Genomic DNA, 72,089 nt, shown 5'->3' with positions numbered 1-72,089 from the left:
TACAGGGAAACAATCAGTGAGCCAAATGCTCATCAAGTTCTACTAGAAAAAGATAAATATAGGGTAGAACCGTTTATAATATAAATAGCATGGGAGTGGCATCATCATTTTGTATTTGAAAACAATCTTTTAATCAAAATCTCATTTTATGACGCTACGAATTACAGCCGGTGATTAGCCGGAAAGTAATCCCGAACCTCGCTGGGTTCTAAACAATTTTGGTGGGATCCTGAGGCAGCTTTTAAGCCTCAAATAATAAGTGTGGAAAGGACATGCGTCTTAGTCCAGATCCACTATTCTCAAAAAAAATTTTTGTCCCCTTGACAATTTAACTTTAAAACTTTGTATTTTATAAAAATTAGATGCCAAAGAATAACACTTCAAAAGCACTTAAAGCATGAAAGGATCATATAGGTATTTAAGGGATTCTAGGTCAGCTTCAACAATAATTGTACCAAGACAAGATTTATTTCCAAACGAATTCAATCATCAAGGCAAATAAATCATTTTGAGGTTCTATTGCAAATGAATAATTCACTGGTTATGAAAAAAATCAATTGAAAAGGGTTGATGTCGTAAGTATGTGACAAGATCAAATATATGGGCATCTAAGGTTTCAATGAGCAAAGATATAAGTATTCAGTCTAAAAAGGTTCAAGAGCAAAACAATAGGTAAGCAATAAAAAAGGGTTCCGGAATAAAATAATGAGTTCAGAGAAAGGTACATGGTAAAATGACAAATTGGGGATTATGAACTGGTAACATTACGGTATAAGCAATTGGGTACATTAAAGGTTGCTACTTTAATTAAGGTACGATCAAAGAAATGGAATCAATCTGGATTGTATAAACATGGTGTAAATAGGTAGGGATCACTATGGATAGATCATGAACATGATAAGACATTATACTCCTCAATTTAAATTGCAAAACTAATAAGAGGGTATGGTAATTATTTAATCTCGACTTAGATTATCAACAACAATGATTCATAATAATAACACTTACATCATTATAGAATTTAAGGAAGTAATACATGCATAAGGAAAGAGGGGCACTTGCACTTGCATCAATTCAAATGATTTAATAACATTATATAAATGAAGAAGGTTCAAACACTTTCTATATATCAAGAAAGGTTTACGACACTTGCATGATATAGTTTGAAGAAAACATCACTTGCACGATAAGTGAGGATAGAGACACTTGCTTTAAGAAGGCTTGACCAACTCTCGTCTTGATCGTGGGAGCAACCGGGAGCACTACTCGACTTTGACGGCAAGCTTACTATCTTCTCCTGAGCCTACACAATAATATTAAACTTTATCAAGATATATTCTTACGAATCTCATCCTAGTTATAAAAAATTCGACTCATATCGGCACTTAGGCCTATTTACACATTCGACTCTTTAGTATTGACATATTATGCTCCAAATAATTATTTAGGATCACTTAACACATTTAATCACATAATATTCATCATTGAAATAATGGTGCACTATTGAGTATTGAATTATCTCACTCCACCAACACAAATGACTCAAAGTGCTTAATTAGTCTAGTACAACCCAACTAGCTCTCCAAATTTGAAGTGCCCTTATTAGCCAATCCCCATTTCACTTAGCCACACCTATGGCCTAACCTTATACTGGCCTCTTAGTAACAAATAAACTCAATGATCAACTCAGGCCTCACCTCTAAGAATACAAAAGCTAAGTGCAAAGACAAAGTGTTCCTAAGTGCAACTCTTAGGTGATATTGAATGGTACTAAGTGACAATGATCCCCCTTCCACTCAAATTTTGCCACTAAAAATACTAAACTGGAATCTCAGGTCCTAAATCTAACTTGTGCACTTGGAATGACACCAAGGCCCAACCTAGGCCTCCTTGGGCCTACTCTCAAAGATGGTAATCCCTTGTCCTAGTGACACTCAAACTGCCCTGATTTGAACTCACTTTATACTTTTGGTCTTAAATCTAAACCTTCAAATTATGGCTTGAAAAACCTCCCACATACTCCATAGAATCAATGCTAAACAAGGCCTAATGAGGGCCTACTAATGGCATCACTTTCTAAGCTTAAAAGTGCTTCTCACTCAAACTGTCTTTATTCTGACCAGAAGTCATGATTCGACTTGTGCACCTAACTAAATGAGTTGATTTATTACATTTAAAGCTTTTGGGATCAACTATAGGTCAAGTCCTAACTTATGATGGCTTGGGCATCCAAATGCCCAACAAATGCCCATTCAAAACTCTCCTACAAACTAGTGCAAATTTTTGGAAAATGACAAACCTATACTAACCCTTCCACCTTAACTCCCACTTATAAATCAAGCATCAAATCAATCAATCAAGTTTATCTACTATACTTACTCTCCTAAACTCACAATTTATCTAAAGGTTGAGATTATTCCATACCCTTATGCACCAAAAACCGAATTATATACTCAAAATAACAAAACCATTACTTAAATCACACTTTCAAGTACTTAAGCATAAACCGAGCACAAATCATAACATGCAAATATAATACCAACTATATATACTCAGTAAACATCTTAACATACTCTTGTTTATTAAAATAAAGCTTTATCTCTTACATGCAAATCAAATCAAGACTCAAAATCCCATAGATTATGACATGCATTCACTAATTCGACTTTAACCAAGAATATACTAATAGTACTTTGGTTTTGTTCCAAAAATTTGACATGTAACCTTATCAAGATCATACTTATATAAAATTTATAACATGCAAAGGTTTTATACTAAGACAACCATCATATAATCATGATTCAAGCATATAACAATCAAAACTCAACATGTAACATAATTTACTACTCCATTCGGCTCCTTAGGAGTCATAGACGAATGGATGAGGGAGAAATGCACATGCATGTGAGTAATTCTCACATTATTTTGTCCTTTAAAAACCTTATGTTAATTTAACTCTTTAGTTTGAACCTTAAGTTCATAAGAACTAAGGTTTTCCACTTGAGTTTGAACTTACCTCTTACATGCAACACCAAATCATCCAATAAACATGTATATCTCAACACAAAAATGTATGGAAGGAGTTTATCAAATTTAAGAAAGTGAAATTACGCTTGAAATCTTGATTTTTGGAAATGAAAATGAATAAGGGTGTGTGTGTGTGTTTCGGCCGAGAGTGAAGAAGGATGGAGGAAAAGAAGAGAGTGGTGGTGGTGAGTGGAGTGTGAATGACAACTTGACTCTCTTTTGGTTAATCCCATATACATAAGTTAGTGGAAAATACAATTACCACTCTAACCTTGTTCCTACAACTCTACTACTTGCATGCAAGGCTAGTTTAGGAAATTGGTAAGTTTTAGATGAGATAGCGGGGTAGGAAATGACATAACTATCCTTGATTTGAATTGTGAGTGGAAATGCATGCAAGGGTAATTATGTGATCTAATAACTATTAATCTAATTAATGACAAAGAATACATTTTATAAATAAAACTACAAGTCCATAAATAACAAGAGTGACATCATAAAATAACTTAGAATTTTAAGAATTTAATAATAAACAATTCGAAATTTATTAATAAAAATAATTTAAAAATTGATTTTTCTTAGATAATAAAATGCATTTTATAACTTATATAAATAGCAAATAATATATTTCTTGTTTTTAAAAATTTTAATAGTACTACACAATTATTTGGCATCAATCAAACCACACAAACATATATATTAACAAATTAATCCAATATACTTATATATATATATATCAATTAAGGGATAATAAATACCGGTTATGACAACTAAAGTTAAAATACTACGAATAAAATTAATTCCCCATACCCCTTCCTTATACCCACATCTCCTCTTGGGTATCAAAAACTCATACCTTGAGGGTATGAGGAATGAGTTTGGAGGATAAAAATTATGAACCAAACATCAGGTATCGGGTTGGAATGAACGAAACCCATACCTGATACCTGAATGCCTCCAACCAAACGACCCCTATATAGTTGAACTTATGTAATTTGATAGTAGAATTTTTCTCTGAAAATACTAGGTTCACAAAATTTTATATAAAATGTTTCACAAAATGGATATGAATGGACACCTTGCATTCACATAAGTAATTCAATTAAAACATCACACCTCATATGTCACATCATTTTATAAATTTTTTTGTGTAACAAATTTTGTGCATGTAACACTACTCATTTTTCTCACTTATATTAAGGATGATTCGGTACAAATATTTAGTAGTGAAAATATTAAACTCGTGGCACATATATTCGTGTACATGACGCAACGGTGCAAATTTAGTAGTGAAAATTTTCTAAACTGGGGATCACTCGATAATCCAGAGCATTTTCGTGTACATGACGCAGGTGCAAATAATATATTTGGAACGAGAATAAAATAAAATTTATTTTAAACCAAATTAACTAAGGATGTTTCACTCATAAACACATGCTAAATATTGAAAATTATAAAATTAGATAATTTTGATAGATGGAGATTTGTGTATACAGTGAATACACCATTATTAATATATAATGGGATATTCTCGATGGTACCTTGTAGAATTGACTTTTCTCAATGGTACCATCACATTTTTGTCTTCTATACATGGTACCATCCTGGTAGTAATTAACGATGCACAGTAGACCTCTGTTAGTTGAAACGTTAGTGCCAAGTTATATACAAATATTTTTAAAATAAAAAAGTAATAAACATATAATCTATTACTTAAAAAATTACGATATCCCATAAAATAATCTCATATAATACAAATAGTCATATACTGTTAGATATATTTGATAATGTCATGGCTAATATGTTTTATGTTTAGATTTCAGATCTTATTTGAACAGAACAAATCAGTACTTAACTGATCAGTACTTATACTGGACGTCAGAACTTAAGGGATATCAGTACTTATGTTATCAGGAGATAAGCATCAGGAGATAGATATCAGAACTTAAGTGCTGAAGGACGATCAGATAAGGACAGTAGCTGATTAAAGTTAAGAAGATCAAGATAAACATAAGAAGAGATATGCATGAAGAAGGAATTCCGTAAAGAATGGAATACTTGGAAGAAAAGATATCTGATTGATATATATTAGGAAGCAGAATTATATTCCATATCAATTAGCGATTATCTTGTAACTGTGTAATATATAAACACAGACATAGGGTTTACACTATAAGTGTTATCATTATCGAGAATATTATTTACTGTAACCCTAGCAGCTCTCGTGATATTTTGTTTATCACTGAGAGATAACAGTTCCAGATTGTAACAGAGTTTATTGTTTCAATAAAGTTTGTTTTCTGTTACATAAGTTCTTGAAGTTTGATTTGATTGTAATAAACACTGTATTCACCCCCTCTACAGTGAAAGTGTGACCTAACAAGTGGTATCAGAGCCTTCTGTTAACACACATACAGTTAAAGATCCAAACACAATCATGTCTGACACAGAAACTCCAACTAAGCCTACCAAAACTGAGGAATCATCAAAGACATCAACTCAAAGTCGATATGAGACTATCAGAGTTCCCATATTGAGACCATCTGAATATCCCATATGGAAGGTAAGGATGACCATGTTTCTGGAAGCAACAGATCCAGAATACCTTGATAGAATCAAGGAAGGGCCTCACAAACCTACCAAGCTCGCTGTTGTAGTTGCAGGTGAAGCAGCAAAGACTGTACCAAAGGAAAAGAGTGATTACACTGCTGAAGATATAGCATCTATTGCTAAGGATGCCAAGGTACGACACTTATTGCATAGTGCCATTGATAATGTAATGTCAAACAGGGTAATCAACTGCAAGACTGCTAAGGAGATATGGGATGCACTGGAGACAAGGTGTCAAGGAACTGAAACAGTTAAGAAGAACAGGAAGACAATACTCACTCAAGAGTATGAACACTTTGACTCTAGGACTAATGAGTCATTGACTGATGTATATGATAGATTTGTCAAACTCTTGAATGACTTGTCATTGGTTAATAAGGAGTATGATCTTGAAGATACAAACCTTAAATTCCTGTTAGCTCTTCCTGAATGTTGGGATTTGAAGGCAACAACAATAAGAGACAACTACAATCTTGATGAAACAACTCTTGATGAAATCTATGGAATGCTCAAGACTCATGAACTTGAGATGGAATAAAGAAGCAAGAGGAAAGGAGGAAAGTCAAGGACGGTTGCTCTCAAGGCTGAAGAGGAATCCCCCAAACCACCTTCCTCAAAGAAAGACAAGGGTAAAGCTCTTATCATAAAGTCTGATACTGAGTCATCAAGTTCTGAGAGTGATGATGACTCAGATTCTGAAAGCTTGCCTGAAACTGATGCTGATGAGGAGATGATGAAGCTGTGTGCTCTTATGGTGAAGGGAATCACAAAGATTGCATACAGGAAGTTCAGGAAGGGAAAGAAGTTTTCCAGGAAAGGCATAAGTTCTGATAAGAAGAATTTCAGAAGATCTGAAGGAAGAGGAGGAAAGTCTGACAGAGGAGATTACGCTAATGTTAAATGTTATAATTGTGGTGAGAAAGGCCACATATCTCCTGATTGCAAGAAGACCAAGAGTGACAAAGGCAAAGCTCTTGTCACAAAGCAGAAAAGCTGGACAGACACCTCAGACTCTGAAAGTGAGGAGAACTATGCATTGATGGCAAATGCTGATAAATCAAGTTCTGAGAGCAGTTCTGAAGCTGCTGAAACAAAGGTACCTCAGACTACTTATGCTTTCATACTGATGATATTAATGAGTTGAGAAGATATCTTAAAACCATGTTTGTTAGTTATAGAGATCAAACTTTAACATGTGAAAGATTAACTTCTGAAAATCTTGCTTTTAGGAAAAGAAATGATTTCTTAGAAAAAGAGTTAGTCATGTTCCATCAAACTCAGAAGGATAGAGATGATGCTTTTTATGTTAGGGATGAAGTGCTAAAAATGAATGAATCTCTAAAAACTGAGTTAGAAAAGGAGAGAGAGATTATCAGAACTTGGACTAACTCTGGCAAAACAACTCAAAATTTGCTAAGCAGTGGAAACTGGAAAGAGGGCTTAGGTTATGGAGAAAATAAAAATGAAAAAGGAACTGTAGAAATTAAGCCTGTTGATAAGCAAAAGCCGAAGTTAAAACCTGTTAAGTTTGTAACTGAAAAATCTGAAAATGAGAAATCAGAAGTTAAAAAGGAATTAGCTTCTGACAAACTAAAACAGGAAAAGACAGCTGAAGTTAACATAGGCTTAATGACAAAGAAGCAGCTTAAGCATAAGCTGAAAGATGTTAAGAATGCAAACAAGGTAAAATCACCTAGGAAAAACAGGAATGGAAAGGAAGGTGTGAATAAAAGCAATAACTATAAATCTGTTCCTGATGCTCCTAGGAAAGCGTGTCATAACTGTGGAAGTTCTAACCATCTGGCTTCTTTTTGCAGGAAGAATAAGAATATTAACTCCTTATCTACAAAATCAGGAGTTAAGAGTCAGTCTGTTAGATACAAACCACAAGATCCTTGTTTTCATTGTGGTAGTTTATGGCATTCCATTTATACTTGTAAGGAATATCATAGTTTGTACTATGATTATTATCAAATAAAACCTTCTTTAAAGAAAGTTTCTGTTGTTCCTTCTAGTGTAAGTTCTGATTCAAAGTCTGGTAGTATAAGTTCTGATAAGAAAACTGTTAACATAAAATCTGATGCTAAATCCGCTGCAAATGTTAACAAACCTAAAAAGGCCAAAGGATCCAAGCAAGTCTGGGTCCTTAAAACTAATAATTAGTGGTCTTTTTGATTGCAGGGCAACAGGAAAAATATTTTAGTTCTGGACAGTGGATGTTCAGGACATATGACTGGAAATAAGGCCCTGCTATCAGACTTTGTGGAGAAAGCTGGCCCAAGTGTTTCTTATGGAGATGGCAACATTGGAAAAACTTTGGGATATGGCAATATCAATCTTGGGAATGTCATCATTAAAGATGTAGCTCTGGTCTCAGGACTTAAACACAACTTACTGAGTATAAGTCAAATCTGTGACAGAGGTTATCATGTTGATTTCTTTGCAGAACATTGTGAAATAGTTAGTAAATCTAAAGAAAAAATTGTTCTGAAGGGATTCAGGCGTGGTAACATTTATGAAGCTAAGCTTTCAACAAGTTCTGATGGTTCTGCAATCTGTTTAGTGAGTAGAGCCTCAACTGAAGAAAGCTGGAATTGGCACAAGAAACTCTCTCATTTAAACTTTAACAAGATAAATGAACTGATCAAGAAAGATCTTGTGAGAGGACTGCCAAAATCAGTGTTTGTTCCTGATGGTCTTTGTGACTCATGTCAGAAGGCTAAACAAAGAAAATCTTCGTTCAAGAGCAAGACTGAATCATCAATTCTTGAGCCTTATTATCTACTTCATGTTGATCTATTTGGTCCAGTGAATGTCATGTCTATTGCAAAGAAGAAATATGCGTTGGTCATAGTAGATGAGTTCACCAGATACACATGGGTGTATTTCTTGCACACAAAAAGTGAAACTGCATCTATCCTGATTGATCATGTCAAACATCTGGATAAATTGATCAAAGATTCTGTGAAAATTTTGAGGAGTGATAATGGCACTGAATTCAAGAATCTGATAATGGAAGAGTTCTGCAAAAATCATGGAATAAAGCAGGAATTTTCTGCTCCTGGAACTCCACAGCAAAATGGAGTTGTTGAAAGGAAGAATAGAACTCTCATTGAAGCTGCACGAACAATGCTTGAAGAAGCAAAGCTTCCAACCTATTTCTGGGCTGAAGCTGTGCAGAGTGCTTGTTTTACTCAAAATGCAACACTCATTAACAAGCATGGAAAAACACCATATGAGATGGTGAAAAACAAGAAGCCAAATCTCAAATACTTTCATGTATTTGGATGTAAGTGTTTTGTTCTCAAGACTCATCCTGAACAGCTATCCAAGTTTGATCTAAAAGCTGATGAAGGAATCTTTGTTGGATATCCACTTTCTACAAAAGCCTTCAGAGTCTATAATTTGAGAACAAAAGTGGTCATGGAATCTATCAATGTCTCTTTTGATGACAAGAAGATCATTGGACTTGAAGATTGCATTGATCATGATTAGCTGAGATTTGAAAATGAAGATTCATATTCTGATACCTCAAGTCCTGACAGTCTAAGTCCTGATACTGTAAATTCTGATGGATTAAACTCTGATGTTATTGAAACTGTGGTGACTATGTCAAAGGAAGATGCACCAATACAGGGGGAGCATACTCAAGATATTATCACATCTCAAGAAGCATCAGAACATACATCTGGCTCTTCAAATTCTGATTCGTCAAGTTCTGATAAGCCAAGTACTGACAGTACTGAAAATCTAAATACTGAAGGATCCAACTCAGAGAGCATAGTTTCAGGGGGAGCATCAGAAAATGAAACCGAAGACAGCATGAATCATGGGGGAGCATCCAGTTCTAGAGAAAATCTTCCATCTGTAAGGAAGTGGACAAAATCACATACACCTGACTTGATAATTGGAAATCCTGAGGCAGGTGTCAGAACTAGAACAGGTACTTCGAATGAATGTCTTTACAATTTTTTTCTTTCTCAGTCTGAGCCAAAGAAAGTGGAAGAAGCTCTTCAAGATGCTGATTGGGTGCAAGCAATGCAGGAAGAGTTGAATGAATTTGAAAGAAACAAAGTCTGGACCTTAGTGCCAAGACCTAAGAATAGATCGGTTGTTGGTACAAAGTGGGTATTCAGAAACAAAACTGACAGTGATGGAATAATTGTAAGGAACAAGGCAAGGCTGGTTGCAAAAGGATATTCTCAACAGGGGGGAATTGACTATGATGAAACATTTGCGCCAGTTGCTAGGTTAGAAGCCATAAGGATATTCATGGCTTATGCTGCTCACAAAAAGTTTACTGTCTTTCAAATGGATGTGAAAAGTGCTTTTCTCAATGGAGAATTGGAAGAGGAAGTATATGTTGAACAACCTCCAGGCTTTGTAGATTCCAAACATCCAGATTATGTCTACAGGCTTGATAAAGCACTTTATGGACTTAAGCAAGCTCCTAGAGCATGGTATGAGACTTTAGCTCAGTTTCTTCTGGAAAGTGGATTCAACAGAGGAACTATTGACAAAACACTGTTCTATCTCAACCATGGCAAGGACTTACTTTTGATCCAGATTTATGTTGATGATATTATTTTTGGGTCTCCAAATGACAAACTTTGTAAAAAGTTTGCCAACCTAATGCAGTCAAGATATCAGATGAGTATGATGGGAGAACTTAGTTATTTTCTGGGCCTTCAAGTCAAGCAGAGTGAAGAAGGAACTTTTATTTGTCAATCTAAGTATACCAGAAACTTGTTGAAGAAATTTGGAATGCAAGACTGTTCAAGTGCATCCACTCCCATGGCCACTGCAACAAAACTGGATAAGGATACTGGTAATTCAGTAGATATCACTGATTACAGAGGTATGATTGGCTCACTTCTCTATCTAACTGCTAGTAGACCAGATATCATGTTTGCTACCTGTCTTTGTGCAAGATTTCAAGCAGATCCAAGAGAACCTCACTTAACAGCTGTAAAAAGAATCTTTAAGTATCTTAAAGGAACAGCTGATCTAGGATTATGGTATCCTAGAGAATCAGATTTTAAATTAATAGGTTACTCAGATGCAGATTTTGCAGGTTGCAAAATTGACAGGAAAAGCACAAGCGGTAGCTGCCAATTTCTTGGAGGCAGGTTGGTTTCTTGGTATAGCAAGAAACAAAAGTCAATTTCTACATCAACTGCAGAAGCAGAGTATATTGCTGCAGGAAGCTGCTGTGCACAGATTCTTTGGATGAAGAATCAGTTACTGGATTATGGGTTAACATATTTCAAAATCCCTATTTACTGTGATAATCAAAGTGCTATTGCTATGACAGGTAATCCAGTTCAACACTCTATGACAAAGCACATCAGCATCAGGTACCATTTCATCAGGGAACATGTGGATGAAGGTACAGTGGAATTGCATTTTGTTCCCACAGATCAACAAGTAGCAGATATCTTCACAAAACCACTGTGTGAAGCTACCTTTACAAAATTGGTAAATGAACTTGGAATGATTTCAGGTTCTTTCTCTAAATCTGCTTAAACTTGTTCTATGTTATCAGACTTTATGATCAGTATTTACAGAATTAATCTCTTTGTATATTCTGTGCATTAATTGATAAATGTTTTTAAGTACTGACTGTTGTCTGATACATATCTCTTAACTCTAATAAGTGATATATCTGTTTAAGTAATCATTCTATCCTATGAGGATAATTGTGCTAGATACTGACCTACTAGTCTTCAATAAACAAATGATCCCATGAAAGAAGTAATTATTTCTGTGGAAATCTTATGACACAAGCAAATTCTGATACTTGAGCTTAGTTTAGTTTACTTTGTTCATCTTATTACTAAGTCCCAAATTAGAATAATGCTACTCATCTGTTTAAATTCTGATTCTAGTAAAACTGCTGAATGTACTAAGTGCTGATAAACCTCACTTATCAAAAGAAGAAGAAAAAAAAATCAAAGAATAATATCAGGTACTCCTTTGAGATCTAGAGTAAAAATGTGAATGGGACGACCCAAGTGCATAGCTGGTATTAAGTAAATATGCATTAGAAAAGCAAAATATTTTTCTTGGTGACTGTTCACACTCTATGATTACTGGAGAAATACTCTGATAATAGCATAAATTCTGATAAGCAGTCGTGACTCACTTACACTGAGAAGCCACTGTAAAAGAGAATTTTAAAGATGCATAAAATTAGCACAAAAACAGTTGAGGTGGACTCATGCATGAACTCATTTATCAGTAGGTTTCAGGATAATGACAGCTCTTTAGCAAAATTTTAATTATGACTTATTTCTAAGATGTACTGAAGTAGATCAGACTTTACTCTTTATTAGTTATTTAGCTTAATGCACACACAAATCACTCCATATGAATGATGAAATTTTTTGGTGGTCTATGTTCTTTTAGACAAACAGTCACTGTGTCCCTTTGCACAAATTCTGAGGACACGTTCTAGTTATATGGTCTGATGATTAAGTCCTGAAGACTATAACTCAGAACTTGTATGAAAACTTACTAAGATAGATATTCCTTGTTCGAGTTAAGACATTATGTTCTGATGACTGTTAAGTTCTGGTATAGGTCTAAGTTCTGATTTTTCAGTCTAACCCTTTACTTGACTTATCTGTGAGTAAAATTTGGTAACAGTCTCAGATTAATTTCGAAATGTTGAAGTGGAAGATTAATAGTCTATGGTTAAAACATAATGGCACTCGTCCTTGAACAGTTCACTCTTGTTACATGTGCACATTCCTTTTCCAATGACTATTATTCTTTTTCAAGTCTAGGGAGACGAGGTAGACTTAATACCTTTATCTGTCAAACAAGCCTTAATCACCTATGATCCTGTTAAGTACACTGCACTTTATCCTGATGTTCAAACATCAGAACCTGGTTCATCAGCACCTACCATCTCTACTCAGCCACCTCAAACCTCTCAACCATCTCTCAGAACATATCTCAAGTCCTATGTGAAACCTACATCTTCCAAGCCAAAGAGAACAAAGACTGTTTCTCACACACCTCGGAAGAAGAGGAGGATCACCTTGAGAGATGACTCAGATTCTGAGGAACCGATTCTTTCTTCAGAACCTGTTGTAACTGCAGCTGAGAAAAAGATTTCTCAGAAGGATTCTGAACTTGGAGGATCTAAGCTTCTCAAGAGGCTTAGAAAAATGACAATTCCTGACACTTCCAAGGACTCTAAATTACCAAGGACATACAAGAAACAGAGGGCAAAAAGGCCAGTTTCAGATGATGATGAGGAAGCAGCTAAGGAAGGGGATCAGGAATCTCTGATCTCACAAGAAAAAGAATTTGCTCCAGTTACTTCTTCTCCATCCACTCAATCTCAGGAAACTGTATCTGACAAGGCTAATTTCCCATCTGTGTCTCTTGGTCATCAAGGCACAAGTGCTGATAATGCTGATCAACACTTAGTTGTGCCTGGAGTAATTTTCTTAGAAGCTCCAACAGCAACAAATCTTTTGCCAACAACTGTTACTGATGCTATTAAAACTCCGGAATTATCTAAGTCACCTTCTCTGCATCTAGACACTGATGATCAGACTTTAGGTGAGCATCAGGATTTGGCTGTTGATCAGAACTTAGCATCAGATCAGCAATTAGAGGATGCTGACGCCTCCATTGCTACTCACACTGCTATTATATCAGATGATACTGATTCTATAAGTTCTGATGCTGCACATGCTGGAGATACTGGTGATGCTGCTCCAACTGCAAATACTGATGCAGCAGGTCCTTCAGGACAAATTCCTCTTTCAAAGTCTGAACTAGTAAAGAAGTATGTTACAGAGGAACCACCAGTGCCTTGGAGTGAAACTCCTGCAGGACAGGAGTGGACTAAGGAATGGAACTCAGTCTCATGTATTCCATCTGCGTTACATCTTACTGAGCACTTTACTAAAGCTGATGAAATGTTAAATTCTGATGATTTCAAAGCTCAGCTTCGTGTCACTGCATTGAGTACTAAAAATCTACAAGGTCTTCATTCAATTACTCATGCCGAAATACACAAGATTCAGGAGAACTTTACCAAACAAGAACAAGTTTGGAAACTTGATAAGAAAAAGTTCTTTCAACCATCTATGGACAGGATTGCTTATATTGAGAAGACTCAAGATCGCCAACAAGCACAGATTGATAAAATTCTGCAAAATCAAGCTTCTCAGCAATCACAACTGACAGAAATCCAATCTTCAGTGGAATTGCTTATCTCTCTTCTACTTCCTGCTGATGCCAAAAAGGGGGAGAAAGTGATTAAGTCCAAATGCAAGGATGACAAGACACTGCAAGGAAAGGATGATGAAAAAGATGACCAAGAAAACTCTGGAATGGGTGGAGGTCATAGTCAAAGTAAAAGATTCTCATCAAGAAATGCTGAAATTGCAAGTCACAGGATAAGTTCTGATACTGGGAAGAGATTAAGTTCTGATACTGGTAAAAGAATAAATTCTGATGAACTTCTAGATCTTGATGAAGAAATGTCAAGACAGTTATTTCTTCAAGAAAATCCAGGAATGGACTTGGAAAGTTTAAAGGAAGAAGAAGCTAGACTTAAATCAGAGAAAGTCACATCTAAATCCGAAGCTTCTGGTAAAAAGTCACTTCCAAAACTGAAAGGTATTGTGATTAAAGAAAAGGCACAAACTGAAGCAACATTTGCTAAATCACAACCAAAGATAGATCCAAGATCCAAGGGTAAAGAAAAGGTTGGTGAACCTGTTAAAGTCTATGTACCTCCTGAAGATGAAGAAATTACTGATGACAAAGATAATCTTGCTCTGACTTCAAGAAAAGTTCTTAAAACAACCTCTGACACAGCTCAAGTTGTTCAGAGTCAAGAAATTAAAAGTTCTGATATTCAAAAGAAGCAAGTAACCTCTGACACAGCTCAAGTTAACTTGATATCAGAAGGAAGATCAAATACACTCCTACCAGGATTCACTAAAGCAAAACTAACTCAACATTTGAAGACTACTGCAAGTCGTTTTGAAGCTAGAGTAGTTACTGGAAAGGAAGCAGGAGATAAAACTGGATTGGGAAGTGCTGATGAAAGAAGAGTACACAACACTACCAATGATCCAACTTCTTTGTGTGAACCAGGAATTGGAGCAACTCCTGAAAGATTGAATCAATTGGAATCTGTACAAATGGTTTACCATACCTACTTGAAGGAACACATCTTGTTGTATTTCATGACAGATGGTAGGGTTTATCATATAAGACAAAATGCCATTCCATTGAAGTATTTTGAAGAATTGGAGCATGTATTATTCTTACTTCAAGTGGATGACAGATTGACAGGGACTGCTGCAAATTATTTGAAAGAACAGATTCAGAGACAGAAAAGACTTTATTCTGTTAAGTCTGACAGCATATATGTTCCAAAGTACAGAAATCACAATGGTGATATTGTTGATATGAAGCCTAATACTGCACAGATCAGAACATATCTTGGTATTAAGGGGCTTGAATTCAATCTAGAGTCTAACAAAGCTTATGTCATAAGACTAGATCGGGAGTTGAGAAGAGCAAAGATTAATGATCTCAGAGCTGCAATATTTCAAACTGGTGAAGATACTGCAGAGCTTAAAGATGTCAAACGGAGAATGATTGATGAACTCAGATATGCTGAGAAATGTTTGTTGAAGAATTATCTCAGAACAACTCCTGACATCAGAGAGATCAGAAAATGATGAAGCCAAGTCAAAGATCTACAACTACTTAAATTCTGATGTGTAAACAGACTAAAGTTGTTATCAGAAGTTGAATTGGTAAAAGCTTTAAGGACTGTAAGTTGTAGTTATCTTGTCTATTTCTCATGCATTTGTACTTAATGTTTTTGACATCATCAAATATCTGTTAAACTTGTATATTTTGCTAATTTACAAGTTGGGGGAGATTGTTAGATATATTTGATAATGTCATGGCTAATATGTTTTATGTTTAGATTTCAGATCTTATTTTAACAGAGCAAATCAGTACTTAACTGATCAGTACTTATACTGGACGTCAGAACTTAAGGGATATCAGTACTTATGTTATCAGGAGATAAGCATCAGGAGATAGATATCAGAACTTAAGTGCTGAAGGACGATCAGATAAGGACAGTAGCTGATTAAAGTTAAGAAGATCAAGATAAACATAAGAAGAGATATGCATGAAGAAGGAATTCCGTAAAGAATGGAATACTTGGAAGAAAAGATATCTGATTGATATATATTAGGAAGCAGAATTATATTCCATATCAATTAGCGATTATCTTGTAACTGTGTAATATATAAACACAGACATAGGGTTTACACTATAAGTGTTATCATTATCGAGAATATTATTTACTGTAACCCTAGCAGCTCTCGTGATATTTTGTTTATCACTGAGAGATAACAGTTCCAGATTGTAACAGAGTTTATTGTTTCAATAAAGTTTGTTTTTTGTTACATAAGTTCTTGAAGTTTGATTTGATTGTAATAAACACTGTATTCACCCCCTCTACAGTGAAAGTGTGACCTAACATATACATACAAAAAAATGTCGGGTTAGGGTTTTAGACACAATCATCGACGAGCGATCAGCGATTCTAAGTGCGTACAAACAACAATCAAAGATTTTAGAACAACAATTGACAACTCTCTATCAAGTATGATTTATCCCCCTTCAAACTCTATATCTAAGCATGTAGTACTTGTTTGTATCTCTTTATTTATGTACTTGTATCTCTTTGTGTATATCAGTTATGATTTTGTTCAATGCATATTTGATTTTGTATCTCTTTGTATGTGTGTTTATTTGTACAATTAGGTCTTTCATACTTGCAAAATGAGTGATGATTTCAAAGTTTTGAGTTTCGATTGGAGGAATAAGGTTATTGAGGATAAAGGTGGATAAGTGTACACTATTAGATTTTGTGGTTGATTATGAAAATGAAGCTAAAAAGCAGGGTATGCGGCTAGATTATCGTTACCCAGACTTTAGCTACTGTTATAATATGGACCACCAATACCTGGTGGCTGATAAAGATCTCATGAAAATGTTTGAAAGAATGTCTAGAAAAGAAGTGATTAAGATATATGTTGGGACATGTTTAAAACTAAGTCCTTTATACCAGTTACTACTTAATCTAAGGAGAAAGAATAACCGAATTCGGAAAGGTGCATCTGAAAATATGGTTGGAAGGTCTGAAAATGTGCAATAGAGAGACTAAAAGTAGCAGGTGGTGATCTAGTAATGAAATGGTTTGCTAACTTAGGTGATCCATGCACAGGGAGCAACCATAAGTTTGATCTTAATGTTTGCAATGATTCAAATACATCTAAATTTGTGGAGAATTTTAATGCCACTTTAGGAGTTGACAGAAGTAGGCCAGTATTGACTTTACTTGAAGGTAATCTCTGTATGATAGTTTGAATTTTATTACAATATCCACTTGTTACTAAATAAGATTTCAATTTGCGCATGAATTAGGAGGGTTTGCATGGTGAGGGTAGCTACAAGGTTTCAAACTGCAATGAACTGGAGTGATGATGGTATATGTTCAAAGATAGTTAAAGCTCTTAAGGAAATTAGCAAAAGAACAATCAGCTATAAAGCTTACATGTTCAAGCTTGGTGAATATGAAATTCATGAAGGTAAATCACAGTTTCCTTTATCACACAATAACAAACTGTGCTCATGTGGGGCATGGAAGCTGTCTAGATTTCCTTGTATGCATGTTGTTAGAGCTACGCTTCATGCCAAGTTAGACCCACAGAAGCTTGTGAGCTCTTGGTACTCAGTTAGAACCTACAAGCAAATCTACAACTTTAATATCAATCAGCATCTGGTAAGGATAGTTGGCCAGCATATGGGGGTCTCCCTTATGTCATGCCCTTACAGATGAAAAGGGGAGTGGGCAGGCCAAGTAGAAATAGGAGGAGAGAGGAAGGTGAAGACCAAAAAGGAAAAAGAATCAAAATTGTTAAGTGCAAAAATTGTGGTCATTTGGCCAAAATGCAAGGACATGTAAGAGAGGTCCTACTGGAAAAGAACTTAGAGCAGCTGACCGCAAGTTAGTCAGAAATTCAAGGGTTAGAGATCAGTCAAATGCTGCCAACGAAGCCAAAAAAGTAGCCAATGCAGCAATAAATACAGCTAAGAGGAGTGCATCACAACCTTCAAATGTTACTACTCGATCACAACAACCCCGATTACATGTTTTTGTCACTTTTATTATGCTTTTGTCATCAAAAACTATTAGCACTTATGATATTTTGGTTAAAAGATTCAAACTGGTAGCACTTTTGCTTATTATGATCTATATTTTTGTAAGTTAAATTGTTGGTGTACTTGGATGATATATCTTTACAAGGATGATGAATCGTATTTTGTTAATGGTGTCGTAATTACATTTTGTCAATGAAGAATTGTATGCAGAATTATTTATATATATTTTTAAAGTTATTGTCATCCAACAGTTCATTCTACAGTATATTGTAGATAATGGCGCCAAATTTCAGTTGAAATGCTTTGCAAGTTTGTTCCAGGTGTACACTAACGTTTGTCTAAAAGCTAATATAACATAAGTGCATATGTGGGAATTGGTCTTTATCATGAAGGTACCATGTATATAAGACAAAAAACTGATGGTACCATTGAAAAAAGTCAATTATACAAGGGAACCATGGAGAATATCCCATTTATAATAATCAATCAAATAGAGTTAGTGTGTGGACATATCATAAAAAACTGAATACTAATATTAATTAATTAATTTTACACTGATGTAATAAAATATTACTCTTAACATTGAATGTTATATAACTTATATTATTAATATATAATAAGTGTCAATTCATGAAGAGCTGCCTTATAAATTGAAAGAATGTCTGAAATATATTAATTTTCAGTTTCAACTGTCCAAAATGTTGATTGACAGTATGTTTCGTCCAAAATTTCCACCGAATACGCATTCTAAAAATGCATATTTTTATTTTTAAAATTCTTGTTAAGAATACGTATTTCGGTATTTGTAACAAGCATATTCACGATAACCCGACATGTTGCATATCTTTTACAAAATTTTTGAAAAAAAATACGCATGTCAAATGCGTATTCGGTGGCATTTTGGACGCACTGTCCCGCTAGTCTGAATTTAGGCAATTGTCACAATTTTGATGGATATTTTGGTTTTTCACCTTATAGATTTCCGTATAGAACGTTTATTTAAAAAAATATATGATACATAATTTATTTCATTTTTCATCATATATAATTATAAATATTAATCACCAAATTAAAAAACGAAGTTGTACATTTTTTTTATTTAAAAAATTATTGAAATTTAATGAAATAGTTTGCACTAGTTCTTAAATAGGATCACAATTATCCAAAATTATTACAAAGTATAATTAAATTTAAATATTTTTTTAAAATTTTAATTATTAAACTTTTTATTATATTTAAATATAATTATTATTCTAAATTAATATCGAATATATATTTTTAAAAATAAAAATTTAAAATTTGTGATAATAGAAAAATTCTTCACGGATATTCATGAGAATGTTTTTTTGAAATATGATATATATATATATATTAATTTCTACATAATTAAACATGTTATGTATCTTTGTATTGCATATTTTTATATGCCCATAAATCACATTATCACCCGATTTTTAAATAAAAATTTGACATTTTCATTTCTCATCATATTATTTGCTATTTTCTAATAAATGAAAAGGATCATGTACATTATTATAAATTTCACAAATCAAATGATGTCACGTGTCATTCTAAACACTTTAGAATCATTTTATGGATACTTGATGTGAGGTCTCCTCTGTTGTCATGGTGAGCTTGTACGATTTTTTTTCCGACTATATGTGAGTTGTTACATGCTGTTTCTTTGTTACTCTATACTCTATACCTATTATATCCTTATGTAATCTTATCATTTAACAACTTTTGAAGAAACTATCAATATGTAAAAGAAAATTAAGAAGTTAAAGTACTAGGACTTGATATTTATATGGAAGTCTTTAATTTTACTATATCAACTAATAAAGTGCATGTTGTTAAAGTTAATGTGAGGATTTGGATAAACATGTTATTCATGTTGGTTTATTTTGCCTTCGGGACTTCCAGTACCAAAGATGTCATATGCAGATAGATAATTGAGATATTCAGTATACACGATAATTTGTAATTTATGAGAGTTATTTTTTTCTCGCAATCTAAGCGGGTGGAATTATTATATTTTTAGTCGATATAATTGTAATATTTTATATAGATTCAGACTTTCACTTTTATTACTATTATTTATGTTGGTCTCTACTCTAGACTATGTTATGGTAGTATTTCATAATATTGGTATTCTCTTGTTAAAACAAAATCAAAATTTAAAAAGGACACTATCTTATAAATTTGTCCAGGACACCCGAATCTCTAGGCCCATCCATGTAGCTAACATATAAAAGATAATCCCGCCTTCTTTTTTTTTCCTTAATATTTAATTCAAATCCCATCAAGTAAAATATATAATTGACGATCGTAATGGGTCACTCACTTTAACAAAGTATATAATTTATTTATCAACCAAATAATTTAATTTTCTCATATTCAAAAAATAGGCAAAAGTAAAAATTAAAAAATTATAAACTATGGCAGTTTAATTTATGTTATCCATAGTAGGACCCATTTAGTTAGAATTTATATAACAGATATATATATATATATATATATATATATATATATGCAAACTCAGTGATACTGTATTATACATTTTTTTAGTTTGCATCGACTTATTTATTTATGTTGGTTATATTTTGATATTTTTCAAATTTAATCGTGAGAAAAAAAAATATTGCAATAAAAGTTTTTCAAATTTAATCGGGATGAAAAGTATATTGGAACAGAAGATGAATGAAACTATAATGGATGATAGTAAGGCCTCCTTTATTTTCTCAATTTTATAGTTACATGTGAACTTGAATTTCTTGAAATTAAGTTACTACTATAAGTTACACGATAATTAAAAATGTATCGAAAATGTATGTGTTTGGTTTATTATAACGTAACTAGTGACTATTTAGTTAATTTTGGTAAGTATTGTATGATTTTGTTGAACTTGATAATTAAGTTTCTATAATTTGTAAGAACTAAAAATACCATGAAATTTCAACTTCTTTTATCTAATTTAAAATACATTAAACATGTTTTAAAATTAAATAAACTCCAATTTACACGGTTGAGATACATCCGAACAAATAAGGCTTAAGTATATACGGTAGTATATAGTATACAAATTTAATGGATCTTTTTATATATGTTATATTTTATTTTCTGATATAGAGATTTTATTATCTTAAACGGTTGAAAAAATCTATTTTTTGTGATTATCTTAATTTAGATTACGAACAATAAATATATTAAACATACATTTTCTCGGATGATAATCTTTGTAGATGAAAAAACTCTCAAAATTACTTTTTACTTTGAAATTTGTACTTTTCCAAATTTTATAAATAAAATGGTTTCACTTTAATAAAAAAAATATAATGAACGGTGTTCACAAAAGTGTATAATTTTTGAAATTAAGTAAGATTTCTGTCGAGAAAAAAAAAACAAAACCAAAAAGATATATAGATACACCAAAGCTGTATCTATATTCGGGTCCCCGAATTGAATCAAAACAGGGTTTTTGCTAGGGTTTTGAAAATCTCGTGCTTCAAAAATGGCTTCTTCAAATGGGTTTAAGCTTCTCCGATTGCTCTCTCGTCAGCCTCTCCGTTCCACATTCCTCCACGATTCTTCCCCAATCGCTGTAATTTTTATTCCCCCTTTTTGTTTTTCTGTTACATTTGTATTTTGTGTTAAAGTTTAGATTTTTACTCTTCTCAATCATTTATATGATTTATTATTTGTATAATAGTTTTTATTTGTGCGAAAGTTTATATTTCAGGCATTTTTGTTACATTTTCTATTCATTAGGTGTATGTATGTGTGAAAGTTTTGATTTTTACTCATCTTTATTGTATATGTAATTCATTGTGTATTTATATGGAGGGGCAGTTCAAATTGGCACTCATCAAATTCGTTTTATTGTTTTTCTTGGATGCAGACTAGATCACTGTTTCAAGCTTTTCGGAATCTGTCAACTTCAGTTTTAACTCCTGAATCAAATGAAGGAGCATTTCCCTCTGATTTGTTATCCAGGGGGCAAGTTCTAACTCCGGAGCGTAAGATAGGTAAGTGAATGGCATAGAAATGTTAATCGATTGTGCAATTTATTTTATTTTATTTTGTTAAGTGATTGTTCCACACACACACCAACAAACGTGCTTAAAAGATTACGTAAACCATCATCCAGTAGAAACTGAGTGTATCATTGTATATAGGACTGACTATGACCAACTTGGTAAGAGTCCCTTTTCTCATCTACTGTGTTTATGTGGAACTCTTACATCGTGATGCTATATATCATATAAATTATAAATTTAACTGCAAAAGTAAAATAAATAAGATTTGCCTTGGATTTTTCCTAGGTCCTCCCTCTGCTACCCAGTACTTTCAGTCTAGATCTGCCTAGAGATGTAGGATGCTAAGTGAATTTATTAAAATATTTAATCATCTATATGGTCGATAATGCCGTCTTTAAACATTGGGCAGCATAGGCTAACACATTGGGGAAAAAAGATTTATATTTTGATCCTTAGACAGTTATTATTCTTTTACCAGTACCGATTGTCTTTACTGATCTACATGAAAGATCCATCAGGAACGCAAAAAATGACATACTGCTAGATAGTAGTTCCTCACTGTTGTCCAAACTCAACAACTGTCATCTGGCAGTGAGATCACATATTTACGCGATAATGGTGCTGAAATAAGGAATTATATTTGATTTAGATACTGCTTATTGGACTTCTATCAAAAGATCATTAAGAGAACCGTTGTTGTACTCCTGCTGTATAATGGGGTAACAACTGCCGTCGGATGGACTTGAAGTTGTTTTAGTTACGATCATTTGAAACTTTTGATGTTCAATTTACGAAGCCTATTACTTCAATTTTATGAAGTCTTATAGACTTTTAAACTTTTCTTTGATTTAATTGATGTATTATATTACAGGACTCTATCAGGATTTGGTAATCCCCGTTACCAATTTTAATAATGAAGATAAGGGCTTCATGGTTTTGGCAGGTGATGTCTTTGATGTTCCTATTAGAAAGGATATTATTCACCGGGTTGTGAGATGGCAGCTTGCAAAACGACAACAGGTACATCTGTACAAGTTTTGCAACTTGTAATATGGGAACTCTGCTGGAGACTTATATGTTGGCCAGGCACACAAATAGTGATGCCTTGTGCTAAAATTATTGGATACACCTGCTTTGATCTACACTTAATTTTTTATCATCACGTAGGAGTTCAATGTAATTGTTTGTGCAATAAAGGCATTACATCATCTTTCATCTTCTCATAATTAGGCTTCCAAATTTTATTGGCTAATATTGTGCAGGGAACTCATTCCACGAAAACTATTAGTGAGGTCAGTGGAACTGGGAGAAAACCATGGCCACAGAAGGGTACAGGTCAAGCAAGGCATGGTTCAAAGCGTGGACCTCAGGTAATTGTACTACCATTTATCTGTTCATTAATTGGGGTAAGATGATCTGGACATATATTGATAGATTTGTTTAATGGGTAACAGTGGAGGCATGGTGCTACTATGCATGGTCCAAAGCCACGAAGTCATGCTATCAAGCTGAACAAGAAAGTTCGTCGGCTAGGACTTAAGATCGCATTAACAGCTCGTGCAGCAGAAGGAAAGGTAATTTTCCTCACTAACTGTACCTGGCAACCTCTACTGCCTGTAAACTCTGTGGTTCTTGGAGCATGTAAACGGAATTCTAGTGTCTTGCAACCATATGTACTTGGAATCTATGTTCGGGCACAGGAGTCGTACACGTGTTAATCAAAGGGTTGGATTCTCATTCTTGGATATAATTTGAAACTAGATATTGATGCGCAACTCAGCATTATTGGCTGAATGCTCATGATTTAGTACGTTTTTAAATTATTTAGAACTCTTATGAATTAGTGCATATATCTATAATTTAAATAGGATTCTCATTTCTCAAATATTAGGATTCTTGGATATAATTCAAAACTATACATTGGTGTGGAAGCTTAATGCTCTGGATTTAATATGTATGAATTATTTTGAACTCTTCTGAAGTAGTGTGTATATCTATAATTTGTATTTTGTATGCACTTTACAACAAATAAAGTTTAAAAACGTATTGTATAATGCAGTTTGCATAAGCCTTTATCCTACTTGAACTGCACTGCTAAAGAGTGACGTCTGCAACATCAACGAGGGATCCGACTTGGCTCCCGTACCCACCGTTTTCGCATTTGAGGGTTGAATTGATATGGGCATAACATTAAAATCTGAAATTCCTGGGAACGGCGATTACAATTTTGGCATTGCATTTAGATGTCATAAAGTTGCCATTCATTAACTTTTCTTATTGTGGAGCTAAAACTAGTGAAGTATCTTTGTTACATGATCTAGATAATCTTAGCTATAAATTTAGAGTTATCTACTACCCTTGCTATGCAGCAATGTGTTAGCTACCTTTAGAAATATAAAGATGATTGAATATCAGCCACATATTCACATGTCGTATAGTTGTAGAATGTAGAGTATCCCTCTTTTTTATTACTCATTTTGGAATATGTTCTTGTACTGTACCTGGGTCCTGGAATGACACAGACAAAGGTTGTCAAGGTTTGTTTCAGTAAGTGTAAACCTAATATGTAGTTAGCGAGGGCTGCATTTTCCACCATTTCTTGCAAGCTAACTATAAATATTTCCCTAATATACAGCTAGCAATATTTGATGATTTGGATGTTCCTACACATAAGACGAAGAACATCGTCAACTATCTGAAGCATATGGAAAACACTAAAAAACTTCTTTTGGTGGATGGAGGTCCCATTGATGAAAAATTAAAGCTGTCTACTCAAAATCTGCATTATGTCAACGTTCTGCCTTCAATTGTAAGTCCTATTTTATTATCTTTGTGATAGAATATGTTATATCCTCGATTTTTTATACGTCTTGGTGCCCATCTCATCGTGTACATAGTGGCCATACCCAAAGTCGCAGCAATTTGGTAATTTTTTTTTTAGATTACAGTATATTTTTTAGCATGAGACTATTTTTTTTTTCCTTTGTGCAATTGCCTCCTGTTAGCCTGCCCCTGTGCTCATGCTCTATCGTCGATTTTAATGTTTATGCAGGGTTTGAATGTCTATAGCATCTTGTTGCACGACACTTTAGTTATGTCACGTGCTGCTGTTAATAAAATAGTCGAGAGGATGCATACACCAATCAACCGTTAAAAAGCAATTTTCTGCTACTCAGCTACACTAAGTAGATGTTAAATGAATCTGGTTATTTGTGGTGTAAGGACGGGAAAGAAAGAAAAGTAATCGAAGGACCTGCAGCTAGTGTATTAGTACTTCGAGCACCATCAAGCTGTTCAAGTCCCTGGTTCACCCTTCTTTATTGTAATAAACCATGAGAAACTATTGCTCTCTGAGTGAGAAGAAATTCTCTGGAAGGGTCACAAGATAATTAGGAAGGATATTATGGTTGATTGCCAGTTTGTAGTATACTTTTCTGTCTTTACTAAAGTATGGCTTTAAATTTTCAACCAATTGTTTTGATGCCCACGAGGCATGGGATGCTGCTGTTGATTGAACATGCTTTGGCTACTTTATCACTAGTTCACTACTTTGATTTCCCTGCCATCTTTGAATTAACCACTGGAGTTGTAACTTATGGGCCAACCAAAGTAGTTTTCCAATATAAACTTTTGCTGGAATGAGACTTGGAGACCCCCTGTCGTGAGAGGGGCAACTTTGCAGCTTATAAACTACTTATATATTTATACTTTCATACATAAATTTGTTCTCATTTTTTTTGTTTATTCAGTTATATATAGAATGATAATATTTTGTTAGCAAATTAATATAAATTTTTAGAAACCTATTCTATTTAATATACACTATTAATTTAAGCATTGTTGTCAAATGTATTAAATGACGCAATTAAAAAATTTATTCTGGATCTTTTATTTACAGGAAATTTTATTATTATAAACACGTTCTATATTAAACCTTTTATAATATAAATTAACATGTGAAGTCATTATTTTAAATTATTTTTTTGAAGTTAATGCAATATCTTAAACTTTAATTGTATTTAACATATATTGATCATATTGATAATATACATAAGTAATTTGATTAGACATAAATTATATCATAATATGTAAACTTCAAATTAATGTGTGGATTAAAATTAAAAATTACAACAATATTTATATATTTTTAATAATTTATTTGAAGTTGATACATATATAAAAAAGATATTACTTTACCACGTTTAGGATTCAAAGGAGTCGGGAATGGTAATCGAGCGCAAAGACACTAATCTCCGATTATCAAAAAAATTCATATATATTATTTGGATTGTCATTTAATATCCTAAAATTCCCCATTTTACTATGGCAAATGAAGGAGAGATAGAATCCGAGCCTACTATTTTTAATTTTTAATGTAAATGAAGTCAATTAGCCTTGTAAAGATTTTGTTAATTTTCATTTTCAAATCTAATGATGTTGCTATTGCTATAATATAACATTAAAATAAAAAAAATCAAGTTCAGTGGGATGTTATATTTGTTGGAAAAATAACAAAATACTATATTTCATACTAAATACAACCATAGATGTTGTTATAATTGTCATATAAGCATGCCAGTTCAAAAATGTATCGATAAAATAATAGTGACAAATATAGTTATTTACTTAAAAATTAAGTAATTAGAATATAATTTTATTTGAATATATTTGAATATATTTTACATTTATTATTGAAATATAAGTTCTATCTTAACTGTCAAAAATTATTTTTCATATTAAATTGTAGCAATAACTAAATTTATTTTAAGAGCATTATTGGACTTCTCCCATCAAAGCCCATGTATAAGTGAGGTACTAATTTACTATGGGCTTTTAAAAGCCCAAGAACCTCCTGTATATATTCTCTCTAATTTGGGCGGAAGAAGGCTAAAGTAATTATTCGAACGCACTCCAGATCTGCTGCTGCAAAAAGGTTCCTCCTTCTAAACCCTAATTTTGCTACCTCTCTCTCCTCACTCACACACACGCACGCACTCTATAATTACTTTGTCGTTTAAAAGCCTCTTGATACTAATAAGTACTCAATTTCTACTTTTGTTTTTTAGGGTTTCGACAAGCCATTTTCTCAGATTTTTTAGAGCTCTTTTCTCCGATTAAAGATGAGGTATGTTCATTCTACTCTACGTTTGTATCGCCTGCTTCTCTTTTTACTCTAATTCTTCATGTTAATTCTTATAATTTATTTTTTGTTATGTTTAGGTTAAGTTCATAAATATGCGTAGATTTATCCCCTTTTGTTTTTAAACCTCATATCTTGTAAATTAATTATATTACCGTGATAGTGTCTCACATGTACCGTATTTTTGTTACGGAATTAGAGATAAAAGATGATTCTATAAAAAAATCGAAGCCTACTTTCGAGTCACGATGTGTTTATATGATTGACTGTTTATATCTGCTTAATTTATGTGTTTATATGATTGACTGATATATCTGCTTAATTTTTTGCGGTTACTGACTGTTCATTCCGTTTTTTCTCTGCAGTCGACCAATGGATGAGGATGTTCCTGTAAGTTTTCTCACTTTGTCTCGTTATGTTCTTATGTTTACTATATCTGTTTGTTTGGTTTTATTTTGTATCTTTTTTATTATAAAACAAGTTATATGTTTGATGTCTAGAGCTGGGTGTACGCTTCTACTATGTTGTTGCTGCTCTTTCCATAATGTTTTGCCCCTTTTATTTAGGTGCGTGCACTGCAATGTTTCATGTCAAATATCTTGCATTAAGAAATATATTTTATATTTGTATCTTTCATCACTTAGTATGTTATTATCAGTTTGCGAGCTTGCGATGTCCAAGTCAGGTACTTAGTATATATATATATATATATATTTAAAAAAAATTAAAGATCGTACATGCTTTACATTTAAGTAAGAATCATGTAGAAGCAAGGTCAATATATTTTAGACTAGTTAGGAATTATTATACTTGTACAATTTGTTTATATTGACCTTTTAACTTAGATTGGAGTTTTTTAAATTGAATTGTACAAATTCTGTTGGTGTTTTTTAGTTCTCCTTTATCTGGAAGAATATGCTGGCTGTTAATCTGAACCAAGTGTAGTTAAATTGTATTAAGACGGACATATCAATTTTCCAGAAATAAAATGTGTGATATTAGAAAACTTCAACCAACCAACGAAACATACATAGTAAAGCCTGCTTAAAGTAGTTTTCGATGAGGGTATGATGAACGCAACCTTACCCTCACTTGAAAAAGTGAAGAAGCCAAATTATGTTAGAACTTTAATTTGTACTAAATAACCATCTCCTGCTCACACACAAATGCACAAGTATATTGCATTCACTTACATACTTTTCCTTATAGGCCAAGACTGAGGAAGAGGACTTTAACACCGGGCCACTATCCGTGCTCATGATGAGTGTTAAAAATAACACCCAGGTATTGATCCTTCCATTCTGCAGTTTTGAACTCCTTAATTTATATATTACAACGATTTCGTGTACTCAATTCAGTAATACACAAGTTATTGCAATTATAATTATTTTCTTCTATCGTTCCCCATCAGGTCCTTATTAACTGCCGTAACAACAAAAAGCTTCTGGGCCGTGTGAGAGCTTTTGATCGGCACTGCAACATGGTGATGGAAAATGTTAGGGAGATGTGGACAGAGGTTTGTTTTCATATTAGATAGATTTCATTACTATCCTCTTTATTATATATTTTCAAGTTTAATCACCTTTAATGTTTGCCAAAATTTTATACTCAGCTTCCAAAGGCTGGTAAAGGCAAGAAGAAATCTCTTCCAGTTAACAAAGAGAGGTTTATTAGCAAGATGTTCCTGCGAGGAGATTCAGTGATCATTGTCCTCAGGAACCCCAAGTGAGGTAATGCAATCTTTGCAACATGGCTGTTTTAATATTTCATTCCTTTGTGATGTCTATTACTAGGCTCATAGTTGAATATGTATCATTTGTAGGGTCTATTTGCTTGGCATTCTATCTAATATTAACAATAAGTTCTGTCATTGATATACAGATGATGGAAATGAATCTGGAGCTACTTGTAGGCGGAGAAGCGTTGTACTTGATTATCTACAACGTAGTGTTTAACTTTAAAATGGTTCTTAAACCAGCTGAATTGTTTTAAAGCACTTTCTGATTAAAGTTTGGGAGCTGTATGATATTTGGAAGTTTTATTTCAAGTGATGTACCTCTTAGATTTTATTCTGGCTGGCTTCTGCTTTTCCAGTCTCCAAGTTATGGGGTTATAAAAAAAAGGTTTTCAATATATGAGACATGAATTGTGTAAGGGATGAATTACTTCTGTTATACCGTACAAAGTTGTCAATTAGAAGGTTTTAAATAGTAAGGAATTAGAAGGTTTTAAATAGTTTTTTAGGACGTAAAAAGCAATAAAGCACAAACATCTTGATATAAATGCGACATCACTAACTATTGTAATTGTGCATCAGTGCATCTGATATGATAAGATTGTGTTAAATTGTATATGAAGAGGGTGTTTCCCGATCTTTTCAGTATGTAAGTAGTCCCTTGGATGGTTTTCTACTTTCATACATTGGCAACAGATAAATGGCGAAGAATGGTATTCACTGATGTTTTGATTCACCTGAGGAGTACCGTTTGCTTGCAACTATTAAGATTTAGCTGCATACAGTTTTCTCGCAATTTGATTGCACGTAATGGAGCTCTGTTTCTCCCTCTTCCATCATTCTACAAATAAAGTTAACTAGACAGATGAAGTGTTTTTGTTTTATTCCCAAGAGTTTTGAGGCTGATGGTTCCACCTTTGCATCTTATAATTTAACGCAAAGAATGCCTGTGATAGTCTTATTCTTAATTTTTATTGGATATGTTTAGTAACTAAAATTAAATACTTGAGTTTTAGGTTGGTGAATGATGAGCATGGGTTAGACTCGAACTTTTAATTTCTCGTCACCAAGGATAAATGGCATGGCCTAAGGGATCGTAATTCCTAGCTACAATGTTAAGGATTTCTAAATTAGCACTTTTAATCTCTCACCATTTTACATATAAAGCAACTCGCTAGACAAATCCACAGCAGACATTTTGATTTATCCTCGGGAATTGCAAGTACTAAGAGCTTTAAGGCCGATGGTTCCACGCCGTTGCATCTTATAGTTTCATGCATCTGAAATCCACTTCTTCAACTACCACTAGAAACTAATTACTCGAACATATGTTTTGAATGAAAATGTTCGTGTCGGTGAGTCATGAACACTGGTAGACATAACCCCCTCCGTCTCAGTTTATCAAGGGTAAAGCGTATCCACTAGGCTACAATGTTACACTCTCGTCTCTCGAACGTCCTCGACTTGATACACCATTCTCCCATCTTCTTCTTCTTCCTCCGTAAGTGTGATTTCATTACAGTAAACTACCTCTCTTCCAACATCCCTCGTCTAATCTTTGAGATTCCGTGTTGAAGCTATTTTTGCTGGTTTCCCATGTTTTACTTTTTACTCACAACCGGATCAGCCTATCTTTCTTTAGTTCTCACTTGAATCTATAATAAAGAGATTTCTACATCGGGTTGGCTGGTTTCTTCCTTTGAGTCGGTCTGAACGAAAATCTTAAAAGAAATGTCCAACAGCTTTTCAGTAATGCATTCATTTAATTTTTTCCATCGTCATTGCTTTTGAACTTCATTCTGCTACGCCCTTCAGCTGCTGCCGCCTGCCAGCTAGACCTTATGATTGAGTAATTTTCCTCCGAGACTGACCTAGGTTTAATTTTCTCATTCTTTGAATTTAGTTGGTCTAATTTTCTCCAGCAATCTATAGCAAGAAAGCATTCTTTTTGTTGGGCCTCTTCTGTTACACTTCCATGTAAAAAAATTCATGTATTCTCTTTAAGTCCCAGACACACTAATAACATCAACTCTAAGGAGTAGAAGAGCCTGGGATGATAGAAGGTCCATATTCTCCGTTTCTTGTTTCTCCCTTGGTCCCTTGCCAAGTGATTTTTCTTCATCCAACTTGTCTCTAACTGTTTATCAGACTTTCAAGCTCTTTCTACACACCACTGCCGGTTTTCTTACACACAGATAAGATCTTTTCTGATAACAGGCCTCTTTGTAGTTAACTGCTTTAGTCGATCTCTCGCTCAGCTTGTATGCATCTCATATAATATTTCTTAATACATGCAATTGGCAATGCGTTATCAAATGTCACCCCCGTCTGGATGTTGCATGTTCCAAATTTATAACTATTCTACACTTTTCTTCATGGATATCATTGCAGATTCCTAAACAATATCTACTCCTACAGCTTCCCTTTTGATCTGTATTCTCTCCTTTATCGAATACTTTTTGAGCTATTCACATAAATGAGAAATTTGTATATTCAATCCTGTCCTATGGGAAGATGAGTAACATAATAGAACAGAAACCCCAATGCATAACTGAGAAAAGTAAAATGTAGTGAAAAAATATTCAAATAGTGCATTAAGCTGATATTGAAGTCTGCAATATAGTTATTATGCGATAGGCACGGCTTCTATTATAGTACAGAAGTCTTCAACTATTAAAAGATTGATATATCTGAAGACCCAAAACTAATACTACTTGGATGTAAACAAGAAGGCAATATAGACTCATGACTCTCTGCCGGCTGCCTGCTGCTGTACCAGGTAGGGGTGGGAAGGAAAAAGTATTAGTTCTATTGAACATTTTCGCCTTCCCTTGCAGGTATAAAAGGTATATATGTTCCGTGTTTAGGCTGTAGTGGCACCATCTTCCTTTTGATCACCGAAGACACGTTGCCTAAAGTCAGAAACCATAAGGGGCAGACCCTTGCGAAGAGGTACCTTGGGCTCCCAACCAAGAAGATCTTTTGCCTTTGTGATATCGGGCTTCCTCTTGTGAGGGTCGTCCTCTGTGTTTTGCTTGAATACAATCTTTGCATTTGGGTCTATTGTTTCCTGGACCACCTGTGTATACACATGGCATGGTGTTTACTATTTAATTTGCTTCGAAACTACATATTCAAAGATATTATCACGGCCTCAAATGTTTCCTTAATCATAAAGGGTTAAAATTTTGAAAATTGTACATGACCAAGTCAAGTAGAAACTCAAATCAGTTACAGCTGTTACCTGAGCAAGTTCAAGCATGGTGAATTCTCCAGGGTTACCAAGATTGAAAGGTCCCACATGTTCTCCTTCCATAAGACGCATCAGACCCTCCACCTACCAGATAAAAAAATAGATCTCATATATAAAGTATTTGCCTGATTTGTATTAAAAGAATGATCTACTTGTATGAGAGCCTAACCTTAGAAGCCAAGCATTAGCTCAACATTCTTAATTCTTTATACAATACATTCTTTAATTAAAAAAGGAAGAATTTTTCCTAAAAGAGACAGCCTGGGTTACTGACTAGTGACTAGATACGAATGCCTCTGAAGGTGTTTTTTTACGGAAGTCTCCGGTGCTTTTAATATACTTATTCCTAAAAAAATTACAGAGCAATTAGAAATGATTGTCAACGTAAGTGAGAACCTGAATGCATCATCCCACAGTACTTGGGAGGTTACCATTTGAGATACATTGTTTTTCCCTCCTTGTGGCTGATTTCGATTAATTAAGAATGCATCTCAAATGGTATCAGAGATCAATTTTAGAGATCAAATACCAACACTACGTAAATTTAGCTTAATTTTTCAACTGGGATTTAAAATGCATGCTTTCAAATTCTACAATTTTAGTCTTCCCCCATTTTTCATCATTACCTAAAGGCTAAAACAGGTTGAAGTAGTATTGGTCTATGCATAAACATTCAAAAAATATCAGGGGGCAAGTTTGATCTGGTAACATGGTAGCACATATGTCACAGTCTAAAACATCTCATATACATAAATAAATATTTATAAAAAGTCCAAGCAGACTAATTCTGAATGCAACTAGTCTCACCTACCTGCCTAAAACTATCATAGTTACTCAACTATAATCAGCAAAATAAGAATCATATAGAAGACAGCTATGTATGAATCCACTAATTCACTATTTTATGGTCTAGACACATACCAAATCAGAGACATATTGGAAACTTCTTGTTTGCTTCCCATCACCATAAACTGTCAAAGGCTCCTTCCTCAATGCCTGTGGTTCACAAAATGTTATTACCACCACTACAAAATGCTGATACAACCAATTAAGAAGAATGAGATTGAAACCGAAATGATTACCTGCGCAACAAAATTGCTGACCACGCGACCATCATCTATGCACATCCGAGGCCCGTATGTGTTAAAAATCCTGGCTATTCTCACCTATACATTAAAAAAAATGAATAACAAGTAAACTTAGCTAAATGACACAGAAGCTCGTAGAGATGCAAATAAAAAATGCATACCTCAACTCCAGCACCTCTATGGTAGTCCATTGTCAACGTTTCAGCTGTCCTTTTACCCTCATCATAACAACTTCTCACACCTGTTTTCACAATCTTTTAAATATCAATATTTATTTAAATGAATTAGGAAAAAAAAACAAAAAAAGATTGCAAATTTGTCCTAACAATAACAACATTTAACAGCCCATTAAATTTTACATGTGAAATGCTGGAACATAAATAGTCATAACAATTCATCAGACACATCAATCTATCATATTACCATCAAATCAACACACAGCAAAAAGGACACAATCAGAGCCGTCCATTTACTAACAAACGAGGGGTATGATTTGACCAGAAAGACTCCGACCAGATCTACTTACAAAAAGTCATAACACTCAACCATACTTCACCACGTGGCTCTTACACACAAAACATCTCACCAAACATAGAAAAGTACTAGTCTTCTGTCACAAAAGACTTACCTAGCTCACATTAGCCCCGCCCATTTCCAAATGCTAAAGTACACCACCGGAAAAACAAGAACTAAACAAATTGAAAAAATATTGAAATTTAAAAACGTACCAATGGGATTAACATTGCCCCAGTAAGTCTCAACTTGTGGGTGTTGCAGAGGATCACCGTACACCTCGCTGGTACTCGTTAGCAAGAACCTCGCACCGATTCGCTTAGCTAATCCAAGCATGTTTAGAGTACCCACCACATTTGTCTTGTAAACAAAAATTAAGGATTCCAAACAAAATAATTAGATCCCTAATACTTCGAAACACAATTCGAGAATAAACCTAATATTAAATCTGTTATACTACTAAATGTAAACACACCGATATTGGTGATTTGGATGCAAATTACTAAACGTAATTTGCATTCAAATCACCAGCTATATAAATCACCAGACATAATATAAACCATAATATAAACCATAAAAAAGGATATGATAGTCTTGACGGGATTAAACTTATAATGAACGGGAGAAGCCGGGCAAGCAAGATGATAGATCTGATCAACTTCAAGCAACAAAGGCTCAACAACATCATGCCTAATCATCTCAAACCTAGGGTTTCCAAAATGATGCATCACATTCTCCTTCCGTCCCGTAAAAAAATTATCAACAACAATCACACTATCACCTCTCGCCATCAACCTATCCACAAGATGACTCCCGACAAATCCGGCGCCGCCGGTCACCACAATCCTCAACCCCTTGGTCTTCAGCCCTAGCGGTATTTTCCCGCCGGAATTCACGAATTTGTCGGCGAAAAAGTCTCGGCGGGGAGAGGTGAAAGAGGAGGTGGAGAGATGAGTGGTGGTGGGGCCGGGGAGGGTGTAGGTGGGACCAGGGTGGGAGGGGAGGAGAGAGAAGAAGAGAGAGGCGATTATAATGCCGATGAGAGTGAAAATGAGACGTTGTTCACGGAGGATGTAACGGAGAGGACGGATGAGAGAGAGCCATGGTTTGTTAGGTTTGGGAGAGTATGTGTCGGGTGTGTGTTGGGACTCGTGTCCACGGAAGATTAGTTCCGATGCCATTTGGTGGTGATACGGCGGAGGATGGAGGATGTTGTGTGTATACTGTATAGTATAGGTTGGGGGAGGGGGGGTTTTATAAATTTATATGGATTGTGGAAGAAAAGTGGACTCCTATGCGAGAAAGAAACGCGAAAGAAGAGAGTTTGTTTTGAAAGAGTGGGGTGGGGGCGTGTTTTTGCTGGGAAGGCAGAAATGAATTCTTATTTTTTTAAATTTCTCATATAATTTTAGGAATTTTTTATATGCACACAGTAAGTACTAACTCGCACTAATTCTCATGAGTTTGGTGTAGTGATGGACCCTGCATTTACAACAACTCCACCAATCAAAATACACCAAACTCATAAAATTTAATATTTATTATATGTCATTGGGCACATATTAGAAAGACCGATAATTTTATATTTTTATTGGAAAAGCCCGTTTTCGTGCACCTAGAATTTAGTAGAGACTCCTACACCATCCCAACGTTATAACTCATACTTGAATACGAACATGTACTTCGAATTAAATCTAAAAAATTGAGGTGTTAACTAGTAAGTCTTTAAAGTTATCTAGGTTTAAAGCCTTTAATTCGCATTATTTTGTATAATTTTGTCTTTTATATTTTCGTATTTCGTGTATCAGAACAGAAGATTAAACACCTATCCGAATTCGTTTTGAATTCGTGTACACAAAAATAACCTATATATGTAACTCATCGTTAAATGTACATTTCGTGTAGAATAAATATATATAAATATTATATTTTTAATAGAGAAATGATCAAATGATAACTCGATTTAATCACATAACTTAGTAATTAAATTTGAGTCATTAGATAGATTTTGTATACACGGTCCAGATGATTTGGAAAACATAAAAAATAACTACGAGGTCACAATTCACTCAAAACCTAATTAACTTGCATTTTTAAACACCTTAATTGTTTTACCTTTGTAAAACACGTTAGACTTAATTTTTCAATCTTAATATGTTACATATGTTTTTAATTGCAACACAACAAATTGTATTTTAAGATTAAAAATAAAAAAGGCATGTTCATTGTTGATGTGTCATGTAAATTTTTTAATTTTGTCAATAATTTCTTTTACACATATTTTCTATCCCTTATTTTCTAACAAATAGTATTTTAAAATTAGAATACCTAAAAATAACATAAAACAAGCAAATAAAACTCTAGAAAAAAAATACTCGGGATCAAAATTTTAAAGAACAAACAATTACTATAAAACACAACAATGTTAAAAAATACAGAACACTAAATAAAAATATCTGGTACACAAAATAATTACAGGACATGTTAAACTTTCACTAACATTAGTTAAAAATAACATTAACTAAAAAAGAGAACATACAAAAATTACATAATTTAGTTAAAAATACTAAACACATACAAATTATATAACATTAATTAAAAATAAAGAACAATGATAAAGAATAAATTCTATAAAAATAATAATTAAAGAACATAAAAATAATTATAGAACACATAATTAGATGCAAAAAAATTAAAGAACACTATAATGTAAAATACTTAAAAAAAAATACAGCACACGTGTTAAAGAATACAGAATAAGATTTCAAAATTGCATAACCTAAAGGTAGTTAGGAATAATAAACCGTAGAACATAAACGTTGTTAAAGTTGATGAACGTGTTATATACGTGGACTTATGAGAAATAGTTACTTAGTTACTTTAATAAAATAGTTACCCAGTGAATCTGACCCTATATATATATATATATATATAAAGATTTATAAAGACCACTATTTCATTGGAGACCTCGGAGATCATCTATGTTCTGCAACAAAAATACTATAAAATATATTATTCTATTAAGTATATTATACGAATATCACTAATTTATTAAAATCGTTGAAGATCCTTTAACTTTAATATGTTCTGCAAATTGAACAAATATTTTGCAAACTAAACATGTTTCGTAGAATAAAATAATGATATTTGCAACACATGATTTTATGGAGTCCATTATTTTATTGGAGTCTTTGAAGTCCATATATGTTCTGCAAGTGAAATATAGTTTAAATTGTTGCAAAATGTATTATTTTTCGAATGATATTCTACAAATATCACAATTTTATTGAAAATCTTGCTGATTGCATAGATTTTACAAGTAGAATGTTGTAAAATATATTATTCTACAAAATATGTTTAGTTTGCAGAATATAAATGTTCATGTTTCAGTTTCAAAACATACATATCATACTTGTAAATATATGAAATTTGCATGATTTTATTGAAGTAATGATAACTGTGAAACATGTTTTGCAAGATAACACGTTTTAGAAGATATTTTATTTGCTAAACATAGATGGACTCCGAGAACTCCAATTAAAACATGGATTCCATAAAATTTTACTCATATATTTATATATATACTGATACATTTTCTGATATTTTCTTATAAATATATATGAATTATATGAATATATACATATAATATTATAAAAATATGTATATAGATTATAAATATGTATTAATAAATCTATTTATTTCGTGTACTTTCGTGTCATGTTTTGTATCCAAGGTTAAACACATATTCGTACCCGTTTATATTTTATGTTCCATCGTGTTCGTGTACCGAAAAGGTGAACATAAGTTCATTTATATCGTGTCATTTTCATGTCATTGTTTTGTGTCATGTGCCAATTTGACAACTATTAAGTTAACCGGTTAGGTGAATTTTGAAAATTTATTTAAATTAAAGTTAAAATGAACTTATTTTTTCTTATTTTTACTCATCATTAATTTTTAAATTAAATACACATAATATAAACACGAGGTTACATTTTTGAGGATAAAAATATTATTTTTTACCATAATTTACGGCCTCAAGTTCTTGCAAATAAAGCAAAATTATGTAAATATGTATTCAGAAAATTTATATATGTGCCTATTATATTTTAGGGAAGTTATAAAAAATATTCAGATTTATAAATTTATTTTTAAAAATACAGTAAAAATTGTATATTAGGATGAAGAGAAGATTTCTCCAATTTTATTTTATTTTGGAACCGCATTTCATTAAAATAAAAAAGGGTACATAAAATTGGAGAGATGGTAACACTCCACCAAAAAGCATTGCCCGGACTCAGAGTAAGTCCAATATAAGATGCAAAATAGCTATGGTAGTGTTTGAAAACATTAATTTCATTTCAAATCCGAGATTTCAGTTCTAGAATTTGAAATCCAGAATTTCAATTCCAAATAATTTTTTGTTTGGATATTCAAGAAATTGAATTACAAAATTTTGTTTTAATTTTTTTCTTAAAACTTGTTTTTTTTTATTTTCTCGGAAAATTGAATTATATATTTTATTTTATTTATTTCAAGATAAATTTCTGAGATAAAATTCCCAAAAGAAAATTTCGAAAAAACTTCTTGATGAAAAGGATCCCGTTAAATATTTCCTAGAAATTTATTCGTTCTAGAAAATTTTCCGAACAAACATTTTCATTCGGAAAAATTTCTCGGAAAAAAATTCCGAAGTTTTCGGGAAAAAAATTACAAAAAAAAATTCCGAGAAAAAATCCCGAGAATTGATTTTCGGGAAAAATATTTCCGAGATATGTTTCTCGGGAAAAAGTTCTCGAGAAAATTTCGCGAAACAAGTTGCTCGGGAAAAAATTGCCGAGAAATTTTCTCGATAAAATTTTTCGAGAAAAGTTTCTTGAAAAAAATTCCGGGAAAAAATTATCGGGAAAATTATTCGGGAAAAGCTTTTTGAAAAAATTTCCGCGAAAAAAATTCACGGGAAAAAGTTCCTGAGAAAAAATTATAGGGAAACAATTCCCGAAAAAACAATACCGAGAAATATTCTCGGGAAATTTTTCCGAGAAAAGTCTCTCGAAAAAAATTCTCTAGAGAAAGATTCCCGAGAAAATGTTCTCCGAAAAAATTTCTTGAGAAAAAGTTCTCGGGAATATTTTCCGAGAAATGTTTCTCGAAAAAAAATCCAGGGAAAAATATTCCCGAGAAAATGTTCTCTGGAAAAAATTCCCGAGAAAAATCTCGGGAAAAAATTTCCGAGAAACAGTTTTCGGGAAAAAATTCCCGAGGAAAAGTTCTCGGTAAAAAATTCCCGAGAAATAATTATCGGGAAAAAAATTCCCGAGAAATATTCTCGGGAAAATTTTCCGAGAAAAGTCTCTCGAGAAAAAGTTCTTGGGAAACAATTCCCGAAAAAACAATACCGAGAAATATTCTTGGAAAAATTTTCCAAGAAAAGTCTCTCGAAAAAAATTCCCGGGAGAAAGATTCCCGAGAAAATGTTCTCCGGAAAAACTTCCCGAGAAAAAGTTCTCGAAAAAAAATCCCGGAAAAAATATTCGTGAGAAAATGTTCTCCGGAAAATTTCCCGAGTCTCGGGAAAAAATTTCCGAGAAAAAGTTCTCGGTAAAAAAATCCCGAGAAATAATTCTCGGGAAAAAAATTTCCGAGAAAAGGTTCTCGGGAAAAAATTCCCGAGAAAAAATTCTCTGAAAAAAATTCCCGGATAAAAGTTTATAAAAAAATTCTCGAGAAATAATTTTCGGAGAAAATTTATGAGAGAAAAGTTTTTTGAAAAAAATTCTCGGAAATGTATCTGCAAAAAAAAATCTTAAAAGAAATTTCAGTAAAAAAATTTCATTTAAAATGACATGTATTTTGCAAGTATTTCAAATTCAAAATTTTAAACTTGTTGTGTAATTGAGTTGTATTTGAACAAAATCCAATTCCAAATTTTTGGTATTTGCCAAACAGCAGATTTGATCAAATCCAGGATTTAAAATGAAAATAATGTATCCAAACGGGGCATATAGTTATTGTTATAATTTGACATCAAAAAATGTTTTTGGTGCTAAAACAAAACTTTACCTTTAATGTTATATGCATTCTGAAACCAAATATTTGCTTATTTATCTAAATTTTGTCAATTTGTCTTAAGTTTTATTTAAAATACAACATGCATCTCATTTATAGTAGTATGATGATGTAACGAGATACATAAATGCATCTTTAATTTCAAATTTAGAACCAGTATACATATTCGTATCCAAGTATATAACTCATTTGTAGTTGAAATTTTTGACATTTAATTTCAAATTATAGAAATAGCATTGCATTGGACTTACTATAAGTTTGCTAATGTTTCATTTCATGTTAAACGTATTTTTGAAATATTTTTTGCAATTTGATTATTTTGGAAAAAAAACCCTTATATTTTAATGACATTTAAATTTCTACAATTACAAAAATATTTCTTATGTATTTATACTAAAGTTGTATTGTATAGATTTATATTATAAATTATTTAATCAAATTCTTAGACGCATTTAGGAGCATATAAATAATTATTTTTTAAAAAAATGGTGTAAATATTACTAACAATTATAATCATTTTTATTTCAAATATGGAGACCGGAAGTTTTAAATAAAATTTAAAATAATACGCATAAATAAAATAATGATGTTTGCAAAACATAATTTATAAAATATTACGTTTTGTAAAGTTTTTATTCAAGATTTTAGTTGTTGAACATAAATGATTTTCAAGTTTTTCAACAAAAAAGGTGGTTTTATAGAATTTTACTCATACATTATATATATATATATATGTATGTACACACGTGTATATATATATAGATATATTTTATGATATTTTTTTATAAATATATATGAATTATATGTATATATACATATACTATTATAAAAATATGTATATATATTATAAATATGTATTAATATATTTATTTATTTCATGTACTTTTGTGTAATGTTGTGTACCCAAGGGTATACACATGTTCGTACTCGTTTATATTTCATGTTTCATCGTGTTCATGTATGAACTCATATCCATTTATATCGTGTCATTTAGATGTCATTTTTGCACGTCATGTACCAAAATGGCAGCTATTAAGTTGACCGGTTAGGTAATTTTTAAAATTTTATTTGAATTAAAGTTAACATTGAAGTTTTATTCATCATTAATTTTAAAATTAAATACATATAATATAAACACGAGGTTCCTTTTTGAGAATAAAAATATTATTTTTACCATAATTTAATCCTCGAGTTCATGCCAACAAAGCAATAAAATATATGTAAATATATGTATTCAGAAAACTTATATATGTATCTATTATATTTTAGGGAATTTATAAAAGATATTTATATTTCAAATTAATTTTCAAAAATACAATAAAATTATATATTAAGTTGAAGAGGAGATTTCTCCAATTTTATTTTGGAACTCCATTTCATTAAAATAAAAAGGGGTACATAAATTCAGAGAGATCATAAAACTCCGCCAAGAAGAATTAGAACAACAAATGAACAGTCGAGCCGAGACCTGTCCGAGTCGAGCGGTGCTTAATCTATTTTTAAAATAAGCCGAGTCGAGTTTAATAATCGAGCGAAAAATGATGTTCAAGCTCGGCTCGTTTATAAACGAGTCGAGCCCGAGCTGCACACGAGTTTGTTCACGAACAACCGAGTCGACCGAACTCGAGCTGAGTTGTCCATTGATATTTTAAATATATTTTTTTAAATCGAACAATTTTAAATTATAATTTTTAATTTTACAAGTTGTATTGAGATCAACTATAAGTTTTACCTTGAAATTATAGATACTCACACTTTACACTTATTTCTTAATCCAACTATATTGTTTTATTTTTCAAGACGATTTTTAAAAATATATCCAATATTATTTTTAATTATTGAGATGTTCGTAAGTTTACAAATTGTACATTACTTTTTAAAATGACGATGTCAAATTTTATATGTTTTGTGGTTTTACTTATATTTGGTTTATGTAAATTACAAGTTATTTAATGATGTTTTTGAAATATGAATAATTGGACATAACTGTATCATGATAACAAGTTGATAGTTTACTAAATATTAACAAAAAATTTGAAATACGATTGGTTCGACTCGAGTTCGGTTCGATAAAAATAAATAATATATAATAAATATTAAATATTTACATAAAAATATATTTATATTAAAATAAAATAAAAATAATAGAGGCTCGATAAGGCTCGCGAACCTTACGAGCCGAATAATTTTAAACTCGAGCTCGGCTCGATTATTTTCGAGCCGAGCTTGAGTAGCTCACGAACAGTTTGACTCATTTACACCCAATAAAGTGTGCAAATATTCCATTTCATGTTACATATAAGGTTGAACGTAATTTTGAAAATACTTTTTGTAATTTGATTATTTTGGAAAAAACCCTTATATTTTAATGACATTTAATTTTATTAATTTCTATTATCAATTAATATTAATAAATTTCTACCCTTACAAAAATATTTCTTATATATTTGTATTAAAGTTGTATTGTATCCATTTATATTAGAAATTATATAATCAAATTCTTAGTACGCTTTTAGGAGCATATAAATAATCAATTTTTTAAAAATGGTGTAAATATTACTAACAATTGAGAGTCGGTAATCATTTATATTTCAAATATGAAGACTAGAAATTATAAATTTTATTTAGAAAAATATCAAATAATTATTTTTTATTTATAAGGAGAGAGGTGTAGCCGGCAGCAGAGTAAATATCGCCGGGAAAAGGTGGGACTCCTCTCTTTATCCCTGTGCGCGTGCTTTGTCCACCTGCCCTACCCTACATTCATCCCCCTCCTATTTCTCCTCTTTTCCTTCGTCTTCTTCTTTCTTATGATGTCTTTCTACTATTAATAATTTACGTTTCTCACGTCACACTACCTTCTTTATTCACATTTTATTTGTTTCTCTCAACTAACTCTTATTAATATTAATACACAATAAAATATACCTTTTACTTTACTTTAAAAGTAATCACAAGGTTAAATTGGATCTAACATGCTTATATGATAAAAAAAATCTAACATACTTTTAGTACCTCGGCCTCTTCAGCTAAATTCTAACTAGCTGTTTGTCCCGTATAATACTCTAAATTTAATTAAATTCTTAATTTTTCTGAATTATTTTGTGCGTTTGTGTTATAAAAATGTAATTAATGAACTAATATAAGACAAGTTTTAGCATATTAACCTGATTCTTGAACTAATTTAAATAACTTTTTAATTTGATCAAAACTATTTTATGTATTTATGTGTTAAAAATGTTATTAATAAACTAATCTAAGACAATTTTTAATATATTTGCACTAATTTTGACCTAATTTTTTTAATTGGTTCTTCAAATCACTCAACAACGATTAATTGATTAATCAACTTTTAAAGATTGGTTGTTTACCATCACGAATTATGAGTGCGTTTGGTATTGTTGTTACTTAAAGCAAAAACAACTTTTCGCTCAAAAGTATTTAAGAATTGTTTGGTAAAATTTAAAAACTGTTATTTGGAAAAGTGTTTTTGATCTAAAAGATTTTGTTAGAAAAAAATAAACCCTCATACCTTAAAAAAAACTGCTTATCAGGTGTTGCGTATATGCTGCTGATTTCACCATAAAATTCTATTAAAAATATTAGTATTTTTAATTTTTTTGCATCAAAATATATACTTATCCAAAAAATTATCAAATAATTATCCAATTTTTATAATAACACTTTTTTCAGCAGGACAATTTTGAAAACAGAATATAAAACATAATAGTATTACTTGAAGTAAAAATCAAGCTATGCATTTAGACTGGTTGACCGACCTATGCAGGGCCAGTGAAAGCAGCTGCTAAGAAGTTGGTGGCTCCTGTAAATAGAAAAGTCAAGATCTATATGAGCCATCTATTTGTAATTTGACTATTAACACGATCATCCTTCCACGATAATAATACTATCCAGCAAATAATAATCTTATATAATACTGTAATGATTATTATTCTTCGAGTCATCACTAATCACCACTTTACGCAAACCATCAAACATATGAGACAGACTCCCGCTGGCTTGGTCCTGTGTTTGTACACACATTCTGTAATCTATTTCATGCTTACATTTATACTTGTTTAAAACATTACATGCCTCCCGATTTTAAATGAAAATGTTATTTTTAGAGCTTTTATTTATTTATTTTCAGAGCAATTGAAAGACTTAACTGTCATTGTGAATGCACAATAAATAACTTCTAATAAAAACTAATGTAAGAATTATTTGGTATTTTCGTATTATTTTGCTTTGAAAATTTAAAAAGTACTCCGAAAATAACACGAGCAGAGCTCCCTCGTTGGACTAAGAAGAATGACGGATTGGGAATTCTCGGACTCGAAGTGAATGAAGAATGATTGAGATGATAGCATAGCTAGGATGAACTTGAAAAGATCTAAGTTCGCCTTATTGAACCAGCTAGTATCGTAACAGTTAAATGTCTATTTTGTTTTCTTATTTTGAACAAGATAATTAAATTTAAAAACAAAAAAAATAATTGCTTAACTAACTTTACAATCTATTCTATCAATCTGTTATGCCACGTACTCATTCTGTTAAATAGCTGACATCATAAGTGACACCATAATATGCAGATGGAATCTTTTAGTGCTGAGGTGAAGTTGTGAGCTGATGAGCTGGAGATGCCAATGTATTAACCAATACCCCCCTCAAGTTGGGAGATGGGGAAGCCTGGAAATCAAGAGGCTGAGACATTCCCAGCTTGGATAAAAGATCTTTAAACTGCGGAGATGGGATGATTTTAGTGAGAACATTAGCCAATTGGTGTTGAGTTGGTAAGTAAGAAAGCTGGAGAAGGCCTTCAAGGACCTTGTCACGGGTGAAGTGACAATCAAGCTCGATATGCTTGGTTCGTTCGTGGAAAATCGGATTTTTGGCAATATGCAAGGCATATTGGTTATCATAATGAAGTGTGATAGGCTTGAGATTTGTAACTCCAAGTTCCTCAAGCAATCGAACTAATCATGTAACTTCAGAAGTTGCAGAGGTCATGGCACGGTATTCAGCCTCTGCAGATGAACGTGAAACAGTAGACTGTTTTTTCGATTTCCAGGAAATAGGAGAGTTGCCAAGTAACATGATATAACCTGTGATAGATTTGCGAGAGTCAACACACGAGGCCCAATCAGAATCCGAAAATGCTTGTAACATAAGTCTATCAGCTGCATTCAAAAGAATGCCCTGTCCAACCGAATGACCAACATAACGTAATGTATGACATAGAGCTTCATAGTGAGGAACACGAGGTGTTTGCATGTACTGACTTAGGGTCTGCACATCATAAGAAAGATCGGGTCTCGTATGAGTAAGGTAATTAAGTTTTCCAACCAATGAACGGTAATGATCAGGACGTGAGTAATGTTCACCAGAATTGGCTGACAACTTTAAGTGTAAAGGTAAAGGAGTAGACACAGATTTAGTAAGATCAAAATCACACTCCGGTAGGATGTCTTTAGTGAATTTTCGTTGGCTGAGAATGATGCCCTCGTGGACATAGCCAACTTCAATACCCAGGAAGTAATGAAGGATGCCCAAATCTTTAATGCTAAAAACACGATGAAGATGAAGTTTAAGGCTGGTAATGTCAGCAGAATTATCACCAGTGACAACAATATCATCGACATAAACCGCAACAATGGTGATGGTAGAATCAGATTTCTTGACAAACATACTATAGTCATTTTTGGACTGATAGTAACCAAGATATATAAGTTCACTGGAAAGTTTTTCAAACCACTCGCGAGAAGCTTGCTTAAGACCATACACCGATTTACGTAGTCGACATACTTGATTTGGTTTGTGAGAAATACCTGGTGGAACTGTCATATAGACCTCCTCGGTCAAATCACCGTGTAGGAACGCGTTATTGACATCTAGCTGATATAATGTCCATTTTTTGCTAGCTGCTAAAGCCAATAAACAACGCACAAAGCTCATTTTAATGACTGGAGAAAAAGTCTCGCTGTAGTCGATACCATATTGCTGGGTAAAGCCTTTGGCAACTAAGCGAGCTTTGCAACGCTCAAGAGATCCATCATCATTTAGTTTGGTTTTATAAACCCATTTACAGCCGATCGAACGTTTACCAGGAGGCAAATCAACCATGTCCCATGTGTGATTGGCATTTAAAGCATTGATTTCTTTGGTCATGGCTTCGACCCATAATGGTTGTTTAGAAGCTTGTGTATAAGATGTTGGTTCAACCACAGATTCATGATGAACAAGAAAAGCTTTGTGTGTATTAGGCATTTGATCATAACTAATGATATTACACCAGTGAGTTGGTGGTGTGTTTAGAGAAGCAAGATTACAATGGTAAGAGGTAAGATAAGATGGAACTTTCTTAAGGAGAGTAGAATGTCTGATCGTAGAGATTGTAGACTGATCAGGAGGATCGTGATGTACGAGAGACTAAGTACTATTATCTGAATCAGAACTAGACGAAGAAGAATGTGACACAAAAAATGTTGGAAAATTGTTGTCAGAAGATGGATTAGGAAGTGAATTTAAAGTAGAAGAGTGTAAATTTTCATCAAATAAAGAGGGATGTGAAGAAGTACCCAATATAGGAACAAAAGTGGATGAAAGAAATTGATTTTTTGTTAAAGAATGATGAGCTAATATGTGGAAAGGGAAGTGATGTTCGTAAAAAACAACATCACGTGAAACAAAAATCTCTGAACTGGCTAAATCTAGTACTTTATAGGCTTTCTGATGAGCTGGATAACCTATAAAGACACAGGCCTTAGCACGCGAGGAAAATTTAGTGCGATGAACTTTAACAGTAGACACATAACAAAGACAACCATGCACCCGTAGATGATCTAACTGAGGTGAATGCATGTAAAGTTTAAAAAACGGAGTGGCATTGTCAATACTCTTTAATGGCATGCGATTTATCAAGTATGTTGCACATAGAATAGGCTCACCCCAAAAATGTGATGGAAGATTAGACTGAAAGTGTAGAGCTCGTGCCGTTTCCAGCAAGTGGCGGTGCTTACGTTCAACAACACCGTTTTGTTGAGGCGTATAGCTACAACTTGTTTGGTGAACAATTTCATTAGATTGAAGAAAGTACTTTAAAACCCCTTCAGTAAATTCCTTGGCATTATCCGGACGAATGGCCAACACTTTTATAGAAAATTGTTTCTCTGCATAAGTCACAAAAGAAGACAAAACAGAAGCTACTTGTGACCTGTATTTGATCAAATGAACCCAAGTATAACGACTGAAGTCGTCAACAATGGTTACAAACTGAGTACAAGAATCATGGTTTTTAACCTTATAAGGCCCCCAAACATCCACATGCAAAAGTTCAAAGATACAACTAGTTTTGATACAACTAATAGGAAAAGAATGCCTGGCCTGTTTGGCCTTTGGACAAATTTGGCAAATTGAATGTTCAGCAGCTGATGACAATGGACTAGGAAGATTGAGTAGCTTCAGCTGGGAAAAAGATATGTGCCCCATGCGAAGATGCCAGAGCTTAGAGTTGTCTATGATACCAAGATAAGCAGCATGTGTTGTCAATGACAGCAGTCTGAGATGGTCTGATAGTATAAAGACCAGTATGAAGTTCACCAAAAAGCAGTGGTGGAAACTTCTGAGAGAGGTCCTGGAGATGGCAAGATTTAGCAGAAAAAATGATATTAGAATTCATGTCTTCACACAACCTATGAACAAACAACAGTCTATAATGAAATGCAGGGACAAGAAGAACATTGGAAAGAGTGATTTTATCATTTAAAATCACTTTTCCAATATGAGTGACCCGAATTTGACTTCCATCATGATTGGTAATGGTACTGTTTATTTCAGTTACCGGATTGAGAACATTAAAATCATCTGGATAAGGACTGATGTGGTCAGTAGCCCCACTATCCAGAAACCAATATTTAGTAGCAGATGACATAAAACAAACTTTACCTTCTAGTAAAGCATGTACATATGTGTCTTGATCCTGAGCAGATATATAATAACTTCCAAGTAATTAAAGTAAATGATTATATTGATTCACATATATAGATGGTGGAGTAGCATGTGAATTAGCTGAAATTGCAGAATTCTGATCACCAGGAAGATCATCAGTCTGATCAACCATAGAGGATATGACATTTTGAGAAAGTGCTGCAACTTTTCTATCCTTGTTTCCTTTGAAACCAGGTGGAAAACCATAGAGTTTAAAACATCTTTCAACACTGTGTCCAGACATCTTATAGTGTGTGCAGAAATAAGGTCTTCTAATGAAACCATTTTGACCATTTGTACTACCCATTGATTCCCTGTTAGGTTGATTTAGAGGTCTCTGAGCAGAAAATTGAGTATTACTCTGAAACCTAGAACCATAGTAGTTATCTTGAAATCTTCTTCTATCAGCCACAAAAGCCATTGTGTCACTCTGGGAAACCTGATTAATCATTTCTTTATGATTCTCTTCTTGAGCTACTAGCCTGTAAGCCTGAGTTACAGTTAACATAGGTGTCATCATTAGAATATTTCCTCTTATTGCAGAAAAATTGTCATTCAACTTCATAAAAAACTGTAAAACCCTTTGTTCTTCTTGCATTTTACGAACTCTCCCAGTAAGATCACAACTACACTTCTCACATGTGCAAGTTGGCAGTGGATAAACATCATCCAGATTATCCCAAATCGTTTTCAATTTAGTGTAGAAATAAGAGACACTAAGCTATCCTTGATGCAAATCAGCTAGTTTCTGCTCTAAAGTAGAAACCTGTGGCATAGAGGCAAAGCCAAACCTTTCTTCTAGATCTTTCCAAATTGCTGTAGCAGTTTTCAAAAACAACACACTCCTAGCTATGTTATCATCTAGGTTGAATAAAATCCAAGAGATCACAAGGTCATTACATCGCCGTCAAGCTTTATATTCAACAGAACTAACATTATCAGGTGCACTTATAGTGCCATTCATGAATCCAAGTTTATTCTTGGCTGATAGAGTCAACATCATACTTCGTTTCCAATTGTTAAAACCTTCTCCGTTGAATTTCACCGAGACAAGTTGATTCGTAGATGAATCAGAAGGATGAATGTAAAAAATACTGGATGGATCTTGATTAGTTTGATTAGTTTGATTAAATCTATCATTTGTATTGGTTTGATCGTTTGGATTAGAAGATGTGGAAGCCATAACAGTCAAACAATGAAATCAATCACGAAGAATCAGAACGAAGCAAAACAGAATTGCAGAAACTAAATCAAAACAACGAACAAGATCGAAATGAAAAATCAATATTGATTCACAAGAATCTGAGATTGAAACAAAGAAACCACCAAATACGATTGAAATCAATCAGGAAAACACAGATCTTAAGAGAAATTATCCGCAAATCAACACCAGAAATGCAATTGTATGAATAGATTTAGATTATGCTCAGATTCACAACAAATATGTATCAGGAAATGAAGAAAGGGATAAAGATACACCTGATTTGAGATTAACGACTGTAACTGTTATCTTCGTTTTCTCATATTAGTAACAATAAAGCTGATTCCATGAAGCTTCAAATCATGATTGAAATCCAAAGAAAAACCGTACAAATCTTCAATGAAAGTATCACGAAAACGCGGAATTTAGCTCTGATACCATGTTCTCATCGTTGATATGAATCATTTTACTACTCTACATCATTGGTCATGAGAAACTAAGCAAAGCCAAGAAAGAACTCAGAAAAAACTATATACATCATTGTGCTTATCTTTGTTAAAAACTGAAAAATGATTGTTTAACTAACTTTACAATCTATTCTATCTATCTGTATGTATCAATCTGTTATGCCACGTACTCATTCTATTAAATAACTGACATCATAAGTGACACCATAATGTGCAGATGAAATCTTTTAGTGCTGAGGTGAAGTTGTGAGCTGGTGAGCTGGAGATACCAATATATTAACCAATACTAGTTACTCCATTTAGAGAAAACAACATAATTATATTACATTCAAAATGTTCATTTCTTCACGTGGGTCATTGGATTTCGATGATTTCAATATTTGAATATGGGGTGTCCGTTTTAATTTGTTTCAAAAAATATGTATATTTACTTTTTAAAACAAATGGTCTTTGTTATGCCCAAAAATTGGTATAAACAATGTTTAGATTAAGATTAATATAATGGGCAGAATTAAAGGAGAAATGCCTGAAATCTAGGGAAAAGATGAAATTGACTTTCCATAAATAGAAGGCGCGCCCTAAGAACGCGCCCCATTGATTGAATAGCTGATTGATAGTTGTGGTTATCATGTTTTAAAGGCGCGCCCTCCAACAGGTGAAGGAGGCGCGTCCAATTATCGAGAAGAAGGAGAGAATTCTCTTAACTGAAACCTGTAGTGTAAATGAGCCTTAGGGCGCGCCTAGAGCAAGGAAGACTCTTTGGACGGGTTGTTTGGACATGATTGCTTTGGCAGACTTGCTTGATTTAGACAGAATTGGAACGAGCCCTAAAGATGAATAGTTTAGGGCGCGCCCTACGATGAAAAATGATATAAGAAGAGACCAAAGGCTGGTAACACAGGGCAGTGCCAACATACAGAGATGTTAGGGCGCGCCTTGACCTTCTACTTAAACATATAAATATAGATTTTATGTGCTGCTTGGATGGGTTCTTTGGATGATTCAAGGAAGATGGAGAATTATTATTACTAACTTATTTGGTGCAGGTACTCTATTGAAGAACTCCTTCCTGTAGCATATCTACAGGAAAGGCGGTGTCCGTGGTCAGAGACCTCCAGGGGTATGCCTGGACTGAAGGCCTCCTCCTGTAGTCAATGGGTGTCCTCATTGGGGATGTGGGGTGAAATTTGGTGTGTGCTTTGGGAGCTCTGTCTCTGTAGTCAACGGGTGTCCTCGTTGGGAGACTTTGGAGTATCCTGCACTTTGTACCCAAAAGCTTGGGATCACTTGTCCTGCAATCTGGTAGGGGCTCCTTATCGGGGGACAAGGATGCGTCCAACATTTGGGGTGAACCACGGCTATACCTGCGTCCACGGATTAGAGAAACAGCTGGTAGCGGAGGGTTATCCTTGGCCAGGGAGATGCCTCACCCGTGAAGTCTGGAAGCCGTGGATGAGCCTTGGGCCTTTGTGGTTGGGCCTCATCGGTGGACATTCCTAAAGCTAGTAGAAGACGGTTTCCAGTGGGTTTCCCATTGGGCCTCGGGATAAGAAATCTAAGCCCATTAGGTTTCTTGTTCCCCAAGAACTACGTGGGCTTGATCCCCTATAAATAGGGGTACGTAGGCACATTGTAAGGGGTCAGAAGCAAGAGCGCAAAGGAGCCACCACTAACCCTAAGCAATCTCAGCCCCCAATAATCACCACCACCAAATACTGTTCATCTTTTCCGACGAATACTGTTCATCGGATCCACCGACTACTGCTCACGTTTCCGATAAAGAACCGCCATCACAGATCTTGTTTCCGGCTACTAACCTCAAGTTTTGTTGTTCCCAAATTCCTCCGTCAACAAATTGGCGCTAGAAGGAGGGGCCTAACAAGATCTACATCTGGGAGGAAGGATGTCTCAATATCGTGATGGAGGTTTTTACGATGGAAGTTCTGAAGAAGATTCCGATCATGGCTATGAATATGAAACCTACGTTCCGCCAATGACTGACCGTCCCACACCGAATGTTGGAGGACAGCCGCCTGTGCTCATCAGCCACACTGACTTGTTGGAACAACTGTATCGCATGGGCGATGCTTTGAATGGTTTCGATTCAAGGTTAAGCACCGTGGAACGACGCAAGGGCAGGAGAGGTCTTCTCCACAGCCGAGCGGCTCAGGCGCCTGGAAAAGCACCCATGATAGACAGGGATGTCTCGGCCGGCCATGGCCACACTGAAAGAGGGCGCGTGCCGATAACCCCGCGACGCCTGGACTATTCTAATGACACGTCCCCGATCGTTGAGCTAGTGGAAGAAGATGCTGATGAACGGGAAATTCTGCGAACAGATAACCGGGGAGCCACCCATCCACACCGTTCTGGACGTAGTCTCGAGGAACGCCGGCAGGCAGAATCAATATCGGAGAATCAGCCACGAGGCTTCGCAGCTCTGAAAGATCGCTTGGGGATTCGCTTGGGCGATGACGATTTGAGAATGGTGTTACTTGAATGGCAGAGAGAAGCTGATCACGGAGATGTGACGCCCCATGATACAACGCGTGTGCCCCTGAATTCCCAGGAAAATCGGGAGCGGCACCGCGATCCAACGCGTGTGCCCCTGAATTCCCAGGATAATCGGGAGCGGCACCGCGATCCAACGCGTGTGCCCCTGAATTCCCAGGATAATCGGGAGCGGCGCCGCGATCCAACACGTGTGCCCCCGAATCCCCAGGAAAATCGGGAGCGGCACCGCGATCATGGACGTGGGTATGGAAACGATCGATGGAGAAGGCCTCAATGGAGGGGAAGAGGTGGAGGCCGAGGCAGATATTTAGACGAATACCGTCGTAACAATTACCGCAGACACCTCGATTCCCGCTGGAATAACCAAGCAGATGGCTATGATTATGTGGAACATGATGACCCCAGGAATATAGAAAACTATGACCGCGGTACGGTTCGAGGCCGCGGCCAAGATGGAGAAGAGAATCAAGGGGGAAATCAGGGACGAAATCCTGAAATAATTGTAATACCTGAAGACGCCCAGAATACAAACCAGCAGCAAGCCCCTCCTGGGGGGAATCAAGTGGAAATACCTCCATTGCAACCCCAAGGTTCACAGACTCGAATGCAGACCATTCCCGGCGTGGGAACTTTCAATGTAGGAGATCTGAAAAGGCTATTTAACCATCTCGAAGGCAGGGTGGCGGCTACAGCTGAAATCCCGTCCCCATTCTAGGCAGCAGTAAGGGATGCGCAATTGCCGGCCGGGTATCGCAACACTACCAGCGATCTACGCTTCCACGGAAACTCAGATCCGGTGGAATTCCTGGGTCGTTTTAATATAGAGATGGATGTGTACCAAGTCCTGGACTTGGCTCGATGTCGTCACTTGGCGGCAACCTTTAGAGAAAGTGCCCAGCAGTGGTTTTAAAAGCTCGGGCCAGGAGTGATCACCTCGTGGGATCAGATGAAGAATTTGTTCTTAACTAAGTTTCAAGCCGCGGTGAGATACGCTCCCTCTGTCACAACTCTTGCCAATTTTAGGCAAAGAGAAAATGAAAGTTTAACATCGTACTTCAAAAGGTTCAACGCCGAGTCTACTAGCGTGAGGGGGGCCTCAGACGAAGCCCTAAAAAGTTTCCTGATCGCAGGATTAAGGGTTGGTTCAGATTTTTGGAAGCACTTACAAGGGAAAGATCCGGCCACTCTCGCAGATGTCTTCGCTTTGGCAGAATCCTTTAAAGCTATAGAACAATCTTTGGCAGATGTACAACCAACTTCACAGTCGAGTCAAAGAAACAAAGGAAGGAAGAGGGATAGGTCACCAAGCCTGAGATACCGAAGGAATAGTCGAAGCCCAGACCGGATAAATACAACAAGCACAAGGAGGGGATGGAGCCCTCCCTCAAACTATGACTACAAGACAAGCCGGTACACACCTTTGGTCGCATCTATCGACCATATCTATGAGGTAAACAGAAATAAAGGGCTATTTAGGAAACCTGAAGCTTTATCATCATGGAAAAGCAAAGACAAGAAAAAATATTGTGAATACCATGAATCATTTGGACATAACACGCACGAGTGCCGACATTTAAAAGACGAAATCGAAGCGCTTATCAAGGAAGGATACCTCGGAGAATGGGTAGTCAAGGAAGTAAGGAAGCACAAGGATGACAGGACAAGGGAAGAGGAAAGACGAGCCCCATGCGGGACAAACAATGATACCCCGGAGGAAAATAAATTTATCAGAGATGGCAGTATCCGAACAATCTACGGGGGAGATCCCGGAATGGAATGCAGCAACCGAGCCTTGGAAAAATACGCTAGGGAAGCCCGGTTTAGGCCTCTCACAGATATTCATAGAGTGGAAACCCGGCCACCCAAAGTATTTAAAGGGGAGTCCATGGATATCACTTTCAGAGAAACAGATGCCCGATGGGTACATCACCCACACAATGATGCGTTGGTTATTTCCATCCAAATCGGTACAAAGAATGTCCATAGAGCCTTCGTGGACAATGGAAGCTCCGCAAACATCCTCTATTACAGCACCTTCAAGAAGATGGGACTGCCTGATCAGGATATGTCGGGGGAAGACTCGTGGGTCTATGGTTTTTCAGGTGCAGGAGTTAGAGTCATGGGGTCAATTCGGCTCCCATGTACACTAGGGGAAAGCCCACTATCGGTAACAAAGATGCTCGAATTTAAAGTTCTGAATCAGGAATCATCCCACAACGTGTTATTGGGACGACCTTTTCTACGGGAGATGAGAGTCATCACTTCAATTCATCACCTAACAATCAAATTTCCAACGCCAAATGGAGTGGGAAGTATCAGGGGTTCCCAATATGATTCACGGGAGTGCTACAGGCAAGCAATGAAAGGGTTCAGAAAAGACTCCCACGCCGATGATACTCCGGACGTGGATCGAGAGAAAAGCATTGAGCAACCAACCGAGGAAATCTGAGTCCACTATTATGTTGAGAAAGAAGAAGAACATCCCTCTGAGTTGCCCTCGACAATGTTGTACCTGGAAGACACAATCAGAATTGAGATGTTGGAAGAAGAAGATGAGGCGATGTATACCATAGTCCAAGCAGATTTCCATGGGGAACGTTTAGAAGGAAGATTCAGTGTCTTGCAAAGCCTCGAACAGGGTGACGTCATTCCTCTTGCAGAAGCACCCCCGCCCGCAAAATATACTGAAAAAATGTAAAAATAACACAAGGGAAAGGACGAAAGGGCGCGCCCTTACTTGGTGACTTGTTGAACCTTATCCTTATTCTGGGAACGTCATACAGGTAAAAGAAGTTCTCTTTCCAACCTTTCTCATGGCTAAGCTTGCCAGAAGAAAAACCCTTCTTGTTATGTTGCTTGTCCACCACCAGATAGTAGTACCCATGATCAGAATTCCTTAGATTGAAAAAATAAGCAACTTCTGCCATTGACGGTTGAGGAAAGCCCAAGTCCATATAGAGGATAAACAGAGCCAGGATAAACTTGTAGCTGTTGGGAGATAGTTGAAGTGGAGCAACATCATACAGTTCTATCACTTCCCTAAGGTAGGGGTGTAAGGGCGCGCCTATACCCAAAGATACCAGCTTGGGGCTGGTCACCATTCTGGGAATTTTAAAGTTTTTCCCATAATTAAAGATATGGGGCCGCATCATGCTTAAAGGGTGATAAGTGGCATTTTATACCACTTAGAACGTCTTAAAATGGCTTAAATTGGTGTCTTGAAATCAAGTATTTTGTGTATTTGATGCGTTTTTCTAGTGTTTATGCATTTCAGGGTATTAGTTGCATTTCGGAGGAGGAATCATCAAGAATAAGCCTTGGCATGTGTTCACCATTGCGAGAGGAAAAGAACGGGCAGATTACGGCGAAAAAATGGAGCAAACATGGAATTTTTCCAGAAGGGTCCTGCGCGCCCGCGCAGCAATGCTGAGCGGCCGCGCAGCAGCCTTGCGCGCCCGCGCAGAAATGCTGAGCGGCCGCGCAGGGTCGGGAAAAAAGTTATATTATTTTAGACTTCTACTTCTGTTTGGCTTCCAACTTCTATGTAATCTGAGTTTTATGGGACTATTATATAAGTAGATTTGAGACGTTTTTCACAGAGTATTAAGAGGAGATTATGTTTTAGATTGTGTTTTGCAAGAAGCGAAGGAGATAAGGAAGAAGACCAATTTAGCACACAGCAGCGAAGAGGAAGCATATATTCTTGTGATTCTTGTTTCGTTGTAACGTTGGATGCTAGTTTTCTTGCTTTGACTTATTTACTCTTGTGACGTACTCTGTTTTAATATAATCAGTTTAGTTATTATTTTCTTGTGTTTGTTATCATGATTTCATATGAACCCATGATGGCGATAAGTTCTATTATGGGCTAATCGTGATCATGAGGTTGCAACAGATTTATTATGGAATTCTTTAGTTAATTGTTTAATACTTTAGTATGTGATGATTGCATGATATCTAGTATTGGTTGTGCGTATTCGTCTTATGTGCGTCGCGAACATATAAGATAGGGTGTTAATCTCTTGTGAAGCGACGGTGGATCTTGAGATTTAGAACTTGCCATGCTAGCATAGGTTCATGTACATTGTGCATGATTAGTGGGTAACTCTAACAGTTTTATTTGCCCTATGTAATCAAAAGGAATAACTTGTGCTTAAATCGTTGTGTTGTCAATTTCTGTAGACATATAGGAACTCAACATAATTGATGACTATTCAACTTCTATCTTAATTGTGGATGTTTGGTAGAATGGTATTAGTACAATGAAAGTTGGCTTTTATCAGTTTCGTGTTATTCGATTAATATCATCACTGTCACATGCTAAAGGTAATAACTATGGCTGTGGAAGGAAGTAATAATGAAGTTGTGATCTCATGAGTATTTTATTATTGCTAAATTGAAGTGTTAGTTAAGTGGTTAATTAAGTAGTTAATTATAGTTAATATTTAATCAACAATTTTAAGTGTTATTATCTTAACATTGAGAAGTAATCATACATTGGTGAGTGAGTTAAATTAGACAATAAATTAGTCTGAGTCTCTGAGGGAACGAACTAGAAAGTATTCTATATTACTTGCGAACGCGTATACTTGCGTGAATATTAGTGCGTGATTTCGCCCTAACAAGTTTTTGGCGCCGCTGCCGGGGACTCGGCGTATTTGTTTAGTTTATGTACTTATCATCATTGGTCATTAGGACTCAGTGATTAGGACGTAGTAGTTAATTACTCTTTTCGGTTGTGTTTCAGGTACTATAGCAAGCGTTTATGCAAACTCGTTCTCGTGCTCGCAAGAGGACCTTAGATACAGCTGATGGAAAAGACGAAGTTATTGATACTCCGGAGAAGTTAGATTTTGAGGATTCGGATTCAGGAACTGAGCAGAAAGAACCAGTAAACATGGGAGATCGTATTGTTCAAGCTGATCCAGCTCTTATGGATTTTTCTCGGCCTAAAATTGATGACATTCAGTCAAGCATCCTTCATCCGGCTATTCAAGCTAACACCTTTGAAATCAAGCCGGGCACTATTCAGATGGTGCAGAATTCTGTTTCTTTTGGAGGAGCGGCAACTGAAGACCCCAACATGCACATAAGGAATTTTGTCGAGATCTGCAGCACTTTTAAGTATAATGGCGTGACTGATGAGGCTATCAAGTTGAGGCTTTTCCCATTCTCACTGAGGGATAAAGCTAAAGACTGGTTACATTCTGAACCAGCTGGGTCCATCACTACGTGGCAAGATCTTGCGCAAAAGTTTCTGGTGAAGTTTTATCCAATGGCAAAGACTGCTGCTATGAGGAGTGCTCTTACTCAGTTTGCGCAGCAACCTACAGAATCTATGTGCGAGGCTTGGGAACGCTACAAGGAAATGTTGAGAAAATGTCCACATCATGGAATGCCGGATTGGATGGTAATCACTGGTTTTTATAATGGTTTGGGGGCCCAATCTCGGCCCATGCTCGATGTAGCAGCTGGAGGCGTCTTATGGGCTAAAAGCTATACTGAGGCGTACAATCTTATTGAGACGATGGCTGCAAATGAGCATCAAAACCCAACTCAGAGGATGACATCAGGCAAGGTAGCAGGTATTCTGGAAGTTGATGCAGCCACCGCTATTGCAGCCCAGCTCCAAGCGCTATCAATGAAGGTTGATTCTTTAGCTACGTATGGAGTTAATCAAATAGCTATGGTTTGTGAGCTTTGTGCAGGTTCTCATGCTACGGATCAGTGTTCTCTTGTCAACGAATCTGTTCAGTATGTGAATAATTGTCAGCGACAACAGCAGCCTGTGCCAGCGACCTATCATCCTAACAACAGAAATCATCCAAATTTCAGCTGGGGAAATAATCAGAATGCTATTCAGCCACCATATCAGCAAGGAGTGAGTAAACAGTTTAACCCACCTGGATTCCAGCAACCACAGCAGTATGCTACAAGACAATCATATCCTCAACAGGGAAGTGCAGCTGCACCTACTAGTCCTGATTTTGAGGAACTTAAGCTGTTGTGCAAGAGTCAGGCGGTTTCTATCAAGACCTTGGAAAATCAAATCGGTCAATTAGCCAATGCAGTGCTCAATCGTCAACCTGGCACTCTTCCCAGTGACACGGAAGTACCAGGCAGGAAGGAAGCTAAAGAGCAAGTCAAGGCTATTACCTTAAGGTCTGGAAAAGTAGCTAATGCTGAAAAGGCAAAAGAAGTCGAAGCTGAAGTTAGAGATGAAGAATCTAAGCAAAGGGAGAAAGCGGCGGAACCAAGGAAGACTACTGTTGAACACACTCTACCTGAGGCTAATACAGGGGATAAACAGCTCTATCCTCCACCACCTTTTCCTAAGAGATTGCAGCAACAAAAGCTGGATAGACAGTTCGGGAAGTTTCTGGAGGTGTTCAAGAAACTTCACATCAATATACCTTTCGCTGAGGCTCTGGAACAAATGCCTAGTTATGCGAAGTTTATGAAGACTATTCTTTCAAGGAAGGTGAAACTGGATGACCTTGAAACCGTTGCTCTCACGGAAGAATGCAGCGCGGTTCTGCAACAAAAGTTACCACCAAAACTGAAAGATCCAGGAAGCTTCACCATTCCTTGCACCATTGGCAATCTAACTTTTGACAAGTGCCTTTGTGATTTGGGAGCAAGCATTAATCTGATGCCGTTGTCGATCTTTAAAAAACTGGATCTGCCTGAACCAAAACCCACATACATGTCGCTACAGTTGGCGGACCGTTCCATTACTTACCCAAGGGGCATAGTTGAGGATGTGCTCGTCAAGGTGGATAAGCTCTTCTTTCCTGCTGATTTTGTTATTCTGGATTTTGAGGAAGATAAGAAGATTCCCATAATCTTGGGGAGGCCTTTCTTGGCTACTGGCCGTACCTTGATAGATGTGCAAAAAAGGGAACTTACTATACGGGTTCAAGATCAGGATGTGACCTTCAACGTATTCAAGGCAATGAAATTCCCTACAGAAGATGAGGAGTGCTTAAAAGTGGATGTGATTGATTCTGCGGTTACTTCGGAACTCGATCACATGCTAATGTCTGATGCATTGGAAAAGGCCTTAGTGGGGGAACTTGACAGTAATGATGAAGATAGCAATGAGCAATTACAATATCTGAACGCTTCTCCCTGGAAGCGAAAGCTGGATATACCATTTGAATCTCTTGGTACTTCTGACCTCAAGAACGCTGAAGGGAAGCTCAAACCATCAATAGAGGAAGCGCCTACCTTAGAGCTCAAACCATTACCTGAACACTTGAGGTATGCCTTTTTAGGTGATTCATCTACGTTACCTGTTATTATTTCAGCTGACCTTTCAGGTAGTGAGGAAGACAAGCTCTTAAGGATTTTGAGAGAATTCAAATCGGCTATAGGATGGACCATAGCAGACATCAAGGGGATAAGTCCTTCATATTGTATGCATAAAATTCTGTTAGAGGAAGGTAGTAAGCCAACTGTGGAACAGCAGCGAAGACTGAACCCGATCATGAAGGAGGTGGTGAAGAAAGAAATTCTGAAATGGCTAGATGCAGGCATCATTTATCCTATTTCTGACAGCTCGTGGGTGAGCCCCGTGCAATGTGTACCTAAGAAAGGAGGTATCACTATGGTCGCAAATGAAAAGAATGAGCTCATCCCTACTCGAACAGTTACAGGATGGAGAGTATGCATGGATTATAGAAAATTGAACAAAGCCACAAGGAAGGATCACTTCCCTCTCCCATTCATTGATCAAATGCTTGACAGATTGGCGAGACATGAGTATTTTTGTCTTCTGGATGGGTATTCCGGGTATAATCAGATTTGTATTGCACCAGAGGATCAGGAAAAGACTACCTTCACTTGTCCATTTGGCACATTTGCTTTTCGAAGAGTTTCGTTTGGGTTATGTGGCGCCCCGGCCACCTTTCAGAGATGTATGATGGCTATATTCTCTGACATGATTGGAAATAACGTCGAAGTGTTCATGGATGACTTCTCCGTCTTTGGACACTCATATGATGAATGTTTGAATAATCTGCGCGCCGTACTCAAAAGATGCGTGGAAACTAATTTGGTGCTTAATTGGGAGAAATGTCATTTTATGGTGCGTGAAGGCATTATCCTTGGGCATAAGGTCTCTAGCAAAGGTCTGGAGGTGGACAAGGCCAAGGTGGGAGTCATTGAAAATCTTCCCCCACCTAATTCGGTGAAAGGAATCCGTAGTTTTCTCGGTCATGCGGGTTTTTATCGACGATTCATCAAGGACTTTTCAAAGATATCTAAGCCGTTGTGCAATTTACTTGAGAAAGATGTGCCTTTCAAATTTGATGATGAATGTTTGGCAGCATTCGAGACTCTCAAGGAGAGTTTGATCATGACACCAGTTATTACAGCACCAGATTGGTCAGAACCGTTTGAGATGATGTGTGATGCGAGTGACTATGCGGTAGGTGCAGTTCTGGGACAGCGCAAGAAAAATCTCTTCCATGTGGTCTACTATGCGAGTAAGACTTTAAATGGGGCCCAATTGAACTACACCACTACTGAGAAGGAGCTTTTGGCTATAGTCTTTGGCTTTGAGAAATTTCGATCTTATCTGCTTGGTACGAAAGTGACAGTATTCACTGATCATGCAGCTATTCACTATCTGGTTTCTAAGAAGGATTCGAAGCCGAGACTCATTCGTTGGGTGCTTTTACTTCAAGAATTTGAGTTAGAGATCAAAGATAGAAAAGGTACCGAGAATCAAGTAGCTGACCATCTCTCTAGGTTGGAGAATCCCGATTCTACTTCACAAGATAGGACGTTAATCAATGAATCTTTTCCGGATGAGCAGTTGTTTGCAATTCAGGAGGAAGAACCATGGTTTGCAGATATTGTAAACTATCTTGTCAGCAATATAATGCCTCCTAATTTAACATCCGCGCAAAAGAAGAAGTTTCTGCATGAGGTGAAGTGGTATATGTGGGATGAACCATATTTGTTTAGACAGGGAGCTGACCAGATCATCAGGAGATGTATCCCGTTCTGTGAGACGGAGGGGATATTACGAGACTGCCATTCCACGGTTTATGGTGGACACTATGGAGGTGAGAAGACGGCAGCTTGTATTCTGCAAGCAGGTTTTTTCTGGCCCACCTTGTTCAAGGATGCTCATTAGTTTGTTTTAAGATGTGATCGTTGCCAAAGAGTGGGAAATTTGTCAAGGAAGGATGAGATGCCATTAAATGTGATGCTTGAAGTTGAGGTCTTTGATGTATGGGGAATCGATTTCATGGGGCCTTTTATCTCATCTTGCAATAATCTGTACATCTTGCTGGCAGTCGATTATGTCTCAAAATGGGTCGAAGTTAAAGCTTTACCGACAAATGATGCAAAGGCAGTGCTAAATTTTCTTCATAAGCAAATTTTCACAAGGTTTGGAACACCTCGGGTAATCATAAGTGATGAAGGATCGCATTTTTGCAACCGTAAGTTCACTTCTATGATGCAGCGTTATAATGTGAATCATCGAGTAGCTACTGCCTATCACCCGCAAACAAATGGTCAAGCGGAAGTGTCTAACAGAGAGATAAAGCACATTCTAGAGAAGGTTGTTTGTCCGTCAAGGAAGGATTGGTCTTTAAAGCTCGATGAAGCTGTTTGGGCTTACAGAACAGCATACAAAACTCCACTTGGGATGTCACCGTTTCAGTTGGTGTACGGTAAGAGATGTCATCTACCGGCGGAGCTTGAGCATAAGGCCTACTGGGCATTGAAGAAATTGAACCTGGATTTAGATGCAGCTGGTAAGAAAAGAATGCTTCAGCTTAATGAACTTGACGAATTTCGACTTCAAGCGTACGAAAATAACAAAATGTATAAGGAAAAGGTGAAGAGGTGGCATGATAGGAAGCTACATCCTAAGTTATTTGTGCCAGGGCAACAAGTTCTGTTATTCAACTCTCGGCTCCGACTTTTTCCTGGGAAGTTGAAATCAAGGTGGTCTGGACCTTTTATTGTCAAAACTGTGTTTCCACACGGAGCAGTGGAAATTTTTGAGAATGATTCGGACCAAGCATTCAAGGTTAACGGTCAGCGGTTGAAGCACTACTATGGGGACATGGCAAACCGAGAGGTGATTAGTGCCATTTTGTTGACTACGTGAGAAAGGTACGGAACGTCAAGCTAATGACGAAAAAGAAGCGCTGCGTGGGAGGCAACCCATGAATTGTTGTTACAGGAACCCTTAGAAGTTAATAACCTATCCAAAAACACAAAAAAATCAGAAAACAGGGGCTGAAATTTTTTTTTTCCAGAGACCCTCTGCGCGCCCGCGCAGAAATGCTGAGCGGCCGCGCAGGGGTCGAGTTCCAGAAAATTTTTTACAGTTCAGAAAAAAAAAAACAAACAAAAACACAAAAACCCATTGCAGCCCATAAACCCACGAATTCTTTTCCCATTACCCCATGATTTTATCCCTCAACCCCACTCCTAATCTAATTTAACCTACTCCCCACCCTATATATACATACACCTATCCTACATATCTCCCACAACTTCCTACACTTAAACCCTCTCATAAACATCAAAAAATCAGTTCTTACACACTTTTATTCACAAATCAATGGCACCCAAGAGAGCACGCACTATTGACAGCAGCAGCACAGTTCCTACTGCTGATTCATCAAGGGGTACTGCTGCAAGGCCTCGGTTAACTGACAGAGCCGCGGAGGAGGAGTACACTAGGCTGTTGGGGAAGCCGATTCTGAAGGAGAGGGGGTTTTTACCATCAGGGAGGGATGGTGAGTTGTTGCCCATGATTGCAGAGAAGGGGTGGATAGCTTTTTGTGAGTCACCCGAAGCAGTACCGATGAGTGTTGTTCGCGAGTTCTACGCGAATGTGAAGGCTGAAAAGAATGGGTTTTCTGTAGTTCGTGGGCTGACAGTTGATTATCATCCTGCGGCGATTCGCCGTGTGATTGGACAGCGAGAGAGGAAGCCCGAGGGGGAGAACTGGAATGAAAAGACTGCTGAGGATTTTGACTTGGATTTGATTTGTGCGACTCTCTGTCGACTGGGCACAGTTTGGAACCGCAGTCCAGCCAATAATGAGTATCGTCACTTTCCGGCGATCGCCATGAACAGGTATGCCCGTGCATGGAATGCATTTATATATGCTAATATTTTGCCTTCTTCACATGCACACGAGGTCACAGTTGAGAGAGCACAGCTGTTGTGGGGAGTTCTGAATGAGGAATACTATGTGGACCTTGGTGAGTTTATCTACCAAGGAATTCTGAAGTTTTTGAGGGGAGCAAAGCATATGAACATCCCTTATGCATCCACGGTTACAAAGCTATGCCGTGCAGTAGGAGTGAACTGGCCGGATCATGAGCAGTTGCAGTTGCCAGTAGCTCCTATAGATTCTGGCACTCTGAATGGGATGCAGGAGTGGACCGGTGGTGAGCCTGAGGAGCTTGGGCTGGGTTATCGTCTTCCAGGAGGGCGTCCAGCACGAGGTGCTACTATGGCCAGGCCAGGGCGTGGTGAGGCTAGTTCTTCGAGAGCTCAGGAGGGTGCTGGGATGGGTGATGCCCAGTATAGGAGGCTTTCACGGCGGATGGATGCCATGTATGAGACGCAGAGCAGGTTTGCTCAGGAGCTCACCCTTGCGTTAGGGACTGCTTTTCGAGGCCTTGGAGCTGATATCCAGTGGCCAGTTTTTGGTGAGGACTCTGCATACCCGCCGCCTGATACTCCACCCACTGAGGATGATGATGATGATGACTCCGAGTAGGTATACCCTGTGTTCCTTTCTACTACCTTCACTAGGGACAGTGAAGATTTTAAGTTTGGGGGTGGTAGTTAAGGAATATTTTGTGTGTGTCATATAGCTGCATATTCATGATAGTTAGTTCATATAGTTGCATAATTTTTGCCATATAGTTTTTTTATATAGCTTTAGTTGTTTGTCAAATCATATAGCTCATGCATATACCATGATCCCTTTTGCAATGATTTATCGACTGAATTGTGATATTGATGCGAGTGTAGTGATAGCATTAAAGTGATATTAAGTTGTGTAGGTTGATATGCATGCTAGAAGCATTTGTATTGTCACTAAGTCTTAGAGAATGCTTAAGGACTAGATTGTTGTTATGATCTGATTATTTTCGAGGATAATCTATTTATTATGCTTAGAATTTGATAATAGGTTCTTAGTGGTAAAGGCATGAAAAAGAAAAAAAAAGGAGTAAAAATGGAATTTGTTGCTAGTTGTGGCTAGGCGTCAAATGGCTAGTAGCCGACTCGCATGTTATGCGAGTAGTCTAGGGTTGAGCAAGATGGAGTGAAACGCACTTGCTCAGAGAGAAAAAAAAAAAAATTTGCGTAATTGATCAAGAGTGGGCTCTTTGGTATTCGAGTTATTAAGTTCTTAGGGGACTTTGTGCCTAGTGACCTAAGGCTTTTAGAGTCTGGGATCCGCTAACCTAACGCTCGTTACATGGATACCATTGTATAAGTCTTTTATGGACCTCACTCATTGCACGGTCAAATAAGCATTTGAGTTGTAAATAAAAAGCACGATTCCGTAGTAAGCTCCAGAGTTCTTGTAGTGTTGTATATCACTTTGTGCCTAGAATTTTTATTCTTTATATAATCGTAGGATTGCCTTGAGGATAGTCTAGTCATAGTAATTGGTCTAGTTCCAAAGCATATCTGTTAAGTATTTGCACACACCACGTTTCTGGCGGTATGTCCGTTTGCATGAGTTTCTTGATCTTTAGTGTCTAACTGCATTCGTTGAGACGTGATAATTTGGTTGGTTAATTGTAGTAAGGGGGATCGTTGCATTTTCATATAGATTGCATTCATGCATATTTTTATTTGTTTTTGAGTCTGTGACGCTTGAGGACAAGCATCGATTTAAGTTTGGGGGTGTGATAAGTGGCATTTTATACCACTTAGAACGTCTTAAAATGTCTTAAACTGGTGTCTTGAAATCAAGTATTTTGTGTATTTGATGCGTTTTTCTAGTGTTTATGCATTTCAGGGTATTAGTTGCATTTCGGAGGAGGAATCATCAAGAATAAGCCTTGGCATGTGTTCACCATTGCGAGAGGAAAAGAACGGGCAGATTACGGCGAAGAAACAGAGCAAACATGGAATTTTTTCAGAAGGGTCCTGCGCGCCCGCGCAGCAATGCTGAGCGGCCGCGCAGCAGCCTTGCGCGCCCGCGCAGAAATGCTTAGCGGCCGCTCAGGGTCGGGAAAAAAGTTATATTATTTTAGACTTCTACTTCTGTTTGGCTTCCAACTTCTATGTAATCTGAGTTTTATGGGACTATTATATAAGTAGATTTGAGACGTTTTTCACAGAGTATTAAGAGGAGATTATGTTTTAGATTGTGTTTTGCAAGAAGCGAAGGAGATAAGGAAGAAGACCGATTTAGCACACAGCAGCGAAGAGGAAGCATATATTCTTGTGATTCTTGTTTCGTTGTAACGTTGGATGCTAGTTTTATTGCTTTGACTTATTTACTCTTGTGACGTACTCTGTTTTAATATAATCAGTTTAGTTATTATTTTCTTGTGTTTGTTATCATGATTTCATATGAACCCATGATGGCCATAAGTTTTATTATGGGCTAATCGTGATCATGGGGTTGCAACGGATTTATTATGGAATTCTTTAGTTAATTGTTTAATACTTTAGTATGTGATGATTGCATGATATCTAGTATTGGTTGACGTATTCGTCTTATGTGCGTCGCGAACATATAAGATAGGGTGTTAATCTCTTGTGAAGCGACGGTGGATCTTGAGATTTAGAACTTGCCATGCTAGCATAGGTTCATGTACATTGTGCATGATTAGTGGGTAACTCTAACAGTTTTATTTGCCCTATGTAATCAAAAGGAATAACTTGTGCTTAAATCGTTGTGTTGTCAATTTCTGTAGACATATAGGAACTCAACATAATTGATGACTATTCAACTTCTATCTTAATTGTGGATGTTTGGTAGAATGGTATTAGTACAATGAAAGTTGACTTTTATCAGTTTCGTGTTATTCGATTAATATCATCACTGTCACATGTTAAAGGTAATAACTATGGCTATGGAAGGAAGTAATAATGAAGTTATGATCTCATGAGTGTTTTATTATTGATAAATTGAAGTGTTAGTTAAGTGGTTAATTAAGTAGTTAATTATAGTTAATATTTAATCAACAATTTTAAGTGTTATTATCTTAACATTGAGAAGTAATCATACATTGGTGAGTGAGTTAAATTAGACAATAAATTAGTCTGAGTCTCCGAGGGAACGAACTAGAAAGTATTCTATATTACTTGCGAACGTCTATACTTGCATGAATATTAGTGCGTGATTTCGCCCTAACAAAGGGCGCGCCCATATGCCCTCCATGTCATAAAATTCCATAAGCCATCCCAGTTGCTCATCTGAACAAGCTGAGGACAGGCCCACGCAGAAAAGCTTCCCATGCTCCTTCCTAAAACGATTCTTCACAGCTTCAGTACATGGTTCAAATTCATCCCAGTCAAAATCTAATTCACTATCAGAAACTTCCCAGTGGTGGAAAGAGATTGGAGAAGGTTCGGGAGAGGTGGAAAATTGGAAGGAGTCCTCATCAAAGAAATTTTCCTCATCGCGAAGAGGGGACGCGCTCGCTTCAGGCGCGCCCTCAGAAACAGGGGACTTAGGCGCGCCCTCTGTGTGTTGGGGAGACGGGCTTGGGGATACGGTCCTGTAGGATACTTTAGAGGGTCCTGCTCCTACGTTGACGCCCCTCTCAATGCCCCTATATCTATCAGCGTTCTAACTCTCGAACCAGTCATCGTCGTCCAGCTCTGTCCTAGCTGGGATTGGAGATCTGTCCTTTTGGACCAGCTTCTGCTTGCCTTTCCTACGAGATAAAAGAATATTGTCTGTGGACGAATTATCTGAGGAATCTGCCATCAAGGTACCCTCTTTGGAATCCAGAAGAAGGCGCGCCACCCGGTTCAGAAATCCAGGAGTGTGGTGGGTGTTTGGAGGTTGAGGATCAAAGTAAGTATTTGGGGGCGAATAAATCCCCAAATTAATGAGAAAATTCTTGAAAGGGTGGAAAGGAGAGGACGCACCCTCGTCTTCCAGCTGTTAAGAAAACCAAAAGAAATGTTGAGGGCGCGCCCAATACGAAAGAACGAGATACGAAAGAATGAAGGAAACAGAAAAGGTAGGGATAGATTTAAAGAAAGAGCAAGAAGAGCCATATACTAAGAAGGCGCGTCCTATTCCATCAAACAGTTATAAGTAAAAAAAAATATATATATCTATGAAGACTAGCAAATTAGGTGACAATGGCGTGGCTAAAAATAAAAGGGAGTGCACCTCGTATCAACAAAGAGGCGCGCCTTACCATAGGGCGTACACTTTTGGGGGATAGACGTTTGGGGTTCCCAGAAACATAAAATTGAAAATTAGACCCAGTGATTTTGGATCTAAAACTGCAAATCATGCATATACAATATACATACACAGATACATACATCATTTCATATAAATCATCAAGAACAGAAGTGGAAGATAAAAAGGTAACATGGCATGCAATATGATTTACTTAATGAAATTCAGAAATGTAAGAAGCCAGCCATACCTTTTCGGATGGAGAAGGAGTTGACTGAAATAGATTTGGAGAATGGCGACTCAGAAGGCCGGTTCTGAGCAAAGCAATACCGCTGGGTTTGGAGCTTTTGAGAAGAGAGAGAGAGTAAGAAAAAGAGAGAAGGTAAAAGTAAAAGAAAAAATAACTGCTTATGACCGATATTTATAGTAAAAAATATGACAGCTGTCAAATCAATCATATCAATTGTGAATCCCCAATAAGGGGAACAACTTTTAAAAAAAACCGTTTGAACTTCTGGGACACGCCCTATAGGAGGCGCGCCTTATTTGATTATTATGAAATCCTTGAAACTTTAAGGGAAAAATTGGGAGATACTCCCTATTCAGGGCGCGCCCTGTAAAAAGTATTGGAAGATTTGTTTATACGGATTTTAATAAAGATGAAGAAAAATTCCAATCCCATTTTCAATGACATATGGAATTTGGGGGGTAGTTGTTATGCCCAAAAATTGGTATAAACAATGTTTAGATTAAGATTAATATAATGGGCAGAATTAAAGGAGAAACGCCTGAAATCTAGGGAAAAGATGAAATTGACTTTCCATAAATAGAAGGCGCGCCCTAAGAACGCGCCCCATTGATTAAATAGCTGATTGATAGTTGTGGTTATCATGTTTTAAAGGCGCGCCCTCCAACAGGTGAAGGAGGCGCGTCCAATTATCGAGAAGAAGGAGAGAATTCTCTTAACTGAAACCTGTAGTGTAAATGAGCCTTAGGGCGTGCCTAGAGCAAGGAAGACTCTTTGGACGGGTTGTTTGGACATGATTGCTTTGGCAGACTTGCTTGATTTAGACAGAATTGGAACGAGCCCTAAAGATGAATAGTTTAGGGCGCACCCTACGATGAAAAATGATATCAGAAGAGACCAAAGGCTGGTAACACAGGGCAGTGCCAACATACATAGATGTTAGGGCACGCCTTGACCTTCTACTTGAACATATAAATATAGATTTTATGTGCTGCTTGGATAGGTTCTTTGGATGATTCAAGGAAGATGGAGAATTATTATTACTAACTTATTTGGTGCAGGTACTCTATTGAAGAACTCCTTCCTGTAGCATATCTACAGAAAAGGCGGTGTCCGTGGTCAGAGACCTCCAGGGGTATGCCTGGACTGAAGGCCTTCTCCTGTAGTCAATGGGTGTCCTCATTGGGGATGTGGGATGAAATTTGGTGTGTGCTTTGAGAGCTCTGTCTCTGTAGTCAACGGGTGTCCTCGTTGGGAGACTTTGGAGTATCTTGCACTTTGCACCCAAAAGCTTGTGATCACTTGTCCTGCAATCTGGTAGGGGCTCCTTATCGGGGGACAAGGATGCGTCCAACATTTGGGGTGAACCACGGCTATACCTGCGTCCACGGATTAGAGAAACAGCTGGTAGCTGAGGGTTATCCTTGGCCAGGGAGATGCCTCATCCGTGAAGTCTGGAAGCCGTGGATGAGCCTTGGGCCTTTGTGGTTGAGCCTCATCGGCGGACATTCCTAAAGCTAGTAGAAGACGGTTTCCAGTGGGTTTCCCATTGGGCCTCGGGATAAGAAATCTAAACCCATTAGGTTTCTTGTTTCCCAAGAACTACGTGGGCTTGATCCCCTATAAATAGGGGTACGTAGGCACATTGTAAGGGGTCAGAAGCGAGAGCGCAAAGGAGCCACCACTAACCCTAAGCAATCTCAGCTCCCAATAATCACCACCACCAAATACTGTTCATCTTTTCCGAAGAATACTGTTCATCGGATCCACCGACTACTGCTCACATTTCCGATAAAGAACCGCCATCACAGATCTTGTTTCCGGCTACTAACCTCAAGTTTTGTTGTTCCCAAATTCCTCCGTCAACAGTCTTTTCATAATTTCATCTTCAATTTACGAGTAATAGAAAACACAACTCCATAGCATTCTCCTTACAGAAATGGCTTCCATTGTCATCCTCTTATTTATAGATTTTTTCTAATTTCATTAAAAGAATATATCATTTAACAAGGTTAGGAATTTTTGAATATTAAATCTAAAATTAAAAGAGATGTTGACTATCAATATTCACTTCCACTTGTGTAGTGATAAGTTTTCCAAGGGTCTATTTTATGGATGGATTAGATTGAAATTCGACTAGATATTAAATTATATGAAAGCGAATAGATAATACAAATAATGAAACAAACAAGTATTTCTGGGGTAAGAATATGGAGAATAAAAGGAAATAAAGATAAGACAAATAAAGAACGATAAGTAAGAAAATTGATTGCAAGTTTGATTACGTGTGGTAAGGCTGCGTTAATTTTGATTTTTTTGCTAACGAGAAATTCAAACTTGTTGTTGCATCACGTTTTTATACACGTATGCTTTATGGTAAGGACTCAGGAGGCAGGAAAAGATAGCTTAATTAACAAATATTTAACTATCATCAACCCCACTCGTTGGTCACGTTTTCATGATCTATACACATGGGTTCCCACTAATCACCCGCTCTCCTGCAGTTTAAAGACTTAAAGTTGCATAAAGTATCATTGCATTATTTTGTTAAAATCTGTCTTTGAGTAAAATGCGGATAAAACACTACGCTATTCCGATTTGAAAAGCAAAGTTTTTATTACAAAGAGGTCACCTCAGTGTCAACTTACATTATCTATTTCGTGACCGGCCTTGTAAGAAATTAGATGGGCCTGGCCAAATTTTTCGTAATTGTACATATTTTTTTTACGACCGCATCACATAATCAGACTCTATAAAATCACATGATCATGCTTTCCACAAGTTCATATTGCATTACCGGACTCTAAGAATTACATGTGAGGTCTGCCGATGCTCTCTTACCTCATCAACGAGATATCTTTGCGTAACTCTATGACAACTTATTACATTCTAATTGGACTTGCGTCATAGATAAATATAGGTTTTTTTATGGACGACCTCACAGTCAATGAACTCAAGTCTTGATAGACTGGACCATACCAAAGCCTATCTGGGTAATTTGTCCTATAAAAATTACGCGTGACTTGCCCTATAAAAGGATACGTAGCCCTCTTGTTTATCGATGATCGAAAGTTTGAAATAAGAGAGAATAAGAAAATGATCCTCTAGCATTTTACGAATCATCAACCAAGATCAGCTACAATATCCATTAATTTTTTTCCCGTGTTCTTCGCGTTCTTCGTGAAAACGGTTTCAAATCAACATAATTTGCTCCGTGATTCCAGCAACCTCCAAATTACTGTTGTTACGAATTTCTCCCAACAACATTCAACGCTAAAAGGAGGAGTTTGACATTTATGGCGGAAGGGTGTCTCGATCTCACAAAACGGAGCTAGAGACGAAGATGAGGACTACTGGGAGACCACTGGTCTGAGGGGAAGGGGCTCCCGACCCTGACCCTCTTAGGCAAGAGTTCCCCTGGTACCTATAGACGTGGAGGAAAAGTGACCGCTGCCCACCACAATCCAACCTCATCTGAAGTAAGCTGCTTGGTAAGGGGTGGTCGTCTACCTAATGTGGTTGTCTAACTTTGCACGTCCATCAATATAATCTCTCATCAGGCACGAGCGTCTATCACGTTTCTCCCTTGAGATTCCCCCATGTGGGATGCCTCTGCATGAGCATCTTAGCGAGTCGCTTTACGTGTGATGCCTCTACGTGAGATGCCCACTCGTGGGATGTCTCTGCATGAGCACCTTAACGATTCAACATATATGAGATTCATCCACGTGAGATGCCCCCCCGTGTGATGCCTCAACGTGAGCACTATAACACCCTCCAAATCCGGGGTATAGATTTGGGGAATTATGAACACTAACTGCTTACTGAACATGTACAATCACAATATAAATAAATAATTATCCCGTACTACTACTACTCAGGATCTTTTCAAGGTTAAGGATTGAAAATAAGAACGACATATCACCTTATTATAACAATTCTAAACAACCTGTCTCATGAACTCTCTTTATTACAAAACATTTTTCTATTCAAATTACAACTACCACTTATCATGTTACACATGTTCTGGAAATTCAAAACTCTCTTCTGGGATAGGGACAAACACTCTTGGAATTAGAGGGTCCCGCAGCTTGACTCACTTTTTGACTACTCGGGTTCTGATGAGTTTCATTATCAATCTTAACTGAAAAACAAGGTGAACAACAACAATAGGGGTGAGCCAAAAATTGCTCAACAAGCCTGCAGCAATATGTATATATAGTGTAAAGAGAGAAGGATAAATGAACCGGTAATTTGCTGGCTCGAACAACCATCTGTATCTGTAAAGAATAATAATTGCCATAACTGGCGAGTGCCAAATGAACGAGACTGGAAACAAGAACCAACATATGCACTATAACCTGCTGATCAGTCAGGATATAGCGCGGATCTATACCCAACTGCATAGACCTAACCAACATATGAGGTACTGTAACGCCCTCCAGACCCGGGATATAAGTCTGGGGGTTACTAGCTAATCACCAAACCTGTGCAACCTAAATAACAAATAATAAAGAAATGTATCTAAACCCCTTTAACACTAACCAGGATCTTTTTAGGTTAAAGTATGAAAATAAGAACCACTAACTACTTTATTACAA

At 36.1% G+C, this 72,089-nt stretch overlaps 5 protein-coding genes and 1 non-coding gene across 7 annotated transcripts; 3 read left to right on the top strand and 3 right to left on the bottom strand.

Moving 5' to 3' along the window:
• Nucleotides 1-21,274: 21,274 nt before the first annotated feature.
• Nucleotides 21,275-25,457, top strand: LOC141687232 (uncharacterized). Of its 2 annotated transcripts, none has more exons than XM_074492437.1 (7): nucleotides 21,275-21,463; nucleotides 21,761-21,887; nucleotides 22,843-22,919; nucleotides 23,162-23,269; nucleotides 23,354-23,473; nucleotides 24,535-24,708; nucleotides 24,952-25,457. In XM_074492437.1, exons 1-7 carry the CDS (start codon nucleotides 21,374-21,376, stop codon nucleotides 25,051-25,053), a joined length of 798 nt encoding a protein of 265 aa, XP_074348538.1. In that variant the 5' UTR covers nucleotides 21,275-21,373; the 3' UTR covers nucleotides 25,054-25,457. The 2 variants fall into 2 exon arrangements, with proteins under 2 accessions (XP_074348538.1, XP_074348537.1); XM_074492436.1 differs by having other exon boundaries at nucleotides 21,278-21,463; nucleotides 22,771-22,919.
• Nucleotides 25,458-26,759: 1,302 nt separating this feature from the next.
• On the top strand, nucleotides 26,760-29,172 carry LOC141687473 (uncharacterized). The gene is made up of 7 exons (XM_074492765.1): nucleotides 26,760-26,832; nucleotides 26,966-27,024; nucleotides 27,405-27,429; nucleotides 28,249-28,323; nucleotides 28,451-28,555; nucleotides 28,652-28,769; nucleotides 28,921-29,172. Exons 2-6 carry the CDS (start codon nucleotides 27,020-27,022, stop codon nucleotides 28,766-28,768), a joined length of 327 nt encoding a protein of 108 aa, XP_074348866.1. The 5' UTR covers nucleotides 26,760-26,832; nucleotides 26,966-27,019; the 3' UTR covers nucleotide 28,769; nucleotides 28,921-29,172.
• Nucleotides 29,173-31,342: 2,170 nt separating this feature from the next.
• LOC141687539 (UDP-glucuronic acid decarboxylase 2) lies at nucleotides 31,343-34,980 on the bottom strand. Its single transcript, XM_074492847.1, has 7 exons — nucleotides 34,211-34,980; nucleotides 33,844-33,986; nucleotides 33,277-33,356; nucleotides 33,110-33,193; nucleotides 32,949-33,023; nucleotides 32,019-32,111; nucleotides 31,343-31,853 (listed from the first exon to the last, which is right to left on the bottom strand). Exons 1-7 carry the CDS (start codon nucleotides 34,807-34,809, stop codon nucleotides 31,638-31,640), a joined length of 1,290 nt encoding a protein of 429 aa, XP_074348948.1. The 5' UTR covers nucleotides 34,810-34,980; the 3' UTR covers nucleotides 31,343-31,637.
• A 12,221-nt stretch (nucleotides 34,981-47,201) lies between these two features.
• On the bottom strand, nucleotides 47,202-48,281 carry LOC141686253 (uncharacterized). Its single transcript, XM_074491298.1, has 3 exons — nucleotides 47,733-48,281; nucleotides 47,538-47,675; nucleotides 47,202-47,330 (listed from the first exon to the last, which is right to left on the bottom strand). Exons 1-3 carry the CDS (start codon nucleotides 48,279-48,281, stop codon nucleotides 47,202-47,204), a joined length of 816 nt encoding a protein of 271 aa, XP_074347399.1.
• A 4,530-nt stretch (nucleotides 48,282-52,811) lies between these two features.
• On the top strand, nucleotides 52,812-54,314 carry LOC141686252 (uncharacterized). Its single transcript, XM_074491297.1, has one exon. It carries the CDS (start codon nucleotides 52,812-52,814, stop codon nucleotides 54,312-54,314), a length of 1,503 nt encoding a protein of 500 aa, XP_074347398.1.
• A 2,841-nt stretch (nucleotides 54,315-57,155) lies between these two features.
• Nucleotides 57,156-57,262, bottom strand: LOC141687903 (small nucleolar RNA R71). The gene has a single exon (XR_012561382.1). It is a non-coding gene; the product is annotated as a small nucleolar RNA R71 (small nucleolar RNA).
• Between the last annotated feature and the right edge of the window lie 14,827 nt (nucleotides 57,263-72,089).

Source organism: Apium graveolens, chromosome 9 (genome assembly GCF_009905375.1).
Source record: "Apium graveolens cultivar Ventura chromosome 9, ASM990537v1, whole genome shotgun sequence".
NCBI classification, from domain to species: Eukaryota; Viridiplantae; Streptophyta; class Magnoliopsida; order Apiales; family Apiaceae; genus Apium; species Apium graveolens.
This window is presented reverse-complemented; position numbering and strand designations above follow the sequence as displayed.

Excerpts from the sequence above, each read along its gene's own strand:
- LOC141686252 (XM_074491297.1), top strand. The coding sequence starts at position 52,812 with ATGAAGAATTTGTTCTTAACTAAGTTTCAAGCCGCGGTGAGATACGCT.
- LOC141687232 (XM_074492436.1), top strand. The coding sequence starts at position 21,374 with ATGGCTTCTTCAAATGGGTTTAAGCTTCTCCGATTGCTCTCTCGTCAG. Across the intron at positions 21,888-22,770 it reads AACTCCGGAGCGTAAGATAG|GACTCTATCAGGATTTGGTA; the intron begins GTAAGTGAATGG and ends ATTATATTACAG. Across the intron at positions 23,270-23,353 it reads GTTCAAAGCGTGGACCTCAG|TGGAGGCATGGTGCTACTAT; the intron begins GTAATTGTACTA and ends AATGGGTAACAG.
- LOC141686253 (XM_074491298.1), bottom strand. The coding sequence starts at position 48,281 with ATGCAAGAAGAACAAAGGGTTTTACAGTTTTTTATGAAGTTGAATGAC. Across the intron at positions 47,676-47,732 it reads CTACTCCACCATCTATATAT|GATCAAGACACATATGTACA; the intron begins GTGAATCAATAT and ends ATATCTGCTCAG. Across the intron at positions 47,331-47,537 it reads ATTTTAATGTTCTCAATCCG|GACCTCTCTCAGAAGTTTCC; the intron begins GTAACTGAAATA and ends TGCCATCTCCAG.
- LOC141687539 (XM_074492847.1), bottom strand. The coding sequence starts at position 34,809 with ATGGCATCGGAACTAATCTTCCGTGGACACGAGTCCCAACACACACCC. Across the intron at positions 33,024-33,109 it reads TCAGCAATTTTGTTGCGCAG|GCATTGAGGAAGGAGCCTTT; the intron begins GTAATCATTTCG and ends TGTGAACCACAG. Across the intron at positions 32,112-32,948 it reads TCCAATATGTCTCTGATTTG|GTGGAGGGTCTGATGCGTCT; the intron begins GTATGTGTCTAG and ends TTTATCTGGTAG.
- LOC141687473 (XM_074492765.1), top strand. Across the intron at positions 27,430-28,248 it reads CAATGGATGAGGATGTTCCT|GCCAAGACTGAGGAAGAGGA; the intron begins GTAAGTTTTCTC and ends TTTTCCTTATAG. Across the intron at positions 28,324-28,450 it reads GTGTTAAAAATAACACCCAG|GTCCTTATTAACTGCCGTAA; the intron begins GTATTGATCCTT and ends GTTCCCCATCAG.